Source organism: Botryllus schlosseri, chromosome 1 (genome assembly GCF_051294905.1).
Source record: "Botryllus schlosseri isolate E-star chromosome 1, Bs_hap1, whole genome shotgun sequence".
Taxonomy (NCBI): domain Eukaryota; kingdom Metazoa; phylum Chordata; class Ascidiacea; order Stolidobranchia; family Styelidae; genus Botryllus; species Botryllus schlosseri.
Genome location: NC_137236.1, coordinates 22,465,386 through 22,528,033, shown reverse-complemented (window position 1 = coordinate 22,528,033; position 62,648 = coordinate 22,465,386). Strand labels below are relative to the sequence as shown.

Here is a 62,648-nt window from a genome sequence, read left to right as displayed (position 1 = left end):
TGGGACTGGGACAAAAAGCAAAATACTATGGTGTAAACCAAATTGTTACAAATAGCATTACCATATCCAAGAATTATAAAACACAAATATGAGCTTGTGAGCCTTGGTCATTTTTGATCATCGAGTTTGTACTTGAAAATCTTGAAGGTTGTAGCAAAGTTCGTTGTGCTACCAACATAATAGGTATCAGATAATCAGATACGTATAATAAGAGTCCATGTAGTGAGCAACCGACAATAGTCCTGTTTTGTTGAAGTACCGGTAATATGAGATAGTTGTCTTACAACTAAGCCTGATTGCCAAGTCTTTCAGTTGGAAGTACACAAATGACGCCATGCTTTCAATATCCGACAGTGCTGAGTGTTCAGGATTTATAATTGGAATGATGGTTGCTTTACACTATCAACTATAGAGTATGCTTCTTTCAATAACGGGTGAATCTCCGTAGATTCAGCTATCCCCTTTTCCGAATTGTTGAATTGTCAGAACAAGATGCCGTGACTGATGACTTGTACGGTCTATTCTTTTGCAACAGCTTTTGACACTGACGTCTCCTCTGCAACCTCTTTTATTGAAAACAGAATAGATGAGGCTGTCTTGACTGAAGTTTCATCAGCTTCATTGTAATTCAAAAGCATGATTTTTATATGTTGTAGGACCTCACAGCAGCAAATGTACAATGTACATAGCATAATTTTCCACAACACACAACACTCATGGGGGTACTGATTTACTGCAGCGGAAGCAGGATAAATCATGCTGGTGAAATGATATTCTGCAGACTACTTTTCCAGGAGAGGACCAGGCATCCATACCTCTTCTTCGTAAACGGAACCCATCCTCCTTATAACTTTTTGTTTCTAATTGATGCATCTTCTGCGATCAAATGACCGTCATCCTTACACAATGAGGCATATAACACTTGCCATATCAACGACTCTCGGAAAATTTATAGCAATGTATCGGTAAGCTGCAACCTGCCAGGTGCAAATGTCCAGCACGAGGACAAGACGCCAAGAAATAGATTCATTTTCGTCGGCTAACAGTTATTTGATATCCATATGGATGATTTATATTGATATGGATACTTTCACCATCCTCGTTGTACGCCAAGAGACGAAATTCGGCCCATGTTTAGTCCATTCCCATAGTAAAGCATATAGCAACAAAACAGATTTGGGTCGAGTTACCTTTGTCGCCACCGCGTGTTCAAAATGAAGTGGAACAGCCCCATTAAGCTAATGAAGCTAATGAAAAGCTAATGAAACAAGCCAATGAAAAACCAATGAAGCTAATGTAACAAGGAAGCTAATTGAACATCACACATCGAAAAACTTGGCTGATTGCAATTGCGAAATGTGTGCGTTTGTTGATTGACGCTGAATTGGTATCTTTGAAATAATAATTAATAACCGACATCAATGCCAGCCTCATTTATGGATAAACTATGCTTCGAGTACTATCTCGCAATATTATTGAAAATACTCGTGATATACTCATTTACGACTATGAAAATGTTGCTACTTTATCGTTCCCAATGACTATGATAAATTAATATATTTGAAACTACCATACACATCGCCGCTTTTTGGTTGAACATTGTGTCAATGAAAACGCAGCTTTCTCTTTACAAATTATATTGACCCTACATTGCTTAACTAAACCAGTTATAGAACTGTTTGCTCTGGTTAAACCTCTACTCTACTAAATGATAGCTGTCCCGACATCCCATAGCCGCAGGCGCGTAACACCAGTGCCGATATCCAGTCTGGGTAAAAAGGTACGATAACGACAGAAAACGAATCCGTCGTGAAAAAATCTGTCAACTCCTTTAGCGGATCACCGGTTCGTTGAGGCAACCCCACATTCGGGAGAAACCGAAATACGCTATCTCATCTTTCATGTTCATTCCATTGGGTGGTAATTTTCAGTTTTGTAACACGAGCAAGCGTAACACTGTATTGAAAAATATAGCATCATATAAAACGAAACTGAGCAGTCACTTGCAGAAAATTACGACAACGAAAGGAAATACGCCAATATGGCCAGGGATTTCAGTACTCGCAGACAGAAAATCGAAATCAGAGAAGATTTCCACCACGCGTAAATATCATACAATAAAAATCGAAACTTGCAGAGGAGTTCAAAGTATCGCTTTGTACATGTTGTACATGCTCATGCTGGCAGTATAGGCACAATTGCTGCAAATGTACCGTGCATTTATGAACTTGATTTTCGTTAGTTACAGCTCAACGAACTTTTCTTTTACATTTAGTTTCTCCTGACTTGCTGCCACTTCGCTTCGAAGGATTATGTGCCATCAATTGGACATCAGTGGAGAGTGATAATGATATAGGCAGCTTATAGGCTGCCGGGGCAGGAAAATTCATTAACTGCTGAAATGAACGGTCTTGCTCGTCTTTTGGCATGTCGTCCCAATCCCAAGGAGATACCAAATACTTTTTACAATTCTCAGCGAGGGTAAATGTACCACGGCCTGTGATACTCTTTCGTACATCCAAGTATTGTGAAGTGATCGCTGATTTGAGTAGATTAATTAGATCTGGTAACTTTTTCTTTTTCCAATCTGTCAATCGCTTGAGAACATAGTTCATGCTCTCGCAGATGTTATTGGTGAACCATTTGTGCTCGGCGCCGATAAAGCTACGCATTTGCCAGACCTTTTTTCGCAACAACGGTAGCAATCTATTTTGTAAGTATGTGACCAGCAATGGGCATATGCTGTGACACCTAGTGAGTAGGTCTTCTTCTCTTCGATTAAATTCAATTTCGTCCTTGCTATCCAACAGATGGAAGACTTGATTTACCAGACTTTTTCTCAAATGCTTGCTTGCACCGATGCCGTCCTGAAGTTTGTCGACCAAATTTGTCTTTAAATTATTGACACAGAGAACGTGCTTGCAGTTTTTGAACGAATTTTCTATTGCTGAGTGTAGTGCAATCTCGTCGTCTGTCCCCACGATAAGGTGATCGAAAGTACCTCCTATAACGGAGCTAAGATGACTGAAGAAGTCGTTAAATATCCCTCTATCTGACCTATGGTGGAGATATACGGGGCCGATGAAAATCGGATTTGGTTTTGTCTCCGTCAGCAACTTCTCCCATTACAGAATTCATCTGTTCCGAATTCATTTGGTCAATTGGCGAATCTTCACTTGGGATACTGCTTTCTAGGAGCGAATGATGTTGTTTATTAGCATTCACATCGCCAAGTTCGCTCCTATGAAACGTTTTGAAGTCGTCTTGTTCGCGTATGTTCGGCTTGTCGCAATGTCGTCTTTTTCGCGTATATCCAGCTTATCAATGTCGCTTTTCTGATCCTCCAATTTCAGTTTTCATTCGCATAAACTATCTGGATAACTTGAAATTAGATCGGTGATTTTGATGATTGTCACGAAGTGATTCGGTCGAAATGGATTGCTTGTCGTGGGCACGGTAGTTTGTGTCCACATCAGAGTCGCAACTGGTATGGCAAATTTCGACACACCCCGGCCGCAACATTTGCGCGTGAACGGTTCTGTCAGGTATTCATTTGCCAATGTTGACGGATAATATGAGCGAATCGCGGAGCCAAGGGCGGCACTCAATGCGTAAATATGCATCATCTCGGACCAATGCCCCGGAATACTTGCTTTTTGTACCAGACGGGCATAAGGCGATGACACAATTCGAATGTCAGCTATAAGGTCAACAAATCCCTCTGCGTCTTCGTCATAATATTTCGGATACTCAATAATTTCGAGCGCGGTCAGAAGCCTCAAGCGCAAGTGGTGTTTCGCAGTGCCGTATAAGGCAAGTGACATTGCGCGGTAAAAACAATTCCCATCGCCATCAACTCGCAAGGCCGTGTGATCCGTGGTGATGATATAATGAAACTGCTTCAAAATCATAAGTAAAACCTCATCCACTACTGCTGCCTCATTTGGCATGCTCCGATCAGGATCGAGTACTTTATACAAACGAAGTATCCGTTTTATAGCTGTACAATGTTCCGGATTTGCTCTAATATGTCGCAATGTCCACCTTCGAAGAATATGCAACAGCGACATATGAAAATCTGGATTTTCCGCTCATTGAAGCTACCGATTTTCGCACAAGAACAGTGGAAGTATCTGTTGCATTCGTAGCATTCGACGAACTCGTCGGACTTAAACGATCAAGTCCACAAACAGTACAAGGATGAGACATAATCCAAGACGAAAACGCAACGTTGTTGCGGGTAAAAACAATAAGAATTGCTATCCTTTCCACTGTCCTTCGCTACCTCGAATGATGACCCCAATTGGATTGCTACGAGCACTGCCACGCGGGGAAAGTTGCAAATTTTCCACAATTTCTAAAGCGAGGGGACGTCACAATGAGGTTCTTTGATAAACACATGTTAACTCTGTGGTGACGTTGAAACTCTACCTCAAGTACACGTACAAATGTGAATTACAAAATTAATGTTAGAAACAGTTAGTCACACTTATCAGTGGTCACACTAACGTAGTAGGTTGGTATTAATGGTGTTTCTACTACTACAGTATGGTCATTTTACACCAGGGTGGTATTCGTTATTACGGTTCCTGATCCGCCGACTATGGGTCGGGGCTTTTGCAAGACACCGTCTACGCGGTTCGTACGAGCAGTACAAGCCTACACCCAACATAAACCAGAAACACTTGGGTAGGAATACTGGAGCCGACTTCGGCCTGAATCGAACTCCCAACCAATTGCTCATTATCAGGATGACAATGGTGCCGAGTCTCACTAGTACGTCATTTAGGTTTCGCAAAGGTAACGAAAAAGAAGTCTTCCCAATTTTGAAATTATGCGCAGAATGATTCAGTTCTAAAGAAAACGATCAATAATCTAAATTATAATCTGTCGATCATGATGGGAAGTTTATTTGTAAAATCAAAATTACTGTGATGCCCGCAACCAATATCCACGCGAATTCCTCGTGCCGAAACGGGTTAATCCAGTTTTGTACGATGCGTTGATTGATAGCAGGCATGCTGGCGCTTGTGAGACAATGGTGTTTTCAAATCCTCCTTGCCTTCCTTCCTAACTAATTACCACCAAGAAATGAACTCCCTTTGAAATGTCGTTGATGTTCATGTTCACGCTATCAAATTCAATTTGCAAACATAACCGGTCACATTCTCTTGTTAGGCGTGCTGGCACTTTAGCACCGAATAAGCAGGAAAACTTCGTCACGGCTGTATGTAGTGGCGAGATAACGTAGCGGTATAATCCACAGCTGCAACACCAATGGGTTGTGGGTTCGAGTCCGACCGAGGTCTACTCCAGAATCCCTACCTAGGTGATGGAGGTTTATCTAGGCTCCTCCTCCCCATCTCATCCGTGTAAGCGGTGTCTTATAAAAGCCAAGAATGTAGGCCGTTGTACAAGTCGGCCGCTACGGAATAGAAATGAAGAAAATTGCCTGGTGTAAATGACCATGACCATATCAGTCGACACACGCCATGAACACCTCAAAACAATCACTGTGCAAGGGTGTCGCGGACTATTTTTCATTTACAGAGGGTGTCGCGAGGTTAAGAAATTTGACAACCACTGGTCGGTCTGAATCTGAATTGGCACTATTGACAATCGAATACCCAGATGATTAAAATCTGAATGAAAAAAAAACATCTTATAAATCTAAATTTGATAAAAATTCTAAAAGTGGATTTCAAAATTTGGATTTGATACATCCAGAATCACATGAGGAAACTACTAATCTGGACTTTCTTCCTTGTTTCATTTTTACATTAGCTGGTTTCATTAGCTTTTCATTAGCTTCATTAGCTTTTCATTAGCTTAATAAGCTTTTCATTAGCTTAATTTTCATTAGCTGACTATTTCATTAGCTTAATTAGCTTTCATTAGCTCACTTAGCTTTTCATTAGCTTACTTAGCTTTTCATTAGCTTACTTTTCATTAGCTTACTTTTTCATTAGCCTAATTAGCTTTTCATTAGCTTGATTAGCTTTTCATTAGCTTTTCATTAGCTTAATTAGCTTTTCGTTAGCTTTTCATTAGCTTAATTAGCTGCATTAGCTTTTCATTAGCTTGCATGTACAAAATAAAGGCACCCCCGTGTCCTACGTCTTCGATATCTTGTGATTCTATTACATGTTGGTATATTATACTAATTGTCATTGAGGATATTTGATATCATCATTTTAAGTTGTTTATACATATCTATCGTCATTTGTAAGTTACATGTTAGCGTGATTTAAACAAGAATAGTTAAATCAATCAATCTATATATTCAAAAGCTCACTGCTAATAATCTGACGAATATTGGTAAATGCTGCTATTTGATCTATTTTTAGAAAAGGGTCGCGGGCTACTCATCTGGTCGTCGCCGGCTACCTGATGCCCGCGGGCACAGCGTTGGTGACCCCTGCACTACTATATGTAGCCTACATCAGATATCTAAAGCCTGCCCACTACCGCATTGTCGATGTAATTAACCGTCGCATCGAAGAGTCCAATCACGATCGCCGCTAACAAATACAGAGGCGTATAGAGGTGTATTATACATGGATGCCAAACGCATTTCCACGCAGATCGTGTAATAGCACCTGTGAGGATAGTATACCTATAGTGTTACTGGCACCCACCCGCAGTTCAATTGTGGTTCCAACAGACCGGGATAATAAACCTCAGCGGCTGGGAAATTTGTAACTGATAAAATTTGATCAAATTTACCTCTCCATTCTCGAATTTGTCGCCTACAACAACGTTGAATCCTGAGCCAACATTTTACCTGCAGTGCAAGCACGTTACCTAACAATCGCAATATGAATGGCTATGTTGGAAATTCTAATTTGTAAACGTGAACATCACTTCCAAATGAGTTCATTTCTCGATGGCGAGAATGCCTTTCTAGGTGTTGGGGGTTTATGTAGGCTCCTATACTCGTCCTCCGATCTTCAAAAGCAGGGTCTCACAAAAAGTGGGCCGTGCTATGAGTTGGCATCTCAGGAATCAAAATGATAAGTATATCGGTATGGTGTAAAATGATCATCGATGACGAAGACAAGAGCTTGCACGTCAGTGCAAATTGGCTGCCAAAACAGACTGCTATGACGATTACCAAGCATATGCTTCGTCAATTGGTCAGCATTTGAGTGAAAACCTCGCCTGTGCACAGCACTATGATGACAATATGTTCACTGTCATTGCGCGTGGTCGGTCCTTGTTTCATCAAAAGTGCTGGAGTCTACTATTATTCAGTTGAACAAACCTATTTTATGTAGACAAAAAGATTTCCTCTATAACCTACAAATTTCTCATTAGTGCGTGTTGTCTCGTGCGTGTAACTGTTTATTTATGAATTGCGCTGCTAATAGTACCGTGTGTCCGTATGGTTGCCAGTAAACTCGCCCCAAAGTAAATTCGGCCCGTCGAATTCGGCCCTCGGTCACTTCGGCCGTCGGTGAATTCGGCCGTCTGTAAATTCGGTCCTCGGTAAATTCGGCCAGGGCCAGAGTAACAACAACAGTTACAATACCATTATCTAACCTGAACCCTAACCAGTGGCGGCTCGTGACAATATCGGGTGGTGGGGCTAGTGCAAGCGACTTTTTATCAAGATGACGTCACAATGGCGTTTTCCAACGTAAACAAGTAACTTGGTGGTACGGACTACGTACGGTAACACGAACTTCCCGACAACAGTGATTTTAACGTATGTGCCGCGAGAGGTCTGCCGGTGAGCTGTGACTTGAAGTGTGGTAACTGCGTAAACGGCGTACGTAACAAAGATTCGACACGGTTCATGTTCGCACTATACCTGACTAATTATCTGCAGCAATGGAAATGACTATAACTCGAGAGATTGCGTAAGCCTAACTGGAAAGGTCAACGAGTTCGGACACATACGCAATTGTTATCTCATAGATTGGACATGTCATATTGAATCCAAAACATAATTCTGAAGAACTACGGATAGCGGCCTCGGAAATTCGGTCCCGGTACAGCATAGGAGATTTTGGCCTTGAGGCTGGAGACTGTCACACGACACATACGGCTTACGGTCTATATGTCTGCTGCAAAATCGCCTTGGGAAAATATATTACCGAATAAATACGTGGATGAAAGCCGAAAACTTGGTACACTGTTACATGAAATCATCGAGAAATAGCCTCATGACCGTTTTCGGTATGGTACACTGTCAAAATTAATACGAACAGACCAACACCGAATTTTGCCTAAAATTTACTGAGGAATAGGCTGATCAAGCGATCAGCTCTTTGCCGCCATCGAAAACGAAACAGCTATCGCGCTTGACAGGGGTTGTAATTGTAAGCAAATGGCCTGAAGGCCACAATTTCACGGTGAAAATGACATTGGAGAATATAAAATAAAAGTAAATATTTGAATGCAAACCGAGAATGTTAGTAAACTGTTTCATGATATCATCATCTCATCACCTATCTCAGTATGGAACACAGTTAGCGTTAACACAGATACAGCGGTTTTTGCGTGAAATCCGCAATGCGTTAGGTGGGCTAAGTGTCAGATCAGCGCACATCTCTACCATACTCGACCTTAATAACGAAATTGCTGCCCTAATCATTGAGTGCCAACCTTGAGACTAGGCACAGCGTTCGATACTAAAATCAAGACATACCATGCAAAAGCTCATGACGGATCTAGGTAAGGAGCATCGTTAAAATCAATGGAGACCAATACCGGCTTTCCGTAAAATATGTTTGCGATAAATGACGAGTCAGCTCTCACTCGACTTAGGAAACGAAATTACCACAAACACAGTCCAGTGACAAACTTGAAACTTGGTACAGCGTTCGATACTAACATTAAGACTTACGGTACCAAATGTCATGACCGATCTCGGTATGGAACATCGTCAAAATCAATAGATACCAATACCGGCTTTTGAGTAAAATCTGTTTGCGATACATGACGGTCAGCACACACTCAACTTCGGAAACGGAATTACTACCCTAAACTTTAAGTAGAAACCCTGTAACTTGGGACAGTGTTAAATACTACCATCACGACATGACATACCAAGTTTCAAGAATTATCATGGTGTGAAACACCATCAAAATCGACCTATACCAGCAAAGGTCGACAAAACGCATATGACGGTAACCGAGTTTAGATATAGATACGATTGTTACATCACACCTTAAGGGCGACTAGGCTATGTTGCCCCGGTTGCTCGGTAATTTTATGAATAAGAGAGAGTAAATCACTGTTTCTTTATTGTGCGCGGCTTTGAGAGAATAGACAGTGAAAGCTTGTTATGAGCGCTACCGGGGCATGCCCCGGCTAGGCATTCGCAAAGCGAAAACACGGAAGAGAATTCGATTTTCGCAGACTTCGCTATATATGGGCATTCACAAGCGAAAGGACAAGAAGAATACGATTTTCGCTGTGATTTCGGTATATATAGATTGCTGTGCGTCTCTAAATGGTAAAGAACTGTTATTGAACAGAATTTTAGGTGGGGCAATGCCCCAGTTGCCCTATAGGACGAGCCGCCACTGACCCTAACCCTAATCCTAACCATAATCCTAACCCTAATCCTAACCCTAACGCTAATCCTAACCCTAATCCTAACCTAACCCTAATCCTAACCCTAATCCTAACCCTAATCCTAACCCTAACGCTAATCCTAACCCTAAACCTAACCCCTAACCTCCAAATCACTTGATAATATTATAATTATGTAATATAATACACATTATTAGGTATTAGTTATTAGTTATTAGTAGGTTTAGGGTTAGGATTAGCGTTAGGGTTAGGATTAGGTTAGGGTTAGGATTAGGGTTAGGTTAGGTTAGGATTAGGGTTAGGTTAGGATTAGGGTTAGGATTAGGGTTAGGTTAGGATTAGGGTTAGGTTAGGATTAGGGTTAGGTTAGGATTAGGGTTAGGTTAGGATTAGGGTTAGGTTAGAATAAGGGTTAGGTTAGGATTAGGGTTAGGTTAGGATTAGGGTTAGGGTTAGGTTAGAATTTGGGTTAGGATTAGTGTTCAGGTTAGATAATATTATAATTATGTAATATAATACACATTGTTAGTTCGTAATACAATTTCACACAATGTTCTCCGAGGGCCGAATATACCGATTGAATTCGGCTGTCGGTAAATTCGGCCCCGTAAACATCGGCATATATATATACATATACATATTTATACCCATACCCTGTTCTCCAAATCACTTGATAATAATATAATTATGAAATTAATTCACATTAATAGTTGGTAATACATTTTTATAAAAAATTCTCCGAGGGCAGAATTGACCGAGTAACCAGCGAATTGACCGGTGAATTCGGCCGTCGGTAAATTCGGTCCCCGTGAATATCCGCGCTATCTCCCGTGATTACGCGATCTACGCATACCCTGACACCCAAATCACTTAATATTAGTATAATTATGTAATTAATTCATGTTAACGGTTGGTAATACATTTTAATACAATATTCTCGGTGGGCCGAATTTACTAATGTAATAGCCGAATTTGCCTGGGCCGAATTTACTTTGGGGCGAGTTTACTGGCAACCGTCCGTATACTTCATAGTTTGTTATTGTTGCCATTGGTACAATGCGAATTTCATGGTCTGTGATTTTGATTGCTGCGTCATACTTTGTCTTTTTGGTTTATCTTTTAAAACTGTTTAAATCCCTTTAGTGTGCCGTTAACTCTTGAAAAGAGGCACCCGAAAAGTCTTCGAGTTCAATAAATATTATTTTACAATGGATGTTGTATTGAAAGCTATATTCAAGTTCTGTACCACGAACCAGCCATTTATAAATATATTTGCAATATACACGCTCGAATGTATTAGTATATAACTGGTTCTGGTAAGTGATTTCGCCCTAACGATACTTATATTGATCAATTTACGTGGGAATACCGGAATTGTTGTTATCTACAATTACGCTACTGATGAAATTATAGCCACATCGAAAACGTAACTCGTAGCTGAATCAAGTAAATAAATGTATGGTTTCGATGACATGATCCCTTTTCATTATGACTGTTCATAATGCATTGCAAACAACTTAAAAATTGACTGTAAAATCAGACACCGAAATCGGGTCATCCATCTCATACGTCAAGTCTGAGTCAGATCAAGTCATTTTAAAAACGTGACTATAGAGTCAAGTCATAACTCGAGTCATCCCGACTGATTGTATTGCATGCAATCACTAAGCATGCATTGAGATTAATTCCTGGTAATACACTTTTATTGAACTTCGACGGCCATTTACAGGGGATACAAGAACATCACATGAAATCAAAAAAGGTACGAGCGTTATAAGGTACTTAAAGATTTGAAAATGTAGTTTTACTTACACTAGAGCAGAACTCTTACATCAATGCTAAATCTTGATTTATAGCTAATCTTTAACTTTATCGCCCAATATATATACTAGCAGTCGATTCATCCATTTGGTACAAGACTAGAAGTCTAAATTGAAGGCTTGTTTACACGCCAATAGCGCGTCCATGGCGTTCGGAGCGATACGCAAGTCTTCTAGTTTCATTCCGGTAAATTCCTGACAGTATCCATCCCATGGGATACATTTTACATGATCGCTTCTTTTAGTGTGAACGCCATCGAACCTGTCAGATTCGAAGATGTGAGAATGTTGCAATGGTTTGTCCAAGATCAGTACAAAATTCGGCCAATTACCTATTCAGACATTTCTCGCCAAGCAATTGGACGCGTGTATTAGCACGTGATCCTAACTAAAACAATATTTTGTCGTGTTTTCTTTTTAGTATAATAGATTTAATTATATTGGATTTCTACTTGGACATGGGATTGCTATTAAGTAGAGCAAGTTGTTGTTCCAGTCAAATCCGCGGAAAGTAGCTTTTATTTTCACAAAAGTTGCAGCAAAAAGTTGCATTTATTTTTCACAAAGTTGCACTAAAAAGTTGCATTTATGGAAAAGTTTCATGAAATTATTAGGGTATGAGATACTCGAATCGATCCGTATTCAAGGTACTGTAACAAAACTCGGTGTTGGCGACTTCAACAAAATCAATAGCCTAAAAAAATTGACCGAGCGAAAATATAATTTTCCAATTTAAACGAGAGTGAAATAATCAAGCCATCTATTTAGATATAGTGACAGAGATTTCCAGTAAAAAGTTAGTTGCATGACAAATCGAAAAAAAAAAGACTGCAAGGATTTGTATGAAAAATCAAAAGCAGTTGCAAAAAGTTTCATGAAAAATCGAAAAAGTTACAAAAAGTGAATGAAAAACATGGGAAAGTTGCAAAAAGTTGCAATAAGAATCTGTCAAACAGCTTAAAATACCATACTACGTAACTTCTGAGTATTTATGAAGCTGCAGGAAGCTGTAAATAACGTTGCAAAAATTGCAAAAACTTGCCCAACTAATAAGTTATAATTTCCATGCAGAAGCGGTCAGCAACGAAGTGTTTTGTGATTTCGAAAAGTAGTAAGTTGGTTTGTGCACTTCCTTGTCCAGCGGCATATGCACATCATGCGCTCATGGTATGCATATGCACATATCGTGTGTATGTGTATCATGAGTCGGTGTATATGCCGAAAAAACATCAAGGACAAAAATAAACTGCGTCCTTTCCTTTTCTTTTTTACCTACAAAACGGAAGATTTTGACATTTTATTACCATAAAAAAACTTAATTTTGACCAAATTTTGACCTAACGTATGCAAATTACGTGTTTTCCCACATGATGTTCACACAGAATTGTACTACTTATCTTCATGTCTGGTTGGAGTTGTCTGTCCTTACGATGTAGTTTGGCCCGGGAAAACTTTTTTGACTCAAAGACTGAGAAATCTTTACATGAAAAAAAACTTTATTTTAGCGCAATCTGACCCTATGAAGAATCCCAGTAGTTACATCACGCATTATAGTGGAAATAATTAAAATTTGTTGTGATACAACGAAAGATACTTTTTTACATTCTCTGGTAGAAAGTGTCTTTTAGAAAGTAGCTTGCTAAGAATGGAGAAAGAACGTTCAACAGTAACAGTTGTTGACTGACAACACTGAAGTTGTGCGTACACTGCTGGTGACACATCGTGTTACTTCATCCTGATAATGGTGTCTACATCACAATTTTTCATCAGACGCTTCTTAATATAAGAACCATGCAATGTCCACGCAGTCTTGCTTCAGTTAGGACGTTGCGGTACATTGAGCATAACACCACGTCAAAGTATTTTTTCATTTGAATCTTTATGATTCGCATTGAATAGAATATTCATATTGAAGTGAACCAAAACTTTTTCGACTGCCAGTCGTCAGGGGTAATCGTCAGCAACTAGTAGAGAATTCAAAATGAGTAGACTATGGCCCGTCTGCAACGGTAGGCCTATAAATCAGGCTACAAACGGCAACATGTCAAGTGATAAGTTCACCGACAGGGCAAAATATAGGATAAAACTAAATATAGGTTGCAAAAAACTTTTGATTCTGTAAACAATTTTGACATTTTTTGACCTTACGCTACAATTTAGACAAATGATTGATTTTTCTTAGTTTTCCTCAACTTCATGGGTGAAATTATCATTAGTACCGCCCATTCTAGTACGAAATCGACATGTATTTTAGAAGCTTGCATTAATGTATAGTGTCGCAAAGATATATCTTATAATCTTGGAAGTCTCCGATTATCTGATAAGATTACACTACACCTCGATCAAATCGACTTTTAGAGGATGTTTACCTGAGTTCTCTTCAGTACTTTCATTTTCTACTTCCATTCGAAATAGTTTGAACAGTTCTTGAACATTACTACTTTTAATTGAGTATACATATATGCAGATTTACTTCTACTGCTGCCGCAGTACCTACGCTAACATCTTTGAATGCATCTTCTCTCTCTCTCTCACTACCTCTCTCTCTCTTTCTCTCTCTCCCTCTTCTCTCTCTCAATTTCTCATACTTTCTCTCTCTCTCTCTCCGTCTCTCCCCCCTCTCTCTCTCTCTCCGTCTCCCCCCTCTCTCTCTCTCTCTCTCTCTCTCTCTTTCTCTCTCACTCTCTCTCTCTCTCTTTCTCTCTCTCTCTCTCTCTCTCTCATATTACCGACTTTGAAAATCGATGATACATGCAACCAATAACCAATGCACTCGCTGCGTACCCAAAGCTATAACTGAAAAACTCACGATGCAGTACCGTCGCTCTCTTGTCGAATAGCTGTTATCTTGCCCTGGTGATACCGTTGTCCTCCACCGTAACGACCTTGAGGAAACAAAACGATCGTTCCAACCCCGATCTCGCTCAAGGACGGGACTACGTCCATAGCCACATCCTGTAGTAAAGAAACAATTTCAAGGATCAACAATTACTGAATGCGCTTCTTTCCTGCAGATGAAAGATTATATGCTGTAATCGAAGTGAAAATATTAGCATTGCGCAGAGATAAAGTCTACCACACTGCCATACTGGGGTCGTAACCGTCGGCGCGTGACGAACTTTGGGATTAAGAGTATATCAATTTAACAACGAGCATAATATATAATTATGATATACCCCTTACCCATAATACCAAAGAACTGTCGAACGAATTATCATTACTGCACTTCTGCCCCGAGCAATTGTTCTTCTACGAGCAATACAGTAAATAGCATCACCTTGACATGAAGATATACCATGACCGGCCTAAGTATAGCTGTACGTATCGTGAGTGAGTAAATCAAGTTACTTGAATTACTTTAAAGCATTGCAATCTCTCTGACGTATCTCCATCGTCCCAATCCACAGTATAGGCGAGGTCAGTAGGATGAAATTCAACCACAGTCGCCTTGAAGTAAGCCCAATTCTGATGAAGGCTGATCACGTGATTACCTCGCATCGGGGCTTTAAAGAAATTTTTCTTTTCTTGTGTCGACCGCGCGGTCGATTTTTCAGCATTCACGCATCCCTCCAGAAAATAAAACAGCCGCAAAAATCAATAAAATCATCGCGGTGGAATTAAAAACAAAAAACAGGGGTAATAACCTAAACTCAATCGCGCTGATATAAACCAGAATCCTAAAGAGTACTGATCATGAGCTGATACGGAACACGACTAGCGTAACTACAAATAAGTACGATTGTAGATGCTATATTCAGCAACAATGTCTCAGGGGCTATTTCACCATGTCGCTAATTACCCGTAAACCCGATGAAAACATATCCAAAAACTTTCTACTTCATAAAATCCGAAAGTAATTTTAACCATTTCACTAGCCCACAATCTAGTAGTACTTCGTCACTGAACAGGGACCTCTTAAATTAAAATATGCTGTTGAGAATATATTATATTGTTAATAGATTACCGCAGTCGACTTTTCGTCTGAAGATATAGATCTAGTCCTGTATCGACTAGGTAGAAGCGTTTGCTTGTGTCGGTACGACTCGGTCTCCAACTCTTGAACACGACGCTTGTGGCGAACGTCTTCATTATTTTTTGATTCCAGCTTTTTGACCAGATTGGAAACTATGAAAAAATGTGAAACAATAAAATAACATGAATAACTGTGTGGTAGGGATGGTGTGAAGGTGAGGTACACGTTCGCGTTCTGTGTGTGAACCGTCTAATATATTACAATTTTTCACGTCATCATAACATCTTTGGTTCAAATTCTTTGATTTCAACTTCAGTTCACTCCATGCATGGAGCTGGCAGCATAAAAAATCAACACTAAACGAGTATGCATCTTGCCAATCTCAAAAATTTTACTTGCTTTGTTGCAAAAGTTTGCTCCAAATGTCCTGCATTTCATTTGTGAATATTTAGTGACTCTCCGCTGTGATCTTGACCCGCAATTACACTACATCAAGAGCGAAACACGGTACATGTAGGTAGTCTGTGATTGATGCTTTTCCAACCAATCAGTCAAATTAATATAAAGAATACATCGTTGTCTATTGTAAAAGATCTAGCAAGCCTACGGGATCCATCTTGATTTGATATGTTTATTGTATCATAGGAACCAAATCCTGCGATTGGAGTGGTCGCTACTGTATACACTGTATGTATATAACTTTTTAATATCGGCCCATGATATCGGTTATCGGCCTTTTGAGTGTGTCGATAATCGGTATCGGTATCGGCCTGCAGAAATCAATATCGGTCGCCCTCCACTGCAGACGCATCACAATCAAGGGCAACGCGGCTTGATCGGTTAGTTGCAGACGATGATTATGCACAATATGAGCTATAATGTTGAAATGTACATGAAGCACTGTCAACATGCACGATTGCCTAAAACAGAAAGTTAAATTTCCCAAGCTCTCGCACTTCAGTAAACAATAACTAGCATTCAAGTACTCAAATACGTACGTAATTCTCACCGCACACATGAACCATGATTTTTTATTATTCTGTTCACTGATGAATCTGTCCATTGATGGGTAGGATAAACATTTACAAGTAACAATAGACTTTTTCGGTAAAGTTGATTCAACGGTATGTAAGGTGACTTGACTGAATCAATATTGCATTTTTGCTGAACATTCTGCTTCTTAATTCATCAATCGTTTCAACACTACGCAACAATTGTCTTATAAATCCCCGCAGCACCCATTTACTCTCAGCGATCCCTACCGCTCAATTTATAGCCAGCGCCCTCAATCACCTATTGAAAATCTGGCGTATACCTTCGGAATCGAAAAGGCCAAAGAATGACACTGGCCACTGGTGTCTATCATTCATGTATTAACCTGTTTTTGGTGCGATGCTCTTTCTGTAGTCTCCGATCTTTTCGCGAACGCTGCGATCTGCCAGAGATATATTTTTCAAAATCATTATTATCAGCAAAGTACAATGCGATACACGTGACACATTGTTATGTAATCAACAAATAGGAAGATGTCGAAAAGATCAAGATATGGTTGCTTTTGCTGTTTTTGATATCCATGCTGCTTTTCGATTACTATGGTCCTTTACATCATAGGTCGATAATCTTTCTTATGATTCCGTCTCCGTCGACATTTAGCACGGCTTAGCTGGATCAGACGACGGGGAGATATGTTCTCCGGGATTAATTTGTTTACCTTGTATTCACCCTTTACCGGGTCTTTCTTTATCTGTTCATTTTATTTAAAGACGCCGTATAGCGACACGGGGGAGGCGCTCAGATACAACAACGACACTTTGAAATGTGTTACCGTCGAGACTCGTACCGGGGTACCTGACGCCGGTGGCCATGGATTTATCAACTATAACGACTTCCATTCATGCCACCGGAAAGTAATATGGTGAAAACGCAGCTACATTATGTCAATAATACCTGGTTTCAGAAATAAAGTCGGACGCTTTTCATTTGCCGTGACTGGTATTCCATCGTTGGTTTCATAAACTGGCCGACAGTCTGCTTCCAATGTCACACAACTTGGATCTAAAATTTTTAAATTTTCAGCGGAATCGATAAGCTTTTCGGAGATTTGTATTATCCACCAAAGTATACCCGTAAGACTTACAGACAGGATGAAACTTGGAGGGAAAAATACGAATTCTCCAGCAATCACTTTGAAGTAATCATAAAATAATCTATAGGTAATGTGGTCATTTCTCGACCACTTTGTGACAAAACTGTGACATGATTACGACTGTACAGTAATCGTTTATTCAATAGTTTGCGCACAATGTGGTTGGAAAATACTCTTTTTTAAAATTTACTGGCTGTAGTTGATGCAATTGAAAATTGCTAGGTGGCTGAAAAACACATATTTGCCTTAATTCCAAGCAGTAGCCAATTCCTGGTACTCCATAAGCATCCCGATAAATGATGGAGTCTATAAATTGTCCATTACTTGCCTTCCTTCACTATGTTATTTAAAATGTGTTTACTAACAAAAATATCCACGTGCATGAATTTGGGAATCCTTGTATTGTTCACCAGAAAGTAAGACTTTTCTAGCGAAATAATGGTAAATCAATTTTTGACTAACAGGTTATTACATTGAACAAAAAGTAATTATACTATTATAGCATCTACTAATCTATTAAACCCTTGAACGGAGTGATTACAAGTATATTTTTGCGATATTAGTAAAACCCGCTATTTGACTTTTATGATACGGGTGGCAACAACATTACAACATGTTAGACTTAACTGAGCTTTCGACTTCCTTCTGTCCTTCTAATTATGTATAAAAAAAGCATGAAACCACAGCTCAACAATGGTTATACAATTCAAATAGGGACTCGTGCCATCCATATTGTCGCGCAGTTCAGCCCTATCCAAACGCCATCTCCAGTTTGACACCATAGTGTCATATATGGTATCGACACAAGCAAATCTCACGGCTCAGTGAAATTGTATCACGTCACAATTTCCATTTGGCTACTGGCAATTTGACGGTCATTTTTGACCGGCTAGCCGAGCATTAAATTTGGTAAACGGGTATCAATCGAAAGCTGACTCTGCACTGATTACGAAAATATAAATTTTATTCCGCTCGCGGCCCTGGAACCCCCACAATCAGCCTCGAATTTTTCATTGTTATGGAGATTGGCATTGGGACGCAACAATGCTGTCAGCTCTTTTTCTCTTGAGCTACTCTCTCGTTTCGCCAGACAGCATTGTTGTGTCCCAATGCCAATCTCCATAACAATGAAAAATTCGAGGCTGATTGTGGGGGTTCCAGGGCGGTGAGCGGAATAAAATTCATATTTTCGTAATCAGTGCAGAGTCAGCTTTCGATTGATACCCGTTTACCAAATTTAATGCTCGGCTAGCCGGTCAAAAATGACCGTCAAATTGCCTGTAGCCAAATGGAAATTGTGACATGATACAATTTCACTGAGCCGTGAGATTTACTTGTGTCGACACCATATAGGGCACTATGCTGACACCATTGGGGGTTCATGATCGATGATAGCGGAAAGATATTTAGATTTTCGGAATCAGCCTTCCAAAATTAGCCACATGCAATAAAATAATCAGGGCAAACAGCATATACTTCTGATTTTGTTATACCGCATAATTAGCGCTCTCCAGTGCGATTACCTCATTGTGCCGATATTAGTATTTATAGACATTATGCGGCCAAGCGGGCTGTTCGAACCCACATAAACTGTTGCAATTCGAGACGCAGCACTCGCCGCATCGCAATCAAAGCGCTCCTTGTGATTAATTGTTAGTATTTGACACGGAAGGAAGCAAAAACTAGAAGCATGCATTCGGATGTATCTGCTGAATGCTATCAGTATCAGTATCAGTTTATTAATATTTTCATCGTTTCAAAACACCACAAAATTGCGATACAATGAAAAGATAGGAATGCGTCGAACCGACATGGAGTAACCTATAAGTCTTTGAAATCAGACACCCACCATGGCCTAGGCCGTAGGCCAGGGGCGGGCAACATTCAGAGATGTTTAGTTGGGAGTTTTGGTTCAAATGTGCCTGCAAAAATCAATCTTCTCCTGTGATATGCATAACTGCTATTCCAGAATAACAATAAGATGAGCTGCTAGATAGAAATGACTATGGTGGACGTTATATGTTCACTCAAAATCTGTTTCTCAATTTTGATATATGTTGCGATCGGATCCAAATATGTCGTCGGAAGCGTTGCGCGTTATAATGACATTCGCCACCACCTATCTTTTTGGAAATGGATTTGCGGCTTTCGTTCGTATCGAATAGACGGCGCGTATTCTCAAGACACGAATGCGTATTCCAAGAATTTTAGCTCCAGAATTCGCTTCGAAATAATAAAAGTATTGCCAATTTATAGGCTATGATGTTATTTTCAAGAATGGTCATTTTGTTGATATTTATCACGAGCCTATACAGCTGATATTTGCACAGGACAGATGACGTTTGCACGATAATAGAGCTAAATTTGAACAATATTTTTGGGGGTCCGCGGGGGTCCGTGATGGTCCAAAAGGGGTCCGCGAAGACGAAAAGGTTGAGAACCACTGTGTTAAACGACATGTTCACTCAAAAGTGTGAATATATTTAGACTCATTTTCGTAAATTTAGCGTATTTTTTATTTTTCATTTTCACGAGTGGTACCAATACTAGAAGCAAGAAATCGAGTGACGATAAATCGCGCGAAGTGCCAAGAAAAATTTCAAGCCAAATAAATCCGCGACGAAATGTTCTACTTTATGGTCATATACATAGATTTACAAAAACACGGCTGGCCCAGTCAATGCGTCGGAACTGATGTTTTAGTTATTAATATCCCAGATTTCGCGGTCAGGTCAATAAAATTTTTGCTTGGCCTTGCCAGTACATAATATATTAACTGGTTTTTTTTTTAATAATATACCTAATTTAGAGAATTACCTCGCGGGCCACTCAAAACCTTCTCTCGGGTCATGGGTTGGCCGGCCCTGATGCAGGTCTAGGTCTTAGCAAGCTTTTCATGGTCAAGTTATATGGTTGCAAGGAAATAATTTTCTCTGGGCGTGTCACTTATCGTTTATTCCAGTGGTTTCCAACCTTTTTTAGACATGCCCCCTTTTATGATAGTGAAAAAATCCTCGCCCCCTTATCGTCATATCACAAAATACAACCAGAATGCTAGCAATCACAACGGATAGTTTGATGGCATGGAAGGTTATGACTGTTGATGAGATAATTTTCAAATATGAAATGCAGACAATACACAGAGCAACAACCATTAATCAGAGGTAAATCGCACGAAGCGCGAAAATATTTTTCAGTTAACCGCGCCCTCCTTACGATGCTTTCACGCCCCTAAGCTCTGCCTACGAATCGGTGCCTGTCGGTGGATCGGCGGTTGAGAACCACTGTTCTAGAAGGCAATAAAGGACATACTGAGTTCAGCGTTTTATTGGAAAATGGACCAAAAAGTAGTTATCCACAGACCAGAAACGCCAACATAATTCCGTCATATGTAGGTTACATTGAGAATATTATATTCACAAAAAAATATAATTTTAATTATGTCTGGTCATCTCTGACTTGAAAAGTCCCCGGCCTCCTGACAAACCCGAATCGCGATTTATTGATATTAAACTAAATTCCAACGTCCGCGTTTTGAGGTAAATCTCCTGTATATTACTCACAACGCATTTGCAGGGATAACACCAGATTACGACTAAATCATAAAGAGCATAGAAATATCTTATTTGAGCTCCTGTTTAGCGGCTAATGATTTTATTCATTCGGTCAATAGTTTTATTTCTGCCGATACCGTTGTTTGCGAATAATCTTGTTGCTAGAATATAATCCCTATGATCCGCAATATAATGTTATACACTATTATGGGTATAGGGTTGATCGTAAAGTATGCAAGTGGAAAGTAAGGACATGGATGTTGAGGTAACATTTTGGAATCATGTGACTGGTATGACCCGCGAGCAATGTTCCCTCTAATTTTTCACAAGTCTGCGCAAACACACCAATTCACTGCGCAGGCCCTTGGACAACAGTGCGCAACCAGGCCCCCATAGGGTGATAAACCGAACTTCTGGGGGGCTTCGCCCCCACACCCCCGTCGAGATCTTCGCCTTTTTGCCGCTACTTGTCATGTACACTGGGGGGCCGTTTAGTGGTTGTCTAGCCTAAACGCGCGAAGCGCGAACAATTTATATAATTTATGATTGAATCGGTCAATATGATCGCGAATTGCCTATTTTGCTATCAATTTTTATCTTCTCTCTGCTCACAAAATCAAATTTACTGGCAGAGCTGATCGAGTGAGGTGTGTTAGAAAAGGTAGGTCATCTATAATAATAATAAAACATCTTCGGGCGTACCCGTTGGTATAGTGACTTCGTTACATGATGGTATCTCGTGACCTCCTATCTGCTATGTCAAAAGTATTTGAAATCGCCCAAACGTATAATAAACTAAAAGACGTACACGATTTCAAATTGGTACTTTTTGTAATGGCAAATAATGTTCCCTCGATATGGCATTTGTCTTGTTCTGGGACTCGGATCTCCAGGACAGGAACATTCAGCGCCAGTCATTTAGGCGCCTATGGATAATTAGAAATATATGTATGTATATATATCGAAGTTTTCGGTTAGCACAAGGGCAGTCCTTTTTGGTCACGGTTTTCTTACTGCTGATCGTTCTGTCGCACTTCTCGGAGTCGCATGTTACATAGCCTATAACTCCCTCTGTCTTGGTGCGTCGTGGCGCGGTAATGGCCGACGCCCAAGTGCTCATTTCAATAAATCGTGCATATTTTTTGTTTGGGAAAGGGTACCCAATAATTAAGATATTTGACAGAATAAATGCACCATGATTTGTGTTAATTCACGAAATAATTTTGGGCCCCCTTTGAGCTCGGCCCCTCCAATTGGGGGATTTGGGGTGCGGCAGTTAATGCCCTGAGTAAATCTTACGCCATGTTCATGCCACGTGGAGTAGACTATTCGTGAGTTTCTCGCAGATTAACTTCGAGCCAGTCCATTGCTATTTATGACTTCGTTAAACCATTTTATTTCGCCATTTCAAGAAAATAATGCGCTATTCAAATGATATCAGTATCGATCGTGCATACGAGACCATACTAAAAGAAAAATCTCTTTCGTGAGACGCACGTAATTGCAAATCCTCATTTCTTCACGGAGCGCAATATTTACCTATATGCCGGTCGCAATTGTACCTCGGTTTTAGACTTCAGGGATAACGCTATTTGCCCCTTGCAATCTGCCCTTTAATTTTTCACGAGTCTGCGCGCCCGCGTTGGACCATGGTGCGCAACGACTAGAAAAAAACATTACTTCAGATTTTTTGTGCGCAGCTTAGATTTTCTGTGCGCAGAGACCGTGTCAGCACTGCGCATTTGCGCACGTGCGCAGCTTGGAGGGAACATTGCCAGCGAGCAATTTGAAGGTTTCAATCCGGCCAGAGACCCGAGTTGAGTTTGACACCCCTGCCCTATATGATAAGGTTTCCGGATACACAGCAATTTAGATATCCATTCCTCGAGTGAATCAAAGTACCGGTATCCTTGTATTTTAACATAATAAAGTTACCTACCCAGCTTGGCTCGGTTGTTGTCGCTTCTGTTGTTGCTTCCTGGACTTTCTCTGATAATCGACATTATTTACAGTTAGCTGTTAATTGTATGTTACTCAGCTATAAGTCACCTTCCATTTCCCCCCGGCATAAAAATGTGCAAGTTCTCAACTTTCATCCCATCGAAAGATACGACGTTGTTCGATCCACCCTCGGCCATGAGGCGGTTTGGGGGCATCCGTTTTTCGCCTTGTAACTATAATAGTTTTTGACTTATCCGAACATCACTTAGTTGATTCCAAGGCCCGTCTAAAGGTGTTGTCAATAGTTATACTTCAGTTCTAGCCGTAACTGTTCTAACTAATCGCGATGCTGTGTGCCCCTTTAAGAATAGGGTACTTGTCCACGCGTGTTTAATGGAACACGAACACATGACGTTACATCACGTCAAAAATAAACATTAAAGGGAAAATTCGCCTCCCTGTATGTTGACGGAGTGCGGTAGTCACTTATCAGAGTATATGCAGTTATTTGATCGAACTGTCCTATCATTTTCTTCCAGCAATCTGTGATTACAATCTAATATATCTATATAAGGGTACCGACATTCAGGGAATCTAATTCCAGCATGATTTTATGGGAAGGAAATCGGAGCGTCTTCGCGACCCAGGAAATACTTTGCATCAATGCGTCTGTATCATTGACGGATGTGTCGAACATCGTTTGCTCTCAGTCAGCCCGTTATGAGGACGGGTATTTATAAGTTTTAACCAGAGAAGAGTGGCATTTTAGGCTACATTCTCCAGAGGCAGTATTTGTTGATACACATTTTATTTTAGTTTTTTTCCGAATTTTCATTGTTGTTTACACGCTAAAGCACCAAGTTTTTATCAGTAAAAATTCAAGGAAATTTGATCAATAATGTCCAGATTTCCCTATAGTTTGCACATTTTCTAAAGACGTTCACAGCGTAGAAGCTATAACATAAATTCCGAACGTCGAACGGACGTCTGATCAAGTAAGGTTCGCATACAGAGCACGGAACATGGTGTCGACGCAACACGCGTCACTACCTTCATATGTTGCGACAGTATAGAAATGTATATAAATTAGGATGAAATAATATACAACGGATCAATCTTAATAATCGTCTCACAGTGAGCAGTCTATCTCAGTCAGACCGTCGGCTCCATCGCGCACCTCTATGCTAATGATACACGCATCTAAACTAGAGGATTTTTTATAATGCCTATTCCTTGATTTAGTGCTTCACTGCGGTCGCACACTGCATTCAATCCCTGAAAAAGCCAAGACACATGTACAACATCGTTCATTTGCGAGTATCCCCCTTCAGTTCGTTATACGATTATTCAACAAATCTCATCAATGGACAATGATATGCCTCTTTGTTCGGGGGAATGCTTTCTTTGTCACGAATATTTCAGCCACGCACATTGCATTGTTTCGTTGGATATCATGTGTCATCATAGAGGTCGTTTGTACTCTGTTATTGCCGCCATGTGTCGCCAACGCAGTATGATATCGTAGATATCTCTCATGTAAGTTAATTCCTAATAACTATTATCAATTTCATCATGGCTTCCCATCCTGTGGGTAGCGAAGCTATTTCAGGTGGTTCGCGAATAATTTCTAAATGCTACAGTGGTATATTCCATAGCTGCAACACCAATGGGTTGCGGGTTCGACTCCGGCCGAGATCGACTCCAGAATTCCTACTCAAGTGTTGGAGGTTTATCTAGGCTCCTCCTCGCCATCTCATCCGTGTAAGCGGTGTCTTATAAAAGCCTAGAAGTGAGCCGTGCAACAAGTCGGCAGCTACGGAATAAAAATGATTGAAATTGGCCTGGTGTAAATGACCATAGTAGCCGACTAATACCATGAATACCCCACCCCACAAAACCATAAAAACAAAGATATGGTATTATTAATATTATTCAGATGAAAAAAATGCTACTTATTATGCGTATACTCAGTCGACCCAAATGTTTACAAATAAAATCAATCTAAAATATGCTGCGACCAGGGTTCGAACTTGGATTGTCACGGCTAGAACGTGACGTGCTAATCACATTACGATCACAGTACAGCGCGACGGAACAAGCCATCGGCGCGTGTGAGCGCGGTCATAAATACGTTTATGTCAATCAGAAACGCCCCCATTAGCTTTATTGGCAAAGCAGATACCGCAATATTAAAGCCAACATGTTTTAATATACGCTAAACGAGACTCGTGGTTCTAATATACAGTAAATTGTCATGGGTACCACAGTATCCGTGTTCCAAATTCTTTATTATATGAAATCTACATATTGCAGGCCTTTTGACTGCGAAACAATCTAATAATAAACGGATTGTTATTGCAATGATAAATGAACGAGTGCCACCATTCATAATTACTTTTCATTACTGTTTACTACGGCTCAGACACATGATAGGTGAGAGGAAATCGACATGAAGTACCATCTACACATCATCGACTGAATTGATTTCGTCCGTAATGGCTATCGTCACGGCTTCCGGAAAAAGAAGAGCTCACAAAACAGTGCTGTGACCAGAATTCGAACCTGGGCTATCACGGCCACAACGTGAGGTACTAAACACTTTACGATCACAGCGCGGCGCGATGGTGCACACAGCAGACAGACCGAATTCCTAATATAATTACTGTTTACCGTAATCAAAAATCGCGATCAACTACATCAGGGGTAGCCAAGCTTTTCAGGCAAAGGGCCACATTCGTTTGATGAACTATTGCGCAGACCAGTAGCCGCGCGAGGCGCGAAAATCTTTCGAAGTACATAAGTCAATAATATTCTCACTTGACTATATTGCGGGCCTGTTATATATCGCTGGGCTCAGTTTTCAAGAACTGGACTATTCGGCGCCTGGACAATGGACATACCGATATGGAAAGCTTCGACCAACATGCGTCAATCATTTTGTGCCTAGGTTTCATAGTCGACGGTATTTCTGCGAGCGCATAAGCAAGGTCGCATATGTTGAACGACACTTTGTCTCGTAATCGAAGATAGTTAGACTCAATCTGGGCGTTCTTTTATTTTCACAAAGGGGTAACAATATTAAAAGCAAGAAATCGAGTGACAACATGTTGCGCGAAGCGTGTAGAAAATTTTTACTTTTGATAAATCTATCGCAAATTAATCTGCTTCATTGTAGTGTACGAAGATCTAACAAAATGTGACGGGCTCATGGATCTGCCAATGCGTCGGAACTAATAATTTAGTCATCACGTCTCAAGTGTTGCGGCCAGACTAATCAAATTTCCTTTGCCTTTCTTTAGTTCACAATCTGTGCAATCCATTTTTAATAATATTACTAATTTCGGAAATTACCTCAACGGCCACTCAAAACCTTCTGGCGGGCCACATGTGGTCCGCGGGTCACGGCTTGGCCGGCCCTGAACTATACACGATCAAATGATCGATCTCGTATGTCCCTATGTTATGGTTAGCGGATACGAGTAGAAAAGATGTGTTCTCGATGACACACTTTGGAGGGAATTCTTGGATGATATTTGATGATTCTAATCCAATCGTTCCAGTCGGAGAATTTGTTTATTATCGCATTAGAAGCTTTCCTTTTGTCCAATTAGGAACGACTTGCCTGAGTTATGGACTCTATAAAAGAGATTTTTAGTTTAGGGAATAATCGCTGCGAAATGAAGGATATTACGTCGAGATGCTAGACATATTTTCCGTTGTCATTTGTGGGTGTGAAACAGGCAGGACAAAATCTGGCACCGCAGTAATTCGAAATCGATTCGCGTGCTGCCGTATCATATCATATCATGCTAGCAATTTATTGATACATTCCATTCTTATCGCGACCGCAAGAAAGAATTTCTAATCAAAAACAGTTGAAAAGAGACGCAATCTTTGGATAGTGGGGAGTTTCCCAATAATACAGCTCGTCGTACACGTCTTGAAGAAGTTGCTGTGACCAGGATTCGGGCCTGGGATGTCACAGCGTGACGTACCAACCACTTTACGATCACAGCGCAGCGCGATGAGACATCTCATCGGCGAAACCCGTGACGGGCATAATAGCTGTTAAATGCAATCAGATAACGAGATCAGACAAGATTAGTGTTGATGAATTGATATTATGACCGTGAAGCGAGAGCTCCGTTTATTGCGAGCGAAGTTAGTAACTGACGAGTTAACGCATCAACATGCATGCATTGAAAAGGGACGCGGAAACATTCACAAATTGGCAATCAAATAATCACACGATCGACGAGCGCGTCTTGTAGAGCCGCTACACCATCCCCCTCCAGCGGCGGGGATCCTCAGGAACCGTAGCGAGATGGAGGATGCCTGTTGCGTTTCGATCTTCTTGCATTTTGAAGATCGCGCGGTTGCTCGATCTCACTTGGTTGCCGCGGTGGTCTGCCCCGTCTTGCAGGTTGTGCTACTTCCACTGGTTCGTTTAGATCCATATACGCCGGCTTTAGACGATCGACGGACACCACTTCTGTTCTGCCGCCCATGGATATCGTAAATGATTTCGTCGATTTCTTCAGAACCTTGTACGGTCCGTCGTAAGGTTTGGTCAACGGTGGTCGGTGTGCATCCTTTCGAATGAACACGTATGTGCATTCTTTCAAACTTCCGGGGACTGCGGTTTTTGACGTGCCGTGTCGTGACATAGGACGTGGAAGGAGATTGCGCATCTTTTCCTGTAACGTTGGCCAATCCCGATGTGCGCTTTCTCCTGAAAAAGAAACAAAATCGCCGGGAACCGTCAATGGAGCACCGTATACAAGTTCGGCCGAAGAGGCGTCCAAATCCTCTTTGGGTGTTGTGCGGATGCCTAAAAGAACCCATGGTAGCTCATCCAGCCAGTTTGGACCAGTGAGTCTTGCCATAAGGGAACTTTTCAAATGTCTATGGAAGCGTTCCACGAGGCCATTGGCTTGCGGGTGGAAACTAGTCGTTCTGTGTAGGATCACGCCTAGCAGCTGATTGAGTTGGGCCCATAAATGCGAAGTAAATTGCGGTCCTCGGTCGGAGGAAATGTGTGCTGGAATACCGAAGCGTGCCACCCAGTTGGCGATGAATGCCCTAGCGCACGTTAATGTCGTCGAGTCCTCCATTGGTATCGCCTCCGGCCAGCGAGTGAAACGATCTACTACTGTCAGCAGGTACGTTTTACCTTGTGACATTGGCAATGGTCCCACGATGTCAATGTTTACCGACTGAAAACGAGAAGTTGTGGGTGGATAATTCGCTAGCGGTGCCCGGATGTGTGTGTGTACTTTAGCGCGTTGACACGGAACACATTGTTTTGCCCATAATCCGACCTCTTTCTTCAACCCATGCCATACAAATTTTGATGCCACCAGTTTTCGTGTTGTTCTGATCGAAGGATGCGAGAGTCCGTGTACAACTTCGGGGTCACCAATGAAGCGAGAGCTCCGTTTATTGCGAGCGAAGTTAGTAACTGACGAGTTAACGCATCAACATGCATGCATTGAAAAGGGACGCGGAAACATTCACAAATTGGCAATCAAATAATCACACGATCGACGAGCGCGTCTTGTAGAGCCGCTACAACCGTAAGAAAAAAATTGTCAAAGGGAAAAGCTGATAAGAAATGTGGTGTTTGATTCGTGGAAAGTCTGCCGTGCTAAACGCAGTCGTAAAAATGTGCTGTGACCAGGATTCGAACCTGGGTTATCACGGCCACAACGTGAGGTACTAACCACTATACGATCACAGCGCGGCGCGATAGGTTATCCCATCGGCAAGGACGAAAGTGTAATTAATTACACTTGAGCGCATAGTCAGAGAACGAGATCAACGACATTCAGGAACTCCAACATCAACTAGAATCAAGTTCCGCAATGGCAAGTTTCGCCGAGAGCTACATTCATGTTAAAGTAGCCTATATCCAGGTTTACATCGTTTCTTTTATACATCGAGCTGTATCATCTCAGATTACAAACAGCGACACGGAACATTATGGCTAGACAATAGCCGCACTTCCAACACGACAGCGTGCTTCTCAGTATTTATTGGTACTAGCTACAGAGGAGGGCAAACTTTTTAGTTCGCGGGCCGCATTCAACTTTTGAATCCACTTGACAATTTCTGTATTTAAAACGAGTGAGTCATTGATTTGATGCTATAAGGTACACGCGTCAGAAACCTGGACGATAATTTATAAACTGCCCGTCCCCATTGTCAAAATTATTGATGAAAATCGGTTGTCCCAATTCTTACAACTGGATGTAAATTTGAGTATGTGAGCAGCAATCCCTTATATTTGCTGATTGTGATTTTGGTTCAACTCCAGGATACACAATGCAGACAGTATCATAACGATGGTACCTTTTGTAGGGATGGTGTAAACTTCTAAAAGGTTCAGGCTCGTGGGAACGCGAACCATTTTCATAGGTTCTGTGTGAACGCGAACGTGAACCTCGTGACGTCACGTGACGTCATATTGCTATCTTCCGTCCTACATTTCAGTGCAGTGATAGCCCGTACAGTTGTAGACGATACCTAGCGACGACTCGGGCAACATATTGCCACAATCTCGAAGGACATAGTGACGTTTTAAACGTCGCCAAATATATCAACTGGAGCAAATTTCCGTCATACGTTTCACATTTTGCTGTTTAGATATTGAAACGTATACAAAAGCATGGGCCGCGAGGTGGCGCCTTAGCCTCATCAACAGGATAAACCAAATGCTATGTTTAGAGCTGCAATTAAAACACAAATCAATTGAAAACAAACATGTTTAAAACAAGGCCCTCGTTTAAAAAATGTTTCTTTAAGTCTTTACGTCACTAATATGCAGTTGTGACGTCATAGTGGATTTTCATTGGCAATTAAAAATATAGGGTTAATGTAGCTCCTTTGACGAAATATCGGTACTATTGCTGTGGAACAGACTGTTTTGAATGTTCCAACCATCCCATATCGATATACGTGGACTCTATCGGGTGATAATTGTCTGTAGGCTCATACAAAAATTTTTTTTGAAAGTATTCACACAATTATGGCAAAATTTTTAATTTTACAACTAAAAAAACACAATTTCGATTTTTAGTACGTATTTTATCAATATCTCTACAACGTTTCTTGAGGCTTTCGCGGGCCGTAGTTTGCCTGCTCCTGAAGTTAAAAATGATAAACAAAATGGTAAGCTGCATTTGCGCATAATCCATTGAGTTTAGCAGTAACGTGTAGTGCAGTGTGTTAACTTTAAATATGTACTGATGAAGCGCGATGTGCAACACGGGCTTTATTTTTTTTCTTTTGGCTATCCGCCGAATATTTATTGCTCCTATAGAATTTCAATACAAATAATAAACATCGATTTCAAATTCGCTTACGCGCGCGATCACACAAGGGCATGAAATACATCAAGTACACGTGCACATTTCATTTTCGCATATCGCCGCGTATCTTTTCTGTTTCATCATCCTTCTCGTCTCCTCTGTTGCATCGTCAGTTTCCTTCGGTCGTTGTTGTTTCGTCCAGGTTGTTGTGTTTTCCCATCTTCTTTCCTTCTTCTTTGAACAAGAAAGCGTTACAGTATGCAATGGAATAATAGCAGTTGGCGCAGCACTCTATGCTGCTACCCTCATAGCTGTTTAGTCCTAATGTGAAACGTTTCTTTAGAGGAAGAACGCTAGGTACCACCTCACGGGATGAAATATATCTCAATCATAAACACAAAAATTACACCGTCACGAGTATAGTAAAAACATGCTGTGAACAGGATTTGAACCTGGGTTATCACGGCCACAACGTGAGGTACTAACCACTATACGATCACAGGGCAACTCGAGGGGCCATCCCACCTATGACCACAGCTGTCGAAATGATAACATTTCAAACTATAGAGTGCCAAAATTACACTTTCTGTCGATAATATATCGATGGTTATTCAAAACAATTCGATCGAGCCAATTCGAATTCGATCAGGTCTTTCCATATGACTACCCCAAATGAAATATAACTACACTGTTGTTAAAGATAACGCGTCATTCAGATCCCGGAATTTAATTGGCACCGCTCATCAACTAGTGTACACATCACCGCTATCAAAAGCATATAAGTGTGGGCTACGCAGGGTTGTAATGACTCGAGTCATGACTCGACTCGAGTCTGACTCGAGTCACGATTTTATGATGACTCGACTTGACTCGAGTCATTTTCTCAAAATGCGGAAATGACTCGACTCGACTCGAGTCAATTTGTGTATTGACTCGACTTGGACTCGAGTCATTGCGCATGACTCGAACCAAGTCATATTACTCGATACTCAGACGCCCAAGACAGACATTTCATTGTCATTTCGAAGAATAGTAAAGTAACCACACTATTAGGATTTCCTCTATTGGTACCGGTACTTGACAATACGACCAGAAACTGCTAAAATTGAGGAAAATTAGTATATTATAAATGTGAACCATCCGATATCACCAAATAGCGTTATAAAATGTGTATTTAACAAGACTCTAAACTGGAAACTGGTCAGTCAACACAATGACTTGGACTCGACTCGAGTCATAATATCATGACTCGGACTCGAGCCTCTGATCGCTGACTTGGACTCGGACTTGACTCGGTGGTGAACTGAAAATGACTCCACTTGACTCGAGTCAAAACTATAAAAGTGAGATTGACTTGTGACTCGGAGCCTTGTGACTTGGTTACAACCCTGGGGCTACATCACAAACCAAGCACATTGGAGACTGACAACTTAGGTAATTAGATCTTTGATTTACGTGGTTTGATCAATCCAGCGATTGGGAAGTCGATGATCTTCGAGCAAAAAGTAGTTTTTTTTTTATAGAATTCAGGAGAGTTACGAATCCGTGAACGTGTGCCGTAATGCGAGGATTTAGCAAAATGAATGGGATTCTACATGATTCTGCAAGATTCGGTCCCTTTCCTTCACTCTGATTCTCCGGGTGGATACTAGTTTTATAATATATTGAATACCGAAGCTTCGCATTGTTGAGGTAGTGAACGATGAGAGCCAACAGTGTTCGAGACCCTGATAAAATATATGATTGTGATCTGTGTGTATGCCGGTAGTTTTGGCACGCGCAGCCAACGAAATATCGTGCTTTGATTTTACATAGGCTTGCAGTCAGGTATGTTGTCCAGAATGAATTCAATTTCCAGCTCGTTTTCCATTAACTACATATTTTTATAGCAATATTCATGCCGGGGTGAGCTTGTGCTGGACTGGTTACTGTTTTGGCAAGGTTAGCGCACGATATCACCTCTATTGAATGCTTGAGGGTGGATGAGTTCGTCACAATTTTAGCGGCTCATCGTAAGAAAATACATATAGCTTGACGAGCATTGGTATATGGTATTCCGAAATACGTGATTGAATTATTACATGCCAACTGTTCAGAGTTCACTGCTCACACTGTTAATGCACTTGTTTTAAAGCGATGCAATCAAACCGAGTGAGTCTAGTAAAACTAGTTATCCGCAAAATGGCACAGACAACCCCAACGGAGCATACAGACATCACAATTTAGCCCTGATCATTCAATAATAACTACTATTACCATGTGATCAGTATGATTTACAGAAAACGCGACACCCTATCAAGTACGAGAGACCATGACTGTAAGCCAGTGATTCCCAACAGCGGCTCCAAGCTACCCTTCTTGCGAATCTAATTTCCTCCTGAACATTCCACAAAAACATGATAGACAATCATAGAGAGTTGTAGCTGGTTTCCATAAATAGAAGTCACCAGCTTCTGTATATCCATGCTAAAATATCGGCGATTAACTACGTCTAAGCTACTCAAGGCCGCCTCCGAAAACCGGGCGGAGAATCTATCCAGACTAGCGGCAAACGCATGGATGAAACCCAGTCACATCAGGGTATATCTTGAGTTTTTCAGTTGTTAGATCTTAATACACTGTTTCTATTGAGAGCACATGCCCATAAAATTTTAATAACATCAACATAATGGCTGGTAGTCCAGTAGAAATCGCAGCAAGTCATATATAATTCACCGTATATTCTCCAACAACCTTGCGGTTATGAAATTGTATGTATGAAGATTGAAGAGTATCAAAGAACAACATATATATATATAATTATTAGGGCAATTTTTTTTTTGACCTAAAAAACAGGAGGTTTTTGACCTAAAAAATCTAAATTTTGATCTTTTTTGACCTAAAAAAATTGAAATTTGACCAGATTTTGACCTCACGTATGCAAATTAGGTGTTTTTGCATATAATGTTAAAATTGCACTACTTATCTTCATTTCTGGTTGGAACTGTTTGTCCTTACAAAGTAGATTGGCCTGAAAAAACGTTTTTAGCTCAAAAACTGACAGATTTTTACATGAAAAACTAGTATTTTAACGAAATCTGGCCCTATGAAGAATTCCAGTAGTTACATTACGTATTCTGGTGGAAATAATTAAAATTTGTTGTAGTACAACGAAAGATCCTTTCCTAAATTCTCGGGTAGAAAGTGTCTGTCCTTACTACGTAGCTTGCCAAGAACGGAGAAAGAACGTTCAGCAGCAGCATTTGTTGGCTGACAACACTCAAGTTGTGTGCACACTGCTGGTGACAAACCGTGTTGCTTCATTCTGACAATGTTGTCTATATCACAATTTTTCAGCTTGCGCTTCTTGATATAAGAACCATGCAATGTCCAAGCAGTCTTGCTTCAGCTAGGATATTGCGGTACGTTGACCATAAAACCATGTCACTATTTGTTCCATTTGACCATTTATGATTCACAATGAGCAGACGATGGTCCGTTTACAACGGTAGGCCTATAAAGTAGGCTACAAGCTGTAAAATATCAAATGATAAGTTCACTGACAGCGCAAAATCAACGATACAAACAAAGTGCAGAGGTCAAAAAATGTTTGACTTTGTAAACAATTTTGACAAATTTTGACCTAACGCTACAATTTTGACCTAATTTTGACTTTTTTTGACATGTCAAAAAAAAATTGCCCTAATAAATATTAGGTTGCCGTAATGATACATGTTTGTTTTAATGAATAGTACTCGCCAATCTGCGTATATCAAGGATAAGATAACCGACATAGAATCTTCAGACGTATATACTATAAATGCATGGTTTTGAATGAACCGAATGGAGGTATCCTGATCAGGGTTGTCCCGTTCTAGATATCCCTGATCCTGAGGTAGATACTTAAAAATATTCGTTATAACTATTTGAATATTCGTTATAACTATTTGAATATTCTCATGAGGCACCGTGGGTACTCTGAGATTTGAAATGCTGTCCCCACACCAAAACAGGTTGGCATCGACCGCTGTAGAAAGTATTTCGCATGCAATCCGTCAATCGTCAAGCATGTTTACATTCGAACAAAACACAAGCACAATCTACTGAATAAATACTTCAGCGCTGGTGATTACCGGGCAGCAACATATGGATTTCACCTACCGACACGTGCCAGTTCCTTCTCATTGTTTTCGTCTTATTGTTTCCCGTTCATGCGTTTCTGAACGCCTACATCACAGGCCTACTCTTTCCGTAACGGACTAAGTCTAGCATTACGCAATTTACCAACGAGTCCGAATGGTTAACGGTGAACGCATGACTTGTTTATTTATTTGTATCGGCTGTCGCAGGCCATGCCATCAGAGTCTCAGGTAGAGATGTTAGGGGTGATGCCTTCGAAAATTAAGGGAATGTGATTGTACAGGGTTACATTGCACGATGTACGTCGCTCTTGCTATGCTAATTGTTCATTGTTCAAATATTCATTGTTCACTGTTCATGCCACGTGGATAAGACTATTTATTCATTAGTTTCTCGCTGATAAGCTTCGAGCGGGCCCGCGAAAGCATGTTATAATCTCGGACCTCCATAGGAAAGACGGTTGCTACTCGCAGGATGTTGGTATCGTTCGCACGTATCATATCAAACTATAAAATCTCGTGAGACGCACGCGCTTGTAACTTCGCATTTCTTGACAAGATACACTATTTCCCTCTGCAAGCTGAATTTGTATCGTGGGATACAGATGCAGGACTATTCGGCGTCCAGACATATCAACAGAGAAGGTTTGCCGGGCTATAGAGTTTGACGAATAGAAAACCTTCAGCGTTTCCGAAGGAGTTTAGAATTGGAATTATTGTTACACAGTTTTTCCAAATTACAATTGACTCAGAAATATGGCTACGCGTTTCTTCCAAATTAGATTAGAACTTTAATTATAGTTACCCATGCAGTTGTTTTTCAAATTAAATTACAATTAGAATTGCTGAATTTCCGAAAGCTTGGAAATTGAATTTAATTCCTAACCAGATGGAGTACAACAAAAAGCATGTTCAGTTTACATCAAATCAGAGTTCATCCTCCTAACCATAAGAATTGCAAATGTCCGCGCAGGCGGGGCTCGTGTCGCACGATACAGTTCTCCTGTGGCTGTTTCAGGACAACCAGATATTAAACTGTAATTAAAATTAGAGCGTAACATCATTCTACATATTAGACTAGGATTACATTACCGACATTGCATTCTTACTGAGTGTGCTCATGAAATATGAAAAAGTAAGATTGCATATCATGATATAAATGGGTCAATGCCTCACCAAGCCTGAACCTCACCGCGCGCCACACCCACAGAGAGCGGCGCGTAGATTACACAGACTGTGCAATTGTGCATGTGCACAAGCGAGCTCGCTACGGATTGATGATTATTGTCTCCATAACTAAACATCCTATTCCCAGCCACGCTGGTAAACTAATAAGCTGTAAAATAATAAGCTTTTCTATTATATAGATTAGACAAACACAATTTCAGCTATGTTTAGGGTCGACTCTTTCAATAGGCCTACTCGTTGATATTTCTGAACATTCACGAGATTAAACTATATGCCATGATCTTGAATGTTAATGTTCGATGTATCTTTGCGTACGCTTTACGGACGAATTCAAGTCACGCGTCCATTCACCATCTTAGGGCCTTATGCACCATTGTCAGCCCAGAACTGATCGTGACCTGCGTTACCGTGATCAATGATCAAGATCATTGTTGATCGCTTTGCACCATTGTCGCGCATGAAATGTTCAAATGATCTCGCTCCGAAAGTTCATCTGCTCAATTTTAACCCTGCATCGCAACTCTCAACTAATTTCTGATTGTTACGAAGGTTAAAGACAATGGCTAGCATGATTACGACACACAGGCTGTGGGCTGCTATATTAAAAACAAAATCGCAAAAGTTTATGCTTTGCTGGACAGCAAGACTTCAGCTCGTTATTTGGTACGGCTTTGTGCCATCTAGAAAAACCTACCACTCCTCGATTTATCCATAGTCGAAGATGTCGCGACGACTTGCGCAAACATATATTTCGATGTCTGGATCGGGGAGAATTTATCAATAGATTAATAACCCCATAGGTTAGTAATCTATAATTTATCAGTACTTTCAATCTCAACCGATACACTAGAATTGCACGACTTGTCCAAAATGTCATCATCGTCGAATGGGTTGTCGTTCTGTTCAATTTCAGACTGCATTATTCCATAAGTCTTGTCAAAGGCTCCTCTGAAGATGTCGGTCTGCCGCCTCCAGATAGAGCTTGGTATAATGCCGTCTTTCCGTGCATTTACTCTTTCTCCGCTCCTTAATACTATGCCAAAGCTATCAACAAGAGACGCCAATATATATTTTTCCATTGGACGAAAGTTTTTCGATCCTGTCATATCGGGCTATATTGAATATATATCCTAAACCTGCTAACTGAAAGGATTAGGGATATATAAATCATCGGTTCTGTTGTACCCTACCGGTAGTCAATGCATATATTATGCCGACATATTTGAATCACATTCGGCATTACACCGCTTCCGAATTACACATACCTATATCATATTCTTCACCAGAACGCATTAAATCGTTTTATACATCAATTACTTGTCGGCCTGACCATTTCCGCCGCGAGCAAATGCGAGATTTTAACAATTTTTCGCGTTGACCTTGGTTTGAACCACCGACTGTGGCGGTTCAAATATCACCCAAAAACGAGAGAACTTGAACTTTGTTTACCTCTCGTAAGACAATGGTGCAAGCCGATCAGGCGATTTTGATCATTGTCAAGGTTCAACTCTCTCTGTGTATAAGGCACTTACTCTCCTCTCTTCCATGCGTCCTCGTCTGTGTCTATTACTGTCGATTTTATAAGCTCGACTTCGCTTGATCCATCTGGGTTTTTCGCACGACACCGCGTATGCAAGATGAGGAGCTAAGATTAACCTTTGACACACAGAAATTAGCATAGCCAAAGCTCGAACCAGCAACCATTAGTGTCGTGACGGTCTTGCTTAGCACATTGCGCCATTCCCCTTCCCAGTAACGTGATGTAATTTGACAACAGGTGTAAGTTGGGACACGCAAAAGATGCGTGATGACCGTGTAGCATATAATTACTGAAGGCAGACTCTCCATTCGAATGTTTTAGGCTCACATCATTGGTAAGAGTTGATCCGAATGTGTGTACTACATTTGGGATAGTGGGCTCAAAGGTATCGACTGATATAAGCCTGTAAAGAAGTTTACTTCATTATGAGGCGATATCGTGAAATGAAATATGTTTATTATTTCATTCGAACTGAGATCTGCTATGGAGGCAACCTAAACGTCAAGTAGCTGATAGATATGGTAGGGATTTACATCCAGAGGGGGTCAAAGAAGTTATTGTTGGCAGTGGAAGATTTGAAGAGTTCAGAAGCAAGCAGTGCCAAAGAGTAGATATGAGTGAATCAATCAGAATTCAATCATAAGCATGAATGGTAAATGTATGTACACCAAGCGTGTCTCTTCACCCCTACTTTTTCGAGCGCTATCTATGTTGAATTGTTGAGAAACGCTTTTTCCCCGTTGAATTTAGTTACAAACAATACAATGTATATACATATTGACGGTGTAGCTATATCGGATCACCATTGGGGCCTATCGTATCTTAGCTAATATATGTGTGGGGCTCTATGAACAGCTCTTCTCCTCTTGCAGTAAACCGGCCTTATACCATCGCTACGTCGATGACACGTTCGTGATTTTCGGTAATTAATCTAATTGTGACAGTTTCGTATACAATTTGAACAAATTGCGCCCGGCATTGCAATTCACGTCGGAAAAGGAAGTTAACAACTGCCTGGCATTCCTTGACGTTCTAGTTCTAGTGGAAAAGGGAGCCGGTGAATTCCTGACCTCTGTTTATAGGAAGCCTACGTTCTCAACCCAGGTCACAACCTTCGATGGAACTGTTTCAGTTCAAAAGGTCGTAAAATGAATTTGAACGGCACTTAGGTCCGTCAGCCGCTAGTGAGTTGCTCTGAGGATAAATTTAATTCAGAACTTGAATACATCCGCAAAATTTTCTTTGAAAACGGATACCCGGAGTATATCATCAAGCGCATAATAAATCAAGGGTTACGTCATCGGAATGATACCAAACAACAAGAATCTTCAGAGGAAGTTTCTCGCGAAAGCAGGGATCTATACATCTATCTACCTTGGATTAGCCCGGTTCCATATCCATTTGAGAAACAGCCAACTTCAGCCGTCCCTAATTGTTATCCAATGGTAAAGAGTCTAGGGATGGTGTGAACGTGAGGTTCACGTTCGCGTTCTGTGTGTGAACCTCGGAAATTGAAAGGTTCACGTTCACAAACGAACCTTGGTAGGTTCTGCACTGTGAACCTTTTTCATTTATTACAATTTTCACGTAATTATAGCATCTTTGGTTGAAATTTATTACATTTCAACTGCGGGTCACTATATGCATGGCGATGGCAGCATAAAAAATCAACAATAAAAGAGCATGCACCTTGACAACCTGAAAATTTTTATCTGCTTTGTTACAAAAGTTTGCTCAAATTATCCAGCTTTCTCTTTTTGAATATTTATTGACTCTCTGCTGTGAGCTTGACCCGCAATCACACAGCATCAAGAACGACAAAGGTCTACGCTACATGTAGGTAGTTAGCGAATGATGCTTATTTAACCAATCAATGAAATGGATATCGCTGTCTGATGTAAAAAATCTATCAAGCGTACTGGGTCCATCTCGATTTCATTTGTTTATTGTACCATAAGAACTAAATCCACGAGATTGGCGTATTCGCTATACTGCTGTATAACTTGTGAATGGGGTAACACCCGTTTCACACTCTGCTCAATATCAGCGTAGCAACACTCAGACGACGAATGCATTGTCCGGTCTGGCCTAGACCGTTCGAGTGTAGCTTATATTCCCTTGTAAGCCCTCGTCAAAATTGTTGGCAAAGCCACGGAAGATATTGATTATCATGGAATTATAATATTATTTGACTGTTCCAGTTGATGCATTTGGCGATGTGTAAAAAGACAGTATGTACTTCAGCATTGTGGCATTATGTGGCCCGAGACTTCGCTACAGGTATCGTGTATATAAATATATATTATTATTATTATTATTGGTACAACACAGTGGCACTTATCGCTTTTTCAAGCTATGTGCTGCCACGATATGAATTGTGATAATGTTCATAGTGTCTTTGTCTTTCGTAATCTTGGGGACGGCTTTCATTCTCTTCTCCCGGTCAATCCTCAGTCGCCCTCACTAGCACGCGCCCCCAGCGTTGTCTCAGCTGCCGACTTGTAGCACGGCTCACTTCCGGTCAGGGCTTTTCAACGCACTACCGTAGCAGTGGGATGACGAGCCCAGAGAAACCTCCGACACGTAGATGTTGGTCAGAACCGGGATTCGACACCCCATCCATTGGCGTCGTGACTGCAGTGCGTAACCAACTGCGCCAATCGCTTCCCGTATAAATGTATATCTTTTCACTGAAATGTAGGGCTGGAATTAGCAGTATGACGTCATGAGGTTCACGTTCGTGTTCACACAGAACCTATCAAAAAGGTTCGCGTTCACACAGAACCTATCAAAAAGGTTCGCGTTCACACGAACCTGAACCTTTCAGAGGTTCACACCAGACATGGGGTGATTACTTCATGAATGTAATCGATTGCGATTACGATTACTTCCGAATGACGCGATTACGATTACGATTACGATTACAGCAAAATCAGGAAGTAGTCGATTACGATTACGATTACATTGGAAAAGTAATCACGATTACTCACGATTACATCTATTTTGCATTTTAGAAGTTATATTGGAAGACAACATATGGATTGCGCTGAAAGGCCAAAACTTTCTTTAAAAAATATGCGTCTTTTGCTTGTTGCGTCATAATGTACCCATTGCCTATTTTTATAGAGGACGATTTACCGCACCCAACCAATTGCATTCTTGCCAGGTCCATGACTGCCGCATCCTAAATTTCCCAATAGCGTTGGGAGCGAGCTCGGAGGGGACTCAAGAGTATTTCGTAAACCAACATAAATTATAGAGTATTCTCGAAAGATTTATTTAACTTGAAAATTCTCTCTAGATAAGCTTGATGTTGGAATGCATACGTCTCCCCCTCAACTAAAAATCATACATAATCTATATTAGGCATGCATTTAAAACTAATGGTGGTTTAAAACACATTATTTATAACTTGTTTGAAGCAGTGTTTTAAACAAAGGCTTAAAAAAAAACTAAATTGTGTTTTTTAAGTTGTAAAATTATGCCATAATTGTTTAAATGCTTTCCACAATTACCACCCGATTTGGCCGACGTACATCGATATGAGATATGGTTGGAACCCCTCGAAATAGTCGGTTCAACAGTTATAGTACTGATATTTCGTCAAAGGAGCTATATTTAACCTATATTTTCAATTGTCAATGTCAATCCACATTGGTGACGTCAAGGCTTGAAAAAAAAAAAAAACATGTTTTAAACAAGGGCATGTTGTAAACGTGCTCGCTTTAAATTTATTTTTGTTTCAAATGAAACCCTAATTTATAGCTATAGGCATTTAGGTTCCAGTCAATACCGTCCCAAGCCACACCAAAAGACATATGCAATTTCGACCAACACACGACTTCACGAAGTGTGCTACTAAAGAAAGTCCTTGGCCGAAACATAGGGTATGGTTCCATTGTCAATAGCCGCGCTGGGTGGGCGTGACTAATAGTCCAGTCCTTCCAATCCGAGCCCACAATGCAAATGCCACCCGGACACCCACAGAGGATTAAAGACATCACAATTTGTGTGTGCGTCTCACGAAAGTTTTTCTTTTAGTCTGCTACGTTAGAGATACAACAATATCTTTTGATTATATAACATACCGGAAATCACGAATTAACAACATACACTAAAGTAATTATAACAAGATAACAGACGTTATAATTATGAATTACATGCCCCCAGCTCTACAGGTAAATCTGACCATCGGGGGCAGAGAGAGAGGAATAATATCAATATAAAATTAATAATAATGTAATGCGATTACCAATATTATTCACGAAATTCAGTCTTCAACTTGAAATTATCACCCTATGGGGGCCAAAGACTAACGTTTGGACTGGGGGACGAATAGCTGTTTTGGTCCTGATTCTAGCTACAACCCACGCTAACATGATATATAAGCCCATGGCTATGGCGGCAGGTCCCAATGTTGAGTAAAGAATTATGAAATAACGATTAGCGAATGTTTCGAGTAGAGTCATATGAGAATAAGATGAAGAGAACATAACATTCTGCCTTCAACTTAATACAGATAATGTACTGCAAGCTGCCGCTACGAAAAACGGCACGGTTGTGATATATATAAAAAACTGTTGATTGCTTCGTTGTGGAAACCGTAATGTTATATTAGACTAGTACTAAATTTCAAATCTCTGTCCGGTGTACTTACGTACTACATAGGCCTACTGCTCGCCAAGCAGCAACGGTCAAACTGCGTTTGCATAACCAACCATCAATACACAAGTTACTTGGCAGAGTGGTGATTATTGTCCTGCTCCGGGGTACTGGCGTGTGGAACGGGTTGATAACCTGATATACAGCACGGCGGGTGTTCTTACAATCGCACGAATGCACGTGACGTACATCGAATATCTATTTACTGTGGATACTTCTTACGCAATAACTAGCAAAGCTAATAGGCTATACCTCTGACGTAATAATGAGCAATGGCATTTAAAAATCAGACGTTAGTGTTATCATGAACCAGGTATAAGACATCTTCCTTGTTCGCGAATGTTCAGTTTATGACATAGTCCTTGTACAAATAAAAAGTAATCGTTCTTTCACAAAGAAATCGATTAGATATGGGAAGTAGTCGATTACGATTACGATTACTTCGGATTTTTTTCGAATGTAATCGATTGCGATTACGATTACTTGAAGATGCTGTAATCGTCGTAATCGATTACGATTACTAATCGCGATTACCCCATGTCTGGTTCACACCATCCCTAGTAAAGACCAATGTTGTCTTTACTAAGTTGCCAGTGTTTCCAGCAACCCGAAAGAACGCTCTCCCGGCATCAAAACAAAGTAACGTAATTTATCAATTCAAGTGCCACTGTAATCGTCGGTACGTAGGGATAACTTCCAAACGGTTGCAGGAACGTATTGAAGATCACATTCCACCGTCTATCAAATCGAACATTTCCAAGTAACAGCTAAGTAATCCGTTTGCTCTCGAAGACAACCAGGCTACCGGTCCAAAGTCTTCCATCGGTGATCATTTGCTGGAAAAACTAACGTGCGCTGTCAATTATAATGAGGACATGTTCTCTATAGTGGGACAGGGTCGTAATTTATTCCATTTATCTGTTCTTCAGTCCACCATCGTCATTATGCGTCAACCTAGTATATGCCAACAGAAAGAATTCACGTATCATTGATAAATCGCACACTAACTTGTTTCGTTTCGTTCTCTCCGTGCCTGCGCTATAGTTCTCTCGTTTTTTGGAATTTTGTATTTTACCGTGTGTGACGTCATAATTAGTAACGCTTATTGTTGTTGGACATAGTTTTCTGAATGCTCGCATCGTTGGTGACGGTATCCCCTGAGGAGTGTCAGCCGAAAAGCTTCGCGAATAAATAAGAATATATTATGAGGTTCTGTACTCCAAAGCGTCTCTTTGCGTATTTCCGGAAAATACTCCATTGTCCTGTACCATTTTAGGACAAACTAGAAAGTTAAATTAGAATTGAAGTTTCACTAATTATTTTACTAAATATATTACATTTCACTAATTATACTAGAATTCGATTACCTATAGTTGTACAGTACTAGTTTGCACCCCGGTAGTGTTCTGATAGCAAATCGACAAATTAGACTCCATTTCAGTATGTCTTTGTGGTGACACTATTGTTAACCAGCTGTCGGGCGTTTATCTGTTAGTTAACGGTATCATAACACTGTAAGCCAGGGGCGGGCAACTTCTACAGTCGGCGGGCCGGATATAGGAAAATTAAGTACTTCTAATCTACTTTGCGAAATGTTTCTATGCTCTAATTATAATTCTTGTCTAATTTGCGATTTGTTGTTGTGTTCTAATTCCAATTCTAATCTAATTTGCGAAATATTCCTATGCTCTAATTTTTATTCTAATCTAATTTATTGTTTTCCTGAAACATGCCGGTTTTCCGCGGCATTTTGCAGCGAGTTAACAAGAACATCCCTCTCGCAAAGGGAATCTAGTGACAAGTCGCCATCGCATTATTTACACCGTATGCGATCATAATAGTAGGTATTTTGCGACGAATGATAGCCATATTGGCATTGTAGTCTGCAAACATCATTCTAGTTTCGATCACAAACAGTACAACAGCGAAGAAAAAAAGTGCAATGACAAGTTTGTTCACTTTCATGCCCTCAACTACACCAACAAAGAAGAGGGTGGTTACTTCAAATCTAACCAAAGAAAATATATTGGAGGATGAGGTGGAAAGATATTTCGCAGCAGAGAGTGTGATCATGGAGTGTGTTGTTTTGAGTTACTGGAAAAGAGAAAAAAATTTTCCTCATCTCAAGGCTGCTGCTGTTCGAGAACTCGTAGGCATGACCATAGGCCGTTTTCTAAGCGTCTCGGTCTTGGCAGTGTCCGAGCTATCGCACGTCAAGGAAATATGCTTGTTCATATCAGCTGATTCTCAATCTATGGAATGCTGTTGCCATCGCCGAAGCCATTTCAGCTAGTGATGAATAGTGTTATTGGGCACAGGCAAATAGCTTTTTTGAAACAACAACAATAATTTGAAAATGAAATCAATTTCATCTTTTCAAAATCTTTTATTTCGCGTTCTTCCGAAATCACGAATCAGATCGCCGACCGCAAAATATGACCTCGTGGGCCGCATGTTGATGACCCCTGGTATACAGAGCAAAAAGAACCAAGCTTGGTGTACAGACGTTAACCATAACCATTGTCATGGTTATGTGAATGCACTCTGACGTGATATGAACTGAACTTTTGGCTCTATTCATTTCTCATTCATAATTTCATTCAATTTTCAGGTTTTTGCGATTTCAGTAATTCTAATCCTAATTCTAATTTAATTTGGAAAAAAAATGTGTAGCTCTAATTCGAATTTTAATCTAATTTGGAAAAAAATGTGTAGCTCTAATTCGAATTTTAATCTAATTTGGAAAAAATGTGTAGCTCTAATTCTAATTCTAATCTAAGTTGGAAAAGCTGTAATTTTCTAGTTGTCCAAGTCTGTGCTACAAGTCGACGGCTACGTTATCAAAAGTAAGAAATATCAGCCTGGTGTAAATGACTATTGTAGTCGATAAAAATCATGATTACCACAGACGACATTAGGGTTGAGTGCATCGTAAATGCCGATAATGCATATTTTATCGCTTCGACGAACTTACGCGTAAGGTCCACTCTCGCAACGCTGCGTATACAAAACACGTATATAACGATTAGGGCAATTTTGTGCAACTTCTGTAACTTTTTTTACGGCATCCTACAGCTCCCTAGATATTTAGAAACTGTACTATGATGTTTTAAGCTGTTTGGAAGGATTTTCTAGTGCAACTTTTTGTAACTTTTCTCTATTTTTCATACCAATTTTTACTGCAACTTTGATCAAATATTGCGTCAAAATGTAAAGGAGTGATTTAAAAACTTGCTATAAACTATTTCTAGTATGGTTCTATTCTCTTTGATTTGCATAACAAAGAGCTATATGAAGGGTTAGCTGCATATCACTGTGTTATCTATGACACAATGGCTTGCAAGTAAGAACTTCAACTATACCCCATCCAAGCACGACCGTGTCCGAACAATGTGTAAATAGCTCGCTTTATTAATACTCTCGTTTAAATTTGAGGTATATTTTCCCATTTCACGAACGCCCAGGCGGGACCGCCGAAAATTACAATTTCGCTAGGTCACCTTATTCAGGCTATATGTTTTGTTAAAGTCGCCAAGAGTGTGTTTCTCTGCAACGCCTTGGGTCTAGTTTGCAGGAGATTTTGGGTGTGGTATTTGACTTGATTTAGAGGAGGGGTTTGTAGCTATGCTGTTTGACTTGTTTGGGGAAATTATTCCCGCATTGCGTAATTTTCCCGCTATGTGCCGGTAAAAATATACTTTTGGGCGGTTTCGCCAGACCTTGCGTTAAATGGCCATAAAGTAAGAAATTTGACAGTTCTGCAGGAACAAAGTTATACAACGGAACCTTTCGGGTATCTCATACCCCAATAATTCAACAAAAATTATAAATACAACTTTTTACAGCAACTTTTGGTAAAAATAAATGCAACTTATCGCGATTTTAGTGCAACAAAAACTTGCCCTAATAATAACATACAGTCACTAAAATTTGACGTATATATAGGCGAGTATAGTGGGGAATCTCGGCAGACTGGGGCCGCCGGCCACATTATCATGTAAGACGGAAAACTCTCCGCGGTCGGACAAAATCCCTTCGCGGGCCGGATCCGGCCCGCGGGCCGTATGTTGCCCGCCCCTGCTGTAAGCGAACGATTTGTGTTTACGTATTGCAGATAATTCAAGATTTAAGCGACTTTATCGCCAGCGATATGCCGGCGATAGGGAATAGTCCTAGAACGAGACATATGTTTATACTATTTGGCGCGGTTATTGTATTCTACATATTGATCAATGGCAGACATTTGGTAAGTATATCTAACCCTACCTGTAGCACTAACCACAATAAAGGCTAACCTGAATCCTAACGTAAATCAATCCTAACGTCACTCTAAACCAGTGGTTCCCAAACTTTTACGGTGTGAGGGCCAAATTTAGAATTTCAGAGTACGGTCGGGGCCGCACGAATACTACGGCTATGAAACGGACCCAAACAGTCATCGTGGCTATTTCGGAGTAGTTTTATTGCCCTGGCGAGATTTCAAAACTGTTCACTGTTTACCGCTACTTATCTGCTGCATTGATTGTCCGTTGAGTGAATCAGCTTTCCTGGCCTAAACGCGCGAAGCGTGAGAAATTTCTTTAGTTTCATGACTGAATCGGTCAATATGATCGGTAATTGCATGTATTGCTATCAATGTTCATTCTGTCTCTGTTCACGTAAACTGATTTACCGGTAGAGCTGAGTGAGGTGTTTGAAAAGGTATTGGCCCCCTTAATAGTAATTAAACATCTCCGGCGGTATACCCGTTGGCAGGAACGTAACAGCACTTCGTCAGGACTACAGGCTCCCATAGGGTGATAAACTGACCCCACATCACGTTGTTCGCTTTTGCCACGAAATTAAAGTTGTACTGTTTATAGTGAGACAGCGCGACGCGCGAATATTTCGATAATTCATGATAAAATCGGTGAATAAGATGATCGGGAATTGCATGGTTGTCCTCTTTGCCAACGTAATCAGATATACCGGTAGAGCTGAGTGAGAAGTGTCTTTGAAACTGCAGACCCCGTGAAATTAAACATCTTCGGGCGGGCGGACCCCTAGGTATGACTTCTTTACATGGTGTTATTTCGTTACCTCCTGTCTGCCATATCAAAAAATGTAGAATTGCCTAAACCTACTAAACTGAAAGATCACACGATTTCAGATTGGCATTTCTTCACTGGCATATATTTTTCTTTCCTGTGGGGTGGTATTTGTCTTGGGAGGTTCAGATTGCCAAGACAAGAACATTCGGCGCCAGTCATTTAGGCGCCTATATGGACAATTAAACCTATACGTATTTTGTATCTAAAACGAATTTTTTGGTATTTCAAAGTTTTTGGTCAGCAAAAAAGCAGTCCTTTACGGCCAAGGCTTTCTCGCTGCCGATCGTTCTGGCACACTTCTTGGAGTCACATGCTACATGGCCTAAAACTTTATATGTGTTGGTGAGTTGTGGTGCGGTCATGGCCAACGCTGCAATTCTGTAATTAAAAACTACAGAGGCCAAGCCAAGCAAGATGATGAGTATGTTATAAATATAAATTTTATTTTTTGTCATAAATCGATTTCCTAATATGTTTTTGGGGGCCGCAAGAAGGCCATCTGGGGGCCGCATGCGGCCCTCGGGGCTGCACTTGGGAATCACTGCTCTAACCCTCACCGTAACGCCGTCGTTCTTAACCGGGGCTCACTTATGAGTTACGCAGGGTTGAAGACTGAGTCATACAGCTGAAGTCACACTGATACGCAGTAAATAGTTGCTTTGTATTAAAACCATGTTTGAATGCTTTTTTTCCTTCTTTTGACACTGTCGTTGATGCACAGTTTGTTCTTTTGAAGCGGTATTTGAAAATAATTTATTTCGTATACAACGTGGTCACAGTTAGACCAGAGTCTGCTTTTCGAAATTATATGATTTGAATTAACTTAAATTCAGAATGAGTAAGAAGTATGCAACAAAATAACAAGTTAAGTTCATATCAAATTCTTTTCACAAGTATGAGAGTGGGATATGTTAGTACACCAAGCTCGGCTGGTTTAGCACCACGCAGTTCTCCAGGAGCATTTTCACGATAACAAGAAATTATAGCAGAGAAAGATTCCACAGGTCAGATTAAAATTAGGATAATGACATTTCGCTCTAATTAGCGTAATCGTGGCATATTTCTGTGGTCGATGTTTGTTTTTGTGACTCAGAGAAAATTTGGGATTCACCCAAATGGGCAAGGATAGCACAAGGGTTTCCCAAGTTGAGCCGATTACTAAACCGGACTTTATCGCTTACCGCTACCATTGACTGACTCAGTAACATTATTGGCTGCCTATCATGAGACTCGCTGTTTCACACTACCTATTTGAATGACGTACTGTTTTGAAACTGCATATTTTGAGTACCCCTATAATTTGACCCTCTCTGTTTTGACTTCTCTTCGGTAGTCAGTACCGAACACCTTTCCTATTCCATTCTTTGCAGCTTGTCTGTTATCCAACAAGCTCGCCGGCACCTGTAGTGAGGGGAGCGCTGGAACGTATAAAATCGACGACGCCTTTCACACAGGACGATATTCGCCCAACTGCAGATGAAGGCAGGTTTAACGAAGTACAAAATCGGCGTCGGTCGCTGCTTCGGGAAGAATGTAAGCGTCACAATTTGGGAACCATCAGTGACGAATTTGACGTGACAAGGCTGCATCGGCAGGTCAAACTGCTGTACTCGGATAATCATAAGGTGAATGACATCTATCGCAATTCTGTAATCTGACATCTTCATGCATTGCATAGGAATAAAAATGTGGCTGTATTACTGAAATTTGAAAAAAATACTCAAATCCCGACATTTTCCTCCGGGGGCAGGTTGCCCCCCGGATTATGTATGTGATTAACAGTTCTACTGTGAATAAAGAATATAATAATGCACATGGAGACACGACAGAATCGGCCACAACATTCATCTTGAATTATGCAATCATTTCAACATTACTATCTCGACAAGGAAAATTGGTAGGATTACAGTCCAGTACCACTGACAGAAAACGACCACGTGAAAATTCTGTGGGATGTACCAATCATAACTGACCGCGAAATAGGGAGCAACCGTACGGACATGATAATCAAACTAAAGACGGAAAGAGAATGCTTATTCATTGAACTTGCCGTGCAAGCTGTTCAAAACATTCAACAAAAGGAATCAGAAAAACGTGAACCTCACTTTCACACCATCCCTAATGCAGATCTCAAAATAGACTGTGAAAAATGTGTCGGTACAAAACAAACATTGTACCGATAGTCACTCGCGTTACAGGGGTCGCAAGCAAATGATTCATGAGACAAATCCAACAGATTCCGAGAAACGTTCGATTCGACATGATCCAAAGGATCACAGTATTGGGCACTGCGCATATTCCTAGGAACACCTTGAATGCGCCACTGGAATAAATACCACTTGTACTCGAAAATCACAGCATAATATCTGTAACTGCAATTCATCATTTACAATCATCTCTACTTCTGCAATTCTTAATCTGCCGCAATTCTGTAATCACTTCCTGTATTGCAAAGGAATACCAATTTGACTCTATTACTGAAATTTAAAAAGTTACCTCAATCTCTCCAGTTCCTTAATGGGAAAATTGCTTCCCGAATTACGTGTTTATTTACAAGTTTTATTGCGAATAAATATTATAAAGATATTATTTAATATTCTGGATTTCGAGTGCGACAATAAAATTCAATTTATATCAATTCATAAATGTAATAGTTGTTTCGGTTGAACAACGATATCAAAGGTGAGACTTGTCTCGTCTCTGTGATACTTGGAGTGTCAAAAATGTCCAAAATTCAAGAGCATCACCAGGCGAATACCAATAAATATTGAAAGTTTCAAAATCTTGATTCACTTATTTTCCTGGCGAATGGCGAGGCACTGCCTGAACATCCGAACCTATCCCTATCTCGTTGTCCCTGGAACTGACTCACCGAGCCATGGGTATGAGCAGTGGTGGCTTTTGGGGTAGGCGAGGTAGGCGGTCGCCTAGGGCCCCCCTGGTTGATTTACGCGCTTTCGAGCCCCCCCTCCTCGGTTCACGCGCTTTTCCCAACTATTTCTCTGGTTTACGCGCTTTTTTTTCAAGTATTACCATTTTCTGAATAACCGCGGAATCCTTGTATCCATAAAGAATATGGTATTGTGCCGTAAAGACAAATCATCAATTCTCATTTTTTAGTAATCATTTTATGAATAACCACAAAAATCCATGCACCAATGTAGAATATGGTACCGTAAGCAGTAGTCGATCATTAAATTTCTGCACTAGTTGCAAGAGCTCACTTTGATTTGATGATCTCCATCCATTTTGCCATTAGCTAAAGGCCTTAGCTACATCCCATAATTTTTTTAAATAGGTAGGTCTCGAAACGCGCTATAGTTCGCTTGAGTCACTTGTTTTCGAATATGCCAAGTCGTTTATTGTACTGTGGCATGACATTATTTTATATGCTGAAAGCTTTATCATGAAGTACAGACAATGCACTACCGGAACAGTGTATAGGGCCTACGAGGTGCAGAACAATAAAAGTATCATCAAGAGTTAGTGAGGGGGGTCTGGGTTGCGATAATTTAGATAGGGAGGGGCCCCCCGGAAGTATCGCCCAGGGCCCCCCAATCGTAAGGCCACCACTGGGTATGAGCGTACGACCAAAACAGATGCCGGAGCCTAGGAATTTCGTTGAGTCGTGAAATATATGAATCTTTTTGCGTTTGCTTATGTGTAACATGTTGGATCACTATCTCTGGTGATTTCACAGGGTGACTTCTGTGCCTTTACCGCATTCAACGTCTATGACAGAACATTAGCTGGTTGAAACTTAACGAGTCATTCTCTCTACAGTTCATTCTCTGCGAGATACCTAAGTGTGCGAGTTCGAGTATGAAGAAAGTACTCGTTGCAGCCGAAAAGCTGGTGAATACATCAAGCCTGGCCAAAGTCGAATCGGGATTCGCTGTCCAATTAACCAACGCTAAATTAAATCTGAGAAAGCTGCGGAACTCAAAAGAAATATCTAAAAAGTTAAAGACTTACAAAAGACTCATCATTGTCCGCGATCCTCTTTACAGACTTTTGTCCGCCTACAGGTCCAAACTCGAAAGAGAATATTCTTGGAATAGAGAATATAAAAATATATCACGGATGATTCATACGATCATATCAGGCGACAGCCGGCGTGACATATCGGCGACGTTCGGTGAATTTTTGCGGTACGCAGCCATGGATAAAAGGCGTGATCGTCATTGGAGTTTATACCAAGACCTGTGTCTACCGTGCACGATACGGTATGACTTTATCTTACATGTCGAAACCATCAACGACGACATGGCTGCGTTCATGAAGCTTGTGAACATGGAGAACATTGCTTTTCCTGCAAATTACGCGTCGTCAAGGCAAACAGACCAGGAGAAAGTGAATGGCTACTTAGCGTCAGTTTCTACCAAAACTATCGAAGACATATACAAACGTTATCGACTAGATTTCGAATTATTTGGTTTTAGAAAACCATCGATACTTTGATATATATATACAATAATGCATACACACATATATATTATTTCTATGAATTTACCCCGTAATAGTGATTGACGTGTTAAAGGCTGTACGATGAATAACACATATGTAGTACGCGGGCGTAGCCAGAAACCAGGTTTTGGGTCGGGCAAATATATAGGATGAGTTTGAGACCACAAAGTGTTTGTTCCATGAAGGGCCATAACATCCATTTGTTAACCAACAATAAACGATCGCATTGTAACCAAATATGGTGATTAATACAATCTTTCTACAGGGAATTCCACCACTAATACTCTTTGTACAAACGAATCAGTGAGACCCACACAGGCACACACACGCGGCATGTCTTTCTATATGGAAGCCAAGTCCGATTTTACGCCGATTCACAGCAAACGCGAGACTAAGCTGTTCATGACTATTGGGTAACTGCGCACCAACATCGCTAATAATATTGTCATTAAAATGAGTGCGTATCTGTTTACTAATCGTGCCAAGCGCGAATATTTTTCAAAGTGAATAAATGAATATGGGCAATAGTATTGGAATTGGAATATACTGCATATGCGTGAACAAATTTACCGGCAGACCTGATGATATGGAGTCTTCGATACAATAGCATCTCAATTAGGGATAATAAAAAATATGCTGTGACCATGATTCGAACCTGGGTTATCACGGCCACAACGTGAGGTACTAACCACTATACGATCACAGCGCAACCAGATGGGCCACCCAGCCGAGGAATGGGTTACCCGAGAAATCGACGATAACACAAATTCAACGACATGAGAGTTTATTTGAAAATCAAGGAGTTAATCGGCAATACAAAAATTCACTTTCATTGAGCAGATTTATATTTAAGAAATTTCCGATGAAAACCATATTTTGGACAACTGACCATAAAGTAGGCCTACTCCACGGTTTCAGGGTAGCGGCAGTATCTACAACAATGAGATTCCACTATTCCAAGTTTGAACAATTGTGCGTTTAATCGGCGATGTCCAGATTTCAATTAGAAATCAATTCGCAACATTGTTTATGTCGAACGGTGTGAAAAGTTACTCAACCCATCAATGTACCGGACATTGTACAAGTTATTTCGAAGCCTTCGATTGAATACTTATATATACACAAGCGTTCGCAATCACACTCGAATCAATGTATCTGCTCTCGAGCGCAAGTACAACAGCATAAGTTCAAGACACTTGAGTCGCCATTGTTCAATTATCAATCGATCAGCAGTAAATACAAGCGAACGCAAGTCTCTATCAAGTATAACGGACCATGACTGTAGAGCACTATCTTGCTGGCAAGTGGCAATCCTTAAGTCGCCGAGCATGCCCACGTTTTAAGACAAAATACATGCAGATTCTATTGAATGAATATGAGTCTGCGGTCGAGATTACCGGACCTCGACATGATATATCGACTTCGCCTACCGACTCAGTCGGTTTCTTTCCATATTGCTTGACATATTTATGTTAGCATCTGGTGCTTTTCACTCGGTTTGCACTGTTTATTGGGTATGGCTTTTATTTGCATGTTCCTTCATATCTATATCTGCAGATAGAGGTGGATGTTTGATTGACAGACTATTCCAAATGGTTTCAAATACGCCTTGTCTTTCTAGTTTGCCCCGCGTAGCAATCTAATCGTGCTTTGAACGAGTGAACTTATATTATATTAGGGTTTTTTAATAAGATTTGTCGTCTTTTGTCAATAAATGGAAAGTGTCCTCGGATGACGCCGGAATGTCCTCTTTTGGGGGAATTTGTCCTCGTTATCTAGATAAAGTATTGAAACGCGATCAAAAACTCGACTATGACGCGGCGAACATCAGTGGTGCCAAGACAAACAACGAAAAATACGACGGGAGGGGTAATATGGGAGATGATATGGAAAAGATAACGTTTTTTAGTCAACACCGCTGAACTGGGGTAGAGTCGGGTAATTCAGGAGTCGAGTTGAAAAGATGACCATTTTTTCACGCAACACAGTGCTATTGGTCGAATAATTTCTAAAATCACCAGTTTTCTTTTTCCAGTATACCAGAGCTTTCAGAATTTTTGAAAAGTCTCGTTATTTTCGGATCCCAAAATGTGGTAAACCTACTCATAAATGCCTGGCCGCAGCAATTTTTTCTTACATTTCTTTGTATTGTTGGTATTGCTATGCAGTTTGCACGGACACAATATACACGATGAGGCTATATGGAGAAATGGGCATATATGGGGCACCTTAATAGAATACCTCTTTTTCTATCGTTGCGAAATGTAGGGCGTCACACAAAATGCTTCCAACCAAGTTGCTAGGCATATGTCTCGTTCCTCTACGTAGCCTTATATCCGGCCAGGCAATAACGAGCGTCAGAGTAATTCAATGTCGATTGGAATGCGTGATATAGCCTGCAGACGTTGATTATAACATGAGCGAAAACAGTAAAACGTGCTGTGACCAGGATTCGAACCTGGGTTATCACGGCCACAACGTGAGGTACTAACCACTATACGATCACAGCGCAGCGCGATAGGTTATCCCATCGACATGGCTTCATGTAGAATTAATTCCTCTTCACCACAATCTAACAACGTGATCAATAATAGTCATTCTAAAGTAGGGTGACGACAGGGAACAGTGATATCAATAAATCATAACCTCCAAAGCTCGTTGTGATTTGTGTAATGCAGTGTATGCTAAATTCCAACAACGTGTTGGCCTGTGATTCACATGTCAGTCAGCGTATCGAAATAAAGTCGTGAAACTTATTAGTCGCAGGTTATGTTAATGCTCCCGTGCTTCATTTCACCATATCCTCTATATACATTATTATACCGCAGCATCATTTAAATTCTGCAAATTTACACGTTTCTGAGCACTGCTTATATAGTGCACTGTTATGTTAAACAGGACTCAAGTCAATCCGTTTATTGACCTGACTTGCACTCGAGTTATTGCGCTTGACTAGAACCAAGTAATATGACTCAAGACTCAGGCGGCCAAGGCCGACATTTGATTGTAATCTCGAAGAATAGTAAAGTAACCAGACTATTAAGATTTTGTCTATTGGTACTGGTACTTGAAAATGCGAGCAGAAACTGCTAAAAGTGAGGAAATGTAGTATATTATCAATTCGAGTCATTCGATCTCTCCAAACAGAGTTATTATAAAAAGTGCGTTAACAAGACTTTAACTGGAAACTGTGCAGTAGGGCTGTTCAAAAATATCTTTTTTTTGGATTCCAGCTATTCAGTGTTTCAATTGTCACGTCACTATAAATAACGCTGCACACCAATTTTTGGTTCAATTATAATAAGTATAAGGCTCCGCAGATCCATTTAAAATTTTAATTTATCAGGGATTTGTTTTTTTTAATTTAAATTTTTTGTCAACCCCATGCAATTGTTGAGGTGTCTTCAGAGACGATGCAAAACAAATTTGACTCAATTCCAACTACCACAAGCAGAGTTATTTGAGTTTTTCGTTGATAATTCTAGGATTATTCACCAATATATCATTTTTGTTATGCTTCGTCCTTGTTCCACAGAACACATTTTCTCGCGGTGACAAAGCTGTACAATAGGCACACTAGTGTGCCGCAGCACATACTGGTTGAGGATCACTGGCTTGAAGTATGTCACCCGTTAACCAAATTAAAATTTTGAAACCACCAACTTAATAAGTTTTGACCTTTCATTGTCTAATTCCACTTGACAGATTTTGACATGCCTTGGAAGTTGCTAATACTGCTTGTAATTACGTATAGAAATTCATTGAGATACTTCTACTTCTACTGGAGTAGCAACGACGTCTACTTTAACATATTCAGCAATAGCGTTATATTGTTTTTAAATAGATGATGTTTTTTATTCTTACATTAAAACTTACATGGCATACTTTACTTCAATGAATTGATAATGAATATGGATTTCGACTACGTTTAGACCGACCACACACTTTTCATAAATAAACAGGTCGTCAAGCGAACGCATTGACGTTAGCATATGCATTGACATTCAAATGTAGATTTCATATTATAGATTCCCAGCAATCTTTCGAGGCGCAGCCATAGTCAGGTTCACAGCCGTATTTGGTTCGTGGGCCATGCAATGACAAGGTATATTCTATGTCAGTGGCCGGTAACCTATGGCTCGCGAGCCATATATGGCTCTTTTGGGTATACGATATGACTCTTTGCCAAAAATTTATTTTTGTACTGGGTTGACGGTTGACCAATATTGTAGCGACGTGTTGGTAAATTTTTATGACGGCCAGAATAATTATTCTCGTGGCCGGGGCCTACGATATCGTAGGCCCCGTCGTGGCAGTATAAACAATAAACATGTCTGTGAGAGGTAAAGACAATGCCGTCTTCAGGTTTAGGGGCTCAGACCCCCTCTTTTCATAATCTTCAAATTTAAGTTACTTTCACGCCGGCGGCCAATATCACTCGCCAATTCTATGTACCTTCCTCGAAATCTTGAATTCTGCGATACGTTGATTAATCAAAGAGCATAGCAGACATGGCGACGCCCATTTTAAAATGCAGTTTTCAAATACGCATTGACTTCCTTATCTACAGCGTGAAATGAACTGTTGTGGATGTGACATTCACAATTACAAACTCGAATTACTAACAACGTCATAGCAATCCGTGTTCTTGATTGGTAAGTATAGCTCTGTGTAGTACCGGCGATAAAATGTAGGCGTGTAGCGCAACTATGGCGGATTGGTGTACCGCACATACCCTCTTGACGTCGGATCATCTAATTACCAATCATTGCTGATCATTGTGCGCGACCCTGCCTCTATTCCGACTATTTAAAGCAGACATTCGTCCGATTCTGTGCTGGCTTCTCTACCTGACGACAGCCGGCTTTTTGTATGATGATCGACCGACGCTGTCTATTTTATCCGATGTTTTATCCTTAGTCTGTTCGGGTTTATGTTGTACAATAAAGTGCTGGCCAACGTATCCGCCGACTCTCTGTTGCGGACCCTAGAGGGAACGCGGCGTATAGTCCATACTCAGGTAGCGTGCCATAGCGCGCGCCATACAACCTTATGTTACCACCGAATACTTTGAGGATTGAGAAGTCGATAAGTATTTAGATTTTCGGAATCAGTCTGACTATCGAATGTGGCAGTTACATTCGATAGTGTGACAGTCACATTCGATTAATATCAGTTATTATAAATTCTGAGCTACTTACGATGAATTGCGTTAGCAATGGTGGATGAGGCTTGGCCCGTCTGTGCCTTACCTCTCGTTTCGAGCTTTATTTTCGAACAATAAATACCAGTTTTTACAGATAAAATACGAAAAATCCCATGTAGTGAGTTCGGATTAGTGCTACCATAACGTCACGAATTTTCAATTGTTACGTAACAGTTGATCGACATGTGGCTCTTTGGGAGTTAAGATGGAAATAATAGGGCCAATATGGCTCTTCGGACAAAAAAGGTTCCCGACCACTGTTCTATGTCTATGCGCAAAAAGTTCCAGAACAAACATGCAGCAAGTCTTTGAACTCACCTGACAAATCATGATTGACAATATATTCGTTTCCGTGAAACCTGTAGTTCTTGTGGTCCTTTCTTAGTCTCATTGGCTTCATTTCACTGCAATAAGTTAAGATTATATTAGGTACTACCTATTAGTTAGGATGAAAATTCAAGATGCAGGATGCTCCAGCGATTCAAGACATCCACAAAAATGTAATGCAAATCAACAAGACAACAAGTACATTTTACCGATAGTATAGGCCTCGTTTCCAAACATGCGCCCATTTCTATCATGCATCTTTTCGACGTTCCTCCACCAGCATTTGAAACTCTTCTTCGTTCTATTGAAAGAGGAAAGGGTTACTGGATGCAGTTAGTCACAAATATACACACATTACAAATGGTCTCTACGCTACGTCAAGTTATACAGAGTCAGTAGATTGGCAACTTGTGAAATATATTTTCGTTCCTAAGTTTGATTTGTACACACAACGAATAGATATGCGTCATTTATATCAGGAAGCGATCATGTTCACTATTGATGTCATGACAACTGAAAATAGACCACGGTGAATCAGAAAGCTATGTTCATGACATAGGCTACAGCATTTCCCAGCAATAGTTGTTCAGGGCGGAAATCTTACGTTTCTCGCAATGCCAGACAAGGAATAACATAATTTTCAACAGACTATAACGACATGGATGTTACTTATTAGGATATGGAAATACAGACAGCTATTAAAAAGGTTGTGAATCATTAGCTTAGAGCAGGGGTTCTCAACCAGTGGGCCATGGCCCAATTTTGCGGATCGACAACTTCGGCAATCTTCTGTGCATTTTTTAACGAGAAACATACATTCGTGTCGGTATTACACACAATATAGAAAGAATTGCAATGTGAGGTGATGTAATTAGACAATCGGTGTAGGGTGGGACTAGCAAAAACGTGTGCGGACTGGCCAGTATTTAATTGCTGAACAATATATATTACACAAAGATTTCCGGCTTACAACAGAAGTAACAGTTTATCCGAAAGTCTGCAACATATATTAGAGAAAGTGAGCTCTTAGATATCGACTTTGTCAATGGAAAAACTCCTGAATATATTCAATTTTGAGGCGATTTCATTTGAACTGATATCAGCTATCGCGGTAAACTATACGTCAAGTAGCAGATATATAAGGTAGGGATGTACATGCGGGGGTGGCCAACTAAGTTATTACTGGCACTCGAGTAGAAGTAGAAGTGAAGCCGTAAATGTTCACTGAATTACTAGCGAAAGTAGTGATGTCGCAGATATCTCAAAACTACCTCAAGAGAAAATAGTAATTGAAGATTTGAAGAATACCAAAGTAAGGAGTTTCTAAAAGTAGATTCGGTCAAGACGTGGCAAACTTTCGAAATTGCAGGCTGCATATTCCCGATCAAATCAAAATGACAAATACCAGTACATATAGATGCAATTTTCAAACAAGTAGTCAGGCTCCACGATACAGTGGCTATTAGGTAACATCGATGGGACCATATTGCAAAACTAATTTCGACTTCACATAATCCAAAGTCCGAAGAGTAAGTGGATTTAAGTAAAACATGTTAGGCAAAGGTGGATGTAGTCCAGCGCCCCCTGGGGGCGTTCACGAGCTTGAAGGGGATGCTGACCATGAAATGGGCGATTGGGGGGGTCTGGCTACAAAATTGGGCGGTGAGAGCAAAGGGTGCGGTGTAGGTTTAGAAGGCAACTGCAGCGTAGTTTTGAAACGATTGCTGTGTAAAGCAGCCAAATACTCAGTAAAAATGCAAAATCGATTCGGTCAAGGTAATTTGGGGTCATCAATCTATTCAATCGGTTTACCGAAAAAGTTCATTCTTTGTGGTCAATGATGATCGTGCTCATCAATGGACATATTCCGAAGTCGGCAGAATTTCTAGAAAGTGTCGTTCATTGTGTCCTGTGAGATTATACGAAGTAGTTGGGCAGTTATTTATGCACTGCGAGGAGCGATGGCTTTTGATGGGGAACTGGCTTGCGTGATTTTAGTCTGTTTCAAATGATCGTGGGTTTTTCACAGTACTGCGACCATGGCATCGGACATGACGTATTGATTCCATAGTGTGATGTGATGGTGACACTGTGGTTAGTAGTATCATAACACGATTTGATAACTGTGTGCTTCCGTATTGCAGATAATTAAAGATTAAAGCTACTTTATCACCAGCGTTATGCCGGCAATACGGAATAGTTCTAAAGTGAGACATAGGATCCTAGCATTTGGTGCGGCTGTTGTAATCTACAAATTTATATGTAGCAGATATTTGGTAAGTATATCTAACTCTAACCGTCACACTAACCACAATATAAGCTATCCTGAACCTCACCTTTAATCACAACCTTGACACAAGTTAACATCGCTCTAAACCCCACATTAACGCAGTGATGCTTAACCGGGAATGATACCAATCCCAGAAGTTTGTTGCGACTCTCCCATTGGTTCCGCGGAGATGAAAACCGAGTCATACAAGTGGAGTCACACTGATAAGCAGTAAATATCTGTTTTATAGTGCAAACATGTTATATTGATTTCTTTCATTTGGCACTGTCGTTGATGCACAGTTCGGTTTTTGCAGCAGTGTTTTATGATAATGTATTATGTGCGTAACGTGGTTACAGACCCGAGTTAGCAAACAGCAAAAAAAGTTTAGTTCATATCAAATCAGTGCTCATTTTCATAAGCATAAGAATGGCAAATGTCTGTACACCATGCTTTGCTCGTTTCGCACCATACATATCTCCTGTAGTATTTCAGGATAACCACAAATCAGATTAAATTTAGAATCCGAGCATACAAACTTTGCAAAAATCTGATTGTAGTTAGATTAATGGCATTTTGCTCCACTTCGTCTAATTGTGGTAGATTTCTGTAGACGACTTTGTTTTTGTGACTCTGCGAAAATTTAGGATAGGCTTGAAGGCGCAAGTTTGGCGCAAGGGTTAGCCAGGCTGTTAAAGGGTGAGAACCACCATCACCATTTATCCTTAACCGACACCTTGACTGGATCAGTATTATTATCGCCTGACTATCATGAGACGCACTGTTTGACACTATATCCTATTTGAATGACGTACTGTTCAGACCGGGATCGGCCAACCAGTGGCCTGTGGGCCGAATGTGGCCGCGAGAAGGTTTTGAGTGATCCGCAAGGTATTTCCCGAGATTATTTGTAATACCAAATAAATGAATTACCCAGGTAAATTATTGTGAACTTGCAAGGCCAACCAAGGTTTGATTAGCCGGACAGCGAAATTTCGGATGTTGATGATTAAAATATCAGTTCCGACGAATTGGCGTTGCCAGTGGCCGGCCACTTCTTTCCTAGATCTTTGTATATGACCAGATAGTATAATATTTCGTGGCAAATTTATTTGAGTTGATAATTTTTGTCATTCGAATTCTTTGTGTTAGTATTGGTGCTCCCTCCAGAAAATTAAAAATGAAAATACCCCCAATCCACAGAGTTTAGTCGAACTACAATCGCAATTATGAGAGAACGTGTCGTCCAACTTGTGACTTCGCGTCTGCTCTGCACTCACAGAAAGATTGTCGGCGATGAAACCTTTGCACAAAATGATAGACGCATGTTCACCGAAATCTTCGATATTGATATGTCTAAGCGTTGAATAATTATGTCCTTGCAAATGAGTCCAGCAGTTTATAAAGCCGACCCGCAATATATGTAAGTATAAATATTATTGACCACATCCATTCATTTGCTATCAGAAAATCTCATGACATAACTGTTATCGATTTTAATGCGCGAAGTACAATAAGTCTCGTTTTCATCGTTACCTAATCGAGTTCGCTACTATCGACGACTTAAAAAGGTCATTGACGTTCAAGTGGCCCGCGCAATGGTTCGTAAATCTCGTGCGGCCCATGGGCCGAAAAGGTTGGCTGCCCCTGATTTAGACACTGTATATTTTGGGCTCCTCGAGAATTTGGTTCCATACTATTACGGAGAATGCTATTACCAAGATGGGCATTACCGAGAATACTACTACCAAGAATGGACATTACCGAGAACGGACATTACCGAGAATGGACACTGCTCATACGCATAACATGCCTGCATTGCATATATAGCATTCTCGGTAATGTCCATTCTCGGTGGTGTCCATTCTCGGTAATGTCCATTCTCGGTATTGTCAATTCTCGGTAATGTTCATTCTCGGTATTGTCCTTCTCTGTAATAGCATTCTCGGTAATAGCATTCTCGGTATTAACCGGACACCGATAATTTGACCCTTTCTGTCTTGACTCTTGTTGTTGGTACGCTTGGTCGAGCTTTTGTTTGCTACTCAGTATCGGACATCTTTGCTATTCAATTCGTTGCAGCTCGCTTATTATTATTCGACAAGATTCCCGGCTCCTGTAATGAAGGGACCGCGGGAACGTATCAAAATGACGACCCATTTCACACAGCTCGAGATCCACCCGACTGTGGATGAAGGCAGGTTTAACGAACTCCAAATCCAGCGTCGCTCGCTGCTTCGGGAAGAATGTAAGCGTCACAATTTGGGAAACATCAGCGATGATTTTGACGTTAGATTGTTGCATCGGAGCGTCAAGCTGTTGTACTCGGATAATCATAAAGTGAGTGACATCGATGACGGCTAAATTGCGTTAAATTCAATATTTATTATACAAATAATATTATTGCACCGATGGTCATTGATACTACAAGAGTCGTTAGCAGAAAACTCATGGGACATATCCCAAAGATTCCGGTAAACGTTTTCAAAGCTTTTATCTACTTACCCTGACTAATGGCGAGGCACAGTTTCACCCTCCTCGCCTGACCGCACATCGCTGGTGGACTCAATTCCGTTGCCCCAGAACTGGATCACCGAGTCATGTGTATAGGGTCGAACCAGGGTCGAGAGACTACGAATTTTGTTGAGTCGTAAAATACATAAAATTTTGTAGTAAAGGAAGGACTTATGTCGAACAAGTTGGATTCACTATTTCTGATCTGGTGATTCACGGGGTGACTTCTTGTTTTTACCGCGTTCAACGTATATGGCCAAACTTATGTAACGGGTAATTCTATCTACAGTTCATTCTCTGCGAGATACCAAAGTGTGCAAGTTCGAGTATGAAGAAAGTACTCGTTACAGCCGAAAAGTTGGTGAATGCATCAGACCTGTCAAAAGTCGAGTCGGGATTCGCTGTCCAATTAACCAACGCCAACTTAAATTTGAGAAAGCTACGGAACTCAAGGGAAATAATTGAAAAATTAAAGACTTACAAAAGACTAATAATTGTCCGCGATCCTCTTTACAGACTTTTGTCCGCCTACAGGTCCAAACTCGAAAGAGAATATCCGTGGAATAGAGAATTTACAAATTTCTCTAGAATGATTCATACGATTATATCAGGCGACAGCCGCCGTAACATATCAGCGACGTTCGGTGAATTTCTGGGGTACGCAGCCATGGATAAGGAACGTGATCGTCATTGGAGTTTTTACCATGAACTGTGTCTACCATGCACGATACGGTATGACTTTATCTTACATGTCGAAACAATCAACGACGACATGGCTGCGTTCATGAAGCTCGTGAGCATGGACAACATTACGTTTCCTGCAAATTACGAATCGTCAAGGCAAACAGACCAGGAGAAAGTGAATGGCTACTTAGCGTCAGTTTCTACCAAAACTATTGAAGAAATATACAAGCGTTATCAACTCGATTTCGAATTATTTGGTTTTAGGAAACCTTCGGTACTTTAAACTGTCCGTTCCG

At 40.6% G+C, this 62,648-nt stretch overlaps 4 protein-coding genes and 2 non-coding genes across 9 annotated transcripts in view; 2 read left to right on the top strand and 4 right to left on the bottom strand.

The window, feature by feature from the left end:
• Positions 1-11,159: 11,159 nt before the first annotated feature.
• LOC145434419 (uncharacterized) lies at positions 11,160-15,577 on the bottom strand. The gene is made up of 4 exons (XM_080311771.1): positions 15,328-15,577; positions 14,721-14,930; positions 14,173-14,318; positions 11,160-11,625 (listed from the first exon to the last, which is right to left on the bottom strand). The coding sequence occupies exons 2-4, from the start codon at positions 14,859-14,861 to the stop codon at positions 11,463-11,465; spliced, it is 450 nt and encodes a 149-aa protein (XP_080167897.1). The 5' UTR covers positions 14,862-14,930; positions 15,328-15,577; the 3' UTR covers positions 11,160-11,462.
• An 11,707-nt stretch (positions 15,578-27,284) lies between these two features.
• LOC145441278 (uncharacterized) lies at positions 27,285-28,160 on the bottom strand. Its single transcript, XM_080319101.1, has one exon. The coding sequence runs from the start codon at positions 28,158-28,160 to the stop codon at positions 27,285-27,287; it is 876 nt and encodes a 291-aa protein (XP_080175227.1).
• Positions 28,161-28,645: 485 nt separating this feature from the next.
• On the bottom strand, positions 28,646-28,717 carry Trnah-gug (transfer RNA histidin (anticodon GUG)). The gene has a single exon. It is a non-coding gene; the product is annotated as a tRNA-His (tRNA).
• A 17,172-nt stretch (positions 28,718-45,889) lies between these two features.
• LOC145445166 (carbohydrate sulfotransferase 14-like) lies at positions 45,890-51,879 on the top strand. 3 transcript variants are annotated; one of them, XM_080323327.1, is made up of 4 exons: positions 45,890-46,041; positions 48,256-48,510; positions 50,669-51,111; positions 51,170-51,379. In XM_080323327.1, exons 1-4 carry the CDS (start codon positions 45,946-45,948, stop codon positions 51,174-51,176), a joined length of 801 nt encoding a protein of 266 aa, XP_080179453.1. In that variant the 5' UTR covers positions 45,890-45,945; the 3' UTR covers positions 51,177-51,379. The 3 variants fall into 3 exon arrangements, with proteins under 3 accessions (XP_080179453.1, XP_080179444.1, XP_080179439.1); XM_080323318.1 differs by having other exon boundaries at positions 48,340-48,510; positions 50,669-51,879; XM_080323313.1 differs by having other exon boundaries at positions 50,669-51,879.
• A 1,910-nt stretch (positions 51,880-53,789) lies between these two features.
• On the bottom strand, positions 53,790-53,861 carry Trnah-gug (transfer RNA histidin (anticodon GUG)). Its single transcript has one exon. It is a non-coding gene; the product is annotated as a tRNA-His (tRNA).
• A 4,797-nt stretch (positions 53,862-58,658) lies between these two features.
• LOC145445151 (carbohydrate sulfotransferase 9-like) overlaps positions 58,659-62,648 on the top strand; it is a 4,502-nt gene continuing 512 nt past the window's right edge. The window contains exons 1-3 of one of the 2 annotated variants that reach the window (XM_080323297.1): positions 58,659-59,161; positions 61,237-61,494; positions 61,958-62,648. The exon at positions 61,958-62,648 is cut by the window's right edge and continues 512 nt beyond it. In XM_080323297.1, the coding sequence (XP_080179423.1) occupies positions 59,066-59,161; positions 61,237-61,494; positions 61,958-62,635 (1,032 nt within the window). In that variant the 5' untranslated portion in view covers positions 58,659-59,065 and the 3' untranslated portion in view covers positions 62,636-62,648. The remainder of the gene's footprint in view (positions 59,162-61,236; positions 61,495-61,957) is intronic. The other variant, XM_080323303.1, reaches the window with a different exon arrangement.

Excerpts from the sequence above, each read along its gene's own strand:
- LOC145434419 (XM_080311771.1), bottom strand. The coding sequence starts at position 14,861 with ATGCGAGGTAATCACGTGATCAGCCTTCATCAGAATTGGGCTTACTTC. Across the intron at positions 14,319-14,720 it reads AGAGATTGCAATGCTTTAAA|GATGTGGCTATGGACGTAGT; the intron begins GTAATTCAAGTA and ends TCTTTACTACAG. Across the intron at positions 11,626-14,172 it reads GAGAGCGACGGTACTGCATC|GTTCGATGGCGTTCACACTA; the intron begins GTGAGTTTTTCA and ends CGAATCTGACAG.
- LOC145441278 (XM_080319101.1), bottom strand. The coding sequence starts at position 28,160 with ATGTCACAAGGTAAAACGTACCTGCTGACAGTAGTAGATCGTTTCACT.
- LOC145445166 (XM_080323313.1), top strand. The coding sequence starts at position 45,946 with ATGCCGGCGATAGGGAATAGTCCTAGAACGAGACATATGTTTATACTA. Across the intron at positions 46,042-48,255 it reads TGATCAATGGCAGACATTTG|CTTGTCTGTTATCCAACAAG; the intron begins GTAAGTATATCT and ends CATTCTTTGCAG. Across the intron at positions 48,511-50,668 it reads TGTACTCGGATAATCATAAG|TTCATTCTCTGCGAGATACC; the intron begins GTGAATGACATC and ends TTCTCTCTACAG.